This window comes from Adiantum capillus-veneris, chromosome 21 (assembly GCF_014529385.1).
Source record: "Adiantum capillus-veneris isolate H3 chromosome 21, ASM1452938v2, whole genome shotgun sequence".
In the NCBI taxonomy this organism is placed as follows: Eukaryota; Viridiplantae; Streptophyta; class Polypodiopsida; order Polypodiales; family Pteridaceae; genus Adiantum; species Adiantum capillus-veneris.
Window position 1 is genome coordinate 134,594,698 of NC_140951.1, and position 72,089 is coordinate 134,666,786.

Sequence of the window (72,089 nt, forward strand, 5' to 3'; positions counted from 1 at the left end):
TAGCCATAACTTAAAAGCATAACGCATAACTTAAAAGCATAACCATAACGAACCATAACCATAACTTAAAACCATAACCGGCTATAACCACTTTGATCAAAACCATAATGCAGATAACCATAACCATAAACAAAATTAACAATAACCATAAGCATAACCAGAAAGAGAAACAATAACTGCCTATACAATGACAATGACAATAATCATAACCATAAGGGAAACAATAACTGTCTGAACACTAATTGTTTGTACAAAAAAGAGACACAGAAGCGTGTCTGTGTCTCACAAAGCATATAGATGAAATTTGGTCCACTAATGACTAGGCATCGCAACCTGCACATAGGACAACTCACAAAATTAGTATTGATATTACTTCATATATACTGACTTAATTAAATCAACTCACACATATTAACGTCTCACCTCAAGCGATCAGCGAGACTGTAAGGCCTCCCAGTCTACAGGCTCTCCTGAAGCTTCAAGATCATTCAGTACTTCATAGATACCTCTGCGATATCCATTTGACGACTCCTCGCGTGATGGAGCTCGATGCATCGCAAGATTCTGCATTTATACAAAAATCAAAGTAATAAGAATACATGATTCATCGCGTTTTAAAAAATGCCATAGTTAAGATTGGATTAGAAACTCACAAACTCATAGCGAAAGGTGTCGAAGCCTCCGCTGCCAAGATGAGATGTCCCCCTAGTCATTTGTCGTACCTGCGCGGCCTCACGCTACTGTCTAAACCGCATGGCCGCTGTCCGCTCATCCTCCCTGATCTACAGCCACGTCTCGTGTGGGATGCCCGAAGGCTTCGGCCAGCCGGTCCTGAAAGCCTTCCGAGCTGCATCTCGTCGATGTTTGATGGTGTCCCGTGCAATACCCTTGATCCATCGCGCCGAAACAACGGAAGAACACGGGGCAGGCTTGTACTCTCTCAGGATGGTCTCCACTATGTAAGTGACTTTTTCCTTTTCTTGCTGATCCCAAGATGTCAGAATGCTGGTCGAAAACTGCAGCTCCACGAGCTGGCGAATCCGCTGTCGCATCTCAGTCCCGACTCTATCCATTTCAACAGAACCATCTCCCCGTACAGTATAGAGCTTGGAGGCACTAGGATCGTGTGCCCCCCAAGGTGTCCGGGGTGTGCCAAGAGGTGTGTCAAGAGTTGTGCCTGGGTAAGACGGGGGTCGTGAGCAAGGAGGGGTCGAAGCATCTGTGGACCCTCCTCCACAGCAACCACCACCTCCACCTGACGATCGTCGAGATCGGCGAGTGTGCCTGTGCTGCGGAGATGAGGACGTACCCGCCTCTTCCCCACCCCTAGGTGTCGAAGCGGCCGTGATGGGAGAAGAAGGAGTCGTACCCATAGGCGTCTTGAACCCCGTAGGCGTCCCCCCCCCTAGGCGCCGGACCCTCAGGTGTGAAGCCCGGAGGCGTAGTACCCGTGCCTCTGGCTACCCAGTACTAAGAAGCCTCTGCCATCTGAGCAGGCATCATCCGCATAACGAATCCCATGAATGCATATGCACTCATGGAAGCGGGATTTGGAATCTCATCTGCCATACTAAAGTCCTGCACAAAGAAAGTAAAGTAAAGCGTCAGAACACAGTTGTTTAAATTAACTTTAAGCTTAATTTTAAATCAAAGTCTTCACACAAACACTTACAGGCCTAGGGCTCGATGAGTGAGGCATCATCGATAAGATCTTGCACCGTATCATCGTCTATCTCTAATTGCAAACATAACTCTGCCCCAACTCGTTCTGGCAGATTGTCTTCATCCATTGCATCTTCATCTACAAGTATCAATTCTGGCTCGTCTACGTCATCCCTCGTATATCTGTCAGCTTCCTCTGTCATACCTTTGTCTATCTCATCTAATGTCACAGTAGTATGGACGTCGTCTGACTGACTTTCCTCCAGGAGATCTTGCCCTTCAAATACTTGTTTATTTCTTGGAGCAACCTGAACCACAAACCACCATTGTCGCTCTCGAGGGTCCGGTACAAAGACCGCTTGCTCGCAATGTTCGGGGAGAGCAAATGTGTCGCTCGCATCTGTCCAAGTCTTTGTAGAATCTATTTGCACAAGTTTGTTTCCATCTTTGCGTACCGTTGCATTGCGACCAGAAGTAATCACCTTGAACCACTTCACATCCAACAAAAACATCTCAAACTGCCTGAAGCTTACTTTCAGGATATTTGACACCAGACCACAGTAATCCAAGTTGCTAGTGCTCTCATTCGTGTCTCTAGCACTGGCCCTGCTCTTTTGCATGAAACTAACCATTACCCCACTGTCAAACGTGTTTCTTCTGGTGTCAATTTGTTGTGTTCTGAAATGCTTTCCATGCGACCACAGTGCCATGTATGTATGATACTTCCAGTCGCATCCAATAGCCAGCTCTTCCTCTTCTAGAGATATGGGTTCTCTGATCTGTCGAGCTGCTCTCATTGTCTTGTCCAGCCATGCCATTGTAGGGAATTCAGGTAGAGGAGCGAGATAGTTTGGCAAGGGTAAGCCTCTAGTCGTTCGACTTCGCCTGAAATCCTGTCGCTCTAGATTGCGTCTCTCTTTCTCTTCTTCGTACCTTTCAAGCCATTTTTGCATCGACGCTGAATTTAGTATACAGAACTTCATGATATTTTCTCGCATGGCCAGGTTCATTTTCTTCGGCACCCCTTGCCCTTGCAGCTCCTCTCCCACCAGTCTTGCATCCTCCTCATCGCTCCACAGTCGAGGCATTTCTGGGTTAGAAACGGATAGAAATTCGGTCGTCAATACAAGAGACTCTTGCACCAGCCATCCTTCTGCCATGCTCCCCTCTGGACGCGCTTTTTGGCGAACAAAACCCTTAAGTGTTTTCATGAACCGCTCTAGAAAGAACATCCAACGGCTGTGGACTGTACCTGCCACTGCAACCTCATCTACTACATGGACGAGCAAGTGCATTTGGATAGTTAGGCATAGTCCACATAAGAAGTCCATGGATCCTTGCATGCTGTTGTCCTACTGGTTCAACCGCATCTGCTATGTCGATCCCATGCCATAACTCCTAGAGCTCGTCAACTAGTGGAGCTAGATAAACATCCATGTTTTTTGCTTTGAACTTACCAGGTACAATCAAGCTTAAAATCAAATGACCCTTCTTGATAGCAAGCCACGGCGGGAGGTTGTAATTGATAAGGCACACAGGCCAAGTGCTCCATGACGAGCTTCTCAAGCCAAATGGATTGACTCCATCCATTGCCATGCCCAAACGCAAATTGCGTGGTTCACTCTTAAAATGTGGCCAGGTATCTTCAATGTGCCTCCAAGCCTTCGAATCAGCGGGCACCCTAAATGTTGCGTCAGTGGATCTATTCGTAGAATGCCACTGCATCAACTTTGCAATGGAACCACAACGAAACATGCTTTTTATCCTAGGAATAATAGGGAAATGCCGCAACACTTTAGCTGGCACTGTCTCGCCAACTGCATCTTGTTTGTAGCGCATTGCTCCGCACTTAGGACACGACAGACAATCTGCGAATTCATTGCAAAAAAGAATGCAATCATTTGGACATGCATAAATCTTGTTGTAGTCCAAGCCAACTGAGGTCAGAAGTTGCTTTGCGTCTGGCCTGGAGGGGGGCATTTCATGCAGCCAGGAGAAGTTGCTCCCGCAATAACCTGTTTAAGCCACATTAAATCAAAATTAAAGCTCTCCGAGCACATCACCGTTGCAATCGGAAAATCTCTTTTGTAAATTACGTACCTAAACAAAGCAGTGACGCTTGCATCTGACCACCCGTACACTGACTGAAGATTCAAAAACGCCAGACAAGTACGAAGCACAGATATTTTGGCGCCTTCATAGATTGGTTGACGTGCCAACTTTCTCAAAATGTCTTCAGGAGATAGGCGCACGGCTTCTGGTGCTGCTTTGTTCGCGTTCTCCTCGCTTGTCTGGAAGAAGGCATCCAGCATCTCCTCCATGCCGTCGTCTTCTGTCTGTAAGCCCTTTTATGCTTCCATCCGTGGCTCTATATTGGTCGGACCTTCACGCATAATCTTTTTTCTCTCTCTCTCAGATGTAGGTGCTATGTCACGGAAATCAATGCCCATTCCGTAGGAGTCGTATCGCAGATTCTGTACAGTTTCTCTAGCAAAGTCTCCGTACTTGTGCACATGCTCATTACATATCCTACGCTTGCGCAGGATTTGATACTTGCAGAGCGTGCACAAGCATGCAATCTTTTCCTCCATGTTAGTTGATGACGTTGCCATCTACAATGATTATGAATGTTGTTTTAATATAAATATATATATATATATATATATATATATATATATATATATATATATATATATATATATACTCCTCACAATGTAAACTACCTCGCATTCTCTAGTCTTGCCCAATCTCCGTACACCTCGGTCCAGAGGTGTACGGAGATCAGGACCACCGGGTCAAAATCTCGTCTTTATTGGTCAAATCCTATATGGGTAGACACATACGTGCACTCCCAGGTGTACATGGCAATGCATGTAGCAGGCAAAACCCCTTTGCCTCTTTTAGTTCCATAGTTTCTTCTCTGTCTACGTACCCTATCTCTCGTTCTTTCTCTCTCGATCTCGCTCTCGCTATCTCTCTTTCTCTCTCTCTCTCGATCTCGCTCTCGCTATCTCTCTTTCTCTATTTTCCTATCTCTCTCTATTTCTCTATTTTCCTATTTCTCTGCCATAACTCTTGGAGCTCCACTTCCCTATCTCTCTCTCTCTCTCTCTCTCTCTCTCTCTCTCTCTCTCTCTCTCTCTCTCTCTCTCTCTCTATCTATCTATCTATCTATCTATCTATCTATATCTATCTATATATATATCTCTTTCTCTCTCTCTCTCTCTCTCTCTCTCTCTCTCTCTCTCTCTCTCTCTCTCTCTCTCTCTCTCTCTCTCTCTCTCTCTCTCTCTCTCTCTCTCTCTCTACTTACCTCTCTCTCTCTCGCGCTCTCTACTTCCCTATCTCTCTAATGATTGAACGAGCGACTGATCTAGGGAGATCTAGACGCCCACAACTGCGGAGGACTACACAACATTGACAGAGGCTGCATCAGAGGATCTAGCTAGGTCACTTTGGCTCGACATGCACAACGTCCGGTCAGAGTACTGACCATGGAGGAGATCTACATATCCCAACTAGCTTGTTTAGCCGTTTAGTCCACACCCAGCAGTTTAGGATTCCATAGTATTTTATTTTGTCATCTTCTTACTCTGACTTTGTATCAGATCCATCACATTGTAACTTTCTTATCTCATGTCTCATAGGTCACTTTGGCCTTTCGAAGACGTTAATATAACATTTCATTTCATTTCTCTCTTTAATTTTTTTTTCTTTAGTTTTAATTTCCTAAGCATACATTAATTCTCTCTCTCTCTCTCTCTCTCTCTCTCTCTCTCTCTCTCTCTCTCTCTCTCTCTCTCTCTCTCTCTCTCTCTCTCTCTCTCTCTTTGATTACCTACACACACACACACATTTCTCTCTCTCCCTCTCTTTCCTCCACACACACACACACATTTCTCTCTCTCTCTCTCTCTCTCTCTCTCTCTCTCTCTCTCTCTCTCTCTCTCTCTCTCTCTCTCTCTCTCTCTTCCTACACACACACACACACACATTTCTCTCTCTCTCTCTCTCTCTCTCTCTCTCTCTCTCTCTCTCTCTCTCTCTCTCTCTCTCTCTCTCTCTCTCTCTCTCTCTCTCTCTCTCTATCTCTATCTCTATTTCCTACACACACCTCTCTCTCTCTCTCTCTTTCCTACACACACACACACCGCTCTCTCTCTCTCTCTCTCTCTCTCTCTCTCTCTCTTTCTACACACACACACCGTTCTCTCTCTCTCTCTCTCTCTCTCTCTCTCTCTCTCTCTCTCTCTCTCTCTCTCTCTCTCTCTCTCTCTCTTCCCCACACACACACGTTCTCTCTCTCTCTCTCTCTCTCTCTCTCTCTCTCTCTCTCTCTCTCTCTCTCTCTCTCTCTCTCTCTCTCTCTCTCTCTCTCTCTCTCTCTCTTTCCTACACACACACACGATGTAGAGGTAGAGAGAGAGAGAGAGAGAGAGAGAGCAAGAGAGAGGGGTTGGGGAGGGTGGAGATGGACATAATACCTGCGCAGCAGGTTTCGGCCAAGACCCGAGCATGCGAAAATGGCCCCTGCGCGCGGGTTTCGCTTTTTTTCCCCAATTTTTTTGGCGTCGATATACGCGTCGCTATACGCGTGGCAAATAAAGCCTTTCCACGCGTATAGTGACGCCCGCTAATGTCGTCGATATACGCGTGGAAAGGCATGGCCGTCGATATAGGCACGTCGATATCTTCATTTAGTGTTGTAGTGAGAGTGGGTGTATTTACGTAGTGGCCGAGCACTGTAGTAATAAAAGGATGCAGCAAGGATGGTAGGTGAGGATGGGCGACCAGCCAAGAGCGGAAATTATGAGATGCCGATCAATATGAGTAGCAATACTACAATATCGAATAAAACAGCGGTCAAATTTGCAGGGCTTGTTTTTTTTTTTTGAGAGAGTAGAACTTTGAAATTACAACACACACACCCGACCCCTGTAGGTGGAGGCAACCCCGACTCTTAAGGTGAGTCATCCCAACCGGGTTAGGGTGGCCAATCCATCATTTGGACTAGGGAAACAGCCCCTAAGGGCTACATGTCATACGAGCTGTCAAGGGGGTTTGAACCCAAGATCTTTGACACAAGGGGCTCTAGTTCTACCAACTGAGCTAGCTCTCGTTGACTATTTGCAAGGCTTGTTGATGGGCAACACCGCAACAGCACCAAGATAGCAAATTTCGGCATCACTTAATGCTTACTGTTGGCTACAGGTTTCATTACCTACTGGCAAGCAAGCAAAGTATGGAGGATTTTTTGCAGAGGGGAGCCAAATCATTGCAAGATCTTTAAGATCTTTAGCAAAGGCGAGTCAAATCAACGTGAGCTGAATCAGAGCTGAGCACGAGTACTAAGCAGCTTCAATCGATGGCGTCAGCAGTAGATGATAAGGCATAGGGGCTTGTGGACAGCTTTGTTGACTCAGCAAATGGGGTAGGCCCCATGTAGTGCATGCTTTTAGCAAGCAAGGACAAGCGCTTTCTTGAGGCTTTAGTGCTGGGACTTTTTTTTTTTGAGAGAGTAGAACTTTGAAATTACAACACACACACCCGACCCCCGTAGGTGGAGGCAACCCCGACTCTTAAGGTGAGTCATCCCAGCCGGGTTAGGGTGGCCAATCCATCATTTGGGCTGGGACAATTATTTGAAAACCACTTTGCCTTCAACTTAGGGTTCCCACTTGTTTGACGGGCTTGAAGTCTTTTTCTCCCCACCAAAATAAAAAGGCTTTGGAAAATTAAGAGGTTTTAAGCACACACACTCAAAGTTGAGCTGCTGCAAAAAGCACACACAAAAGTCACACTAATTACTTAAACTTGAATTGAAGCTATCTTGGTCTAGCTTTCTCTGCTTGATACAATGAGGGGCTCTATGGAAAACTCTCAATGAGTACTTGCTCCAAACACGATTAATGCAGTGATTTATGGCTTGAGTAGAAAGTAATTACGAAGTAAAATCCGCACAAAATCAATTACTAAATGCAATTTTTTAGGAAAAAAAGAAAATACAATGAAACACGCACTAATTACAATAAAAATGCAAAGTGAAATCTTCTCCTCACCTAATCACCAAAGGGTAGTGGAGCATGCTCGTGCCCAAGTGGTAATTGGGGATTGGGATTATTAAGCTAATGCAAATAGAAATTAGTGAAGTGATAGGCATAGGCACTAAACCGTTGGCTCTGATACCACTTGATGGGATTGATGGTAGCGAAAGCGTGCCCCCAATCACCAATGGTTAGCATTAGGCTATGGTGGATGGAGCCTTCGTATCACCATGGTGTTAGGGTTAGGGTTAGAGCAATGGAAATCAGGGTTAGGCTAGTGCTTAGAGCAACAACATGAAGGTAAAGTATAGACACAATGATTAGAGTGGAAATGTAAGTGATTGAATAGAAAGAAGCCTCTTCAGTAGTCTTAGTGCTTCTACATCATTGGCCAGAGAGGTTGCATCCTTCTCTCATTGGACCATGTCATCTCCTCATCCATCCTAGTAGACAAGGAGTGTTTCCCATGTGGTGCCACAAGTGTGGGCTTACCCTAACAAAGACAAGGTATCCATCTGAAGGTTATATCATCATTGGTTTTGTGATTGGCTTCTGCTAGCTCTTGGTTGTGATTGATTGCCTTTGGGTGGAGCCTTGTGGTACATGGCTGATCTTAGTTGTTCCAGGTTGAGCTACTACTTTTGGTAACCATATTTGAGAGTTACCTTCATAAATCCTTGTGCTTCGAGTAGCTTGATTGGAATCACCTGCTTCTTTACATGTCTTTTTTGGGTAGCTTGGTAGAAGTTTAACTTTGGTACCATACTTGTTGCATGGCTTATTTCTTTGAAGGTCTTTTCACTTGCCTCTTGTGGTTGTTCTTTCTCCCGATTGAGATGTTTGTCTTCGTTTCATAGCTTTTCTTGAGGTGAGTAGGTCCAAGCTATTACCTTAGGCTTTTTTGCCCAAACTTTCGTGTTTCCTTGAAAGTAGCCTTGAGCAGTGATTGAATCATTTGATGCTACCCACCCTATTACTTTTGGTTGTTGAGGTTGAACTTTTGATTGGTGTATCCAAACTGGATCTTTAACTTTGATGTGCTATTTGGATACTTACACTTGGTTTATTCTTTTTGGGTTTTTTTGGAGGCTTTATTGTGATGGAAACCTTGACTGATAAAATTTTTGCTTACGTTTCCATTGCATTGTTTATGGCTTGGCTTTTGATGTAGAGGTCGTGTAGAAAGTTTGTCACATAGACTGTAGTCACACATACTAGAAGTAGGTCTCCACCGTCACTCCCAAGTCACGGGCCACTGACTTTATATCCATCTCTTCTACGGTGCTGCAACGTGGACGATGGTGTTGCTGCAATGTGCTTTAAACCTCCAACGATCCTTGAAATATTCGGGTTCTAGTAGTTCTTGACAATTTTATTGGATAAAAGACTAAGTGTTGTACTTGGAAACAAAAATATGCATGCAATGCAATTTGACGGTGATCATGCTCCTCCCGTAGAAGATGGTTTTATCATTTCTCTCATAGTGCTTTGAAGCGGTCTTTGCGATCGGGAGTTATCCCAATACCAATGTCTGAACTTTGTGCAAATGCAAATGATAATATCCTTGATGATGGATGTGGATGCATACATTGTTTTTGTGTTGATTGTGCTCGGTGCAAAAATTTAAATTTTGAATTACAACAATTTAGTGAGAGAAACCTTCTTTTGACTGCTTGATGTGAAGTGCTTTGAAATTTTGGAAGCACTTTCAAAGCTTTGAAATTTTTTGAATGCCTAGTGACAACCTTCTCATACCAAGCACGAGGAGATTGCTTCAACCCATACAAAGCTTTGTTACATTTGCACACCTTATCCGTGAGGCTACGTTACATAAGCTTCCTCAAATATGTCACCATTCAAGAAAGCAGTAACAATGTCTGATTGATGTACATCCCAACCAAAATGAGCTGCCAATGCACATAGAAAATGCACAATAGTCATACAACAAGTGGGAGCAAAAGTCTCTTCATAATCTATGCCTTTTTGTTGTGCATAACCCTTTGCAATGAGTTGAGCCTTATAGCGATCCATTTTACCATCCGGCTTGCGTTTCAACTTTGTAAAACCACTTTGTACCAATGGCCTTTTTGCCAGGAGGCAAATCACATAAAGTCCATGTGTCATTTTCTATAAGTGCATCATATTCTAATTGCATGGTAGCCATCCAATTTTTTTGAATTCTGTGCTTCATCAAAAAACTGAGGTTTCTCAACATCATGTAAGTTAGACATAGCCAAAGCATAACAATTTGATGCATAAGATGCATGGCAAGAACCTAAATGAGTACAACTAGACAAAGGTGCATCCAATTTATTATCACGCAAAGTACGCACCAGCCATTTAGGCATACCTCTCACTTGCTCATTCTCAATCCTTTCTTCATCAAGTACATCATGTACATTTGCATCAGTAATAGGCTGATCTATAACATGTTCAAAAACCCCCATAGGCTGTACATTTTCCTCATTGGAATTTACATTCGTACTTCCACCACTAAAAAGAGGCAACAAAGTGTCATAAATGTGTTGTGAGCTTACATTACTGTCTCTAGTACATGATAGCAAGGGCTGAACATAATCTTCCACAAACACAACATCCCATGAAACCAAAATATGCTTTTTTTGTGGATGATACAACCTGTAACCTTTGCTTTCAACACTATAACCAACAAAAATACATTTGACAGCCTTATCATCCAATTTTTGCATTGTGTTTGTGGCACCAAAGCATATGTCAAACATCCAAAAACACGCATGTGCTCAATAGAAGGCTTTCTATCATGACATGCTTCATATGGAGTAATAGATTGCAAAGCTTTCGTAGGACACTTGTTTAGTACATAAGTGACACACATGATGGCCTCAAGCCAAAAAGAATGCGGCAAAGCTTGACTTTTGGCCAAACATTGTGTCATTTTTGTAAGTGACCTGTTTTTCCTCTCAGCAACACCATTTTGTTGAGGCGTATAAGGCACTGTACATTGGTGTTTTATTCCACGACTAGCCAGATATGCATTAAATTCATGAGACATATACTCCCCCTCGATCGGAATGGAGGGTGCCCTTAGTACATTCATGAGACATATACTCCCCCTCGATATGCATTAATTCATGAGACATATACTAGCCAGATATGCATTAAAGAGACATATACTCCCCCTCGATCGGAATGGAGGGTGCCCTTAGTACATTTCGAGACATTTTCAGCCATAGCCAAAAATTGTTTGAAGCACATAAATATTTCGGACTTCGCTTTAAGCGAAAATACCCATGCATGCCTGGAGTTTGCATGGATCCACAAACATCACTATACACAATCTGCAACGTACATGTGGCCCTAATAACTGAACCATCCTTTGGAAACTTAGAACGCTGCATCTTACCCAAAATATAGCCTTCACAAACATGTTTGACAGGTGCTTCAAGAGGCGGCAAAGAAGCAACCATGTCAGATTTTTGCAAACATAGCAAACTGGCAAAATTCGAATGACCAGAACGTGCATACCAAAGTTTTTCATCTGAAATAGCCTTTGAATTGCATTTGCAAAATTCTGCGCACACTTGTCACAAAGTGAGCCTATAGAGCCCACGACATAAAATGCCAGATGCAACAATTTCATCGCCAAAACTAAGATCATGTATAGTACATCTATCATCCACAAATTTGACTACAAGACCAAGTCTAGCAAGTGCAGCTATAGACAAAAGATTCTTCTTGATCGTAGGTACATAAGGTGCATCAACAAGTGTAAAAGAACTACCATTTGCAGCAGTAAGCACAATCTTTCCAACTCCCTGAACCGGATAAGAAGCATTGTTGGCACAAGTAACTAAATTCCCATGAGGGATAGACTCAAGTGAGGTGAACAAATCAAGATGTGAGGTAATGTGCTTTGTAGCACCAGTGTCAAAATACCACACATGTGAATCTGCAGCAACTTACGTGCATGCATCATGGATAGCAGGATTATAAGTACACTCTGCACTAAAAGCCCATTCTACATCAACATCAGCACCATAATCTCCTTTCACAGAAGACTCAACAATAGTTGCATTTGTAGTGGAACCAACATTTGCAGTGGAGCCACCCTCTTTCTTCTTTGCCTATTTGGCCTTCAACTTAGGACACTACTTGATGAAATGACCATTAGATTTACAATAATGGCAACGCATCTTCTTTTTGCCCTTATCACCAAAATTTCGAGGTGAATTACTGTTAGCATAAGCATTATGAACATGTGATTTTCCACTTGCAAAAGAACCATGAGAAGTGGCTGCATTAATGTTACCACCTTTTCTTTGAGCATCAATAAAGGCATGTTCAATTGCACGCTGTCTAGTCCTTTTTTTTTTGGAAAGCGACTCTTGCAACAGCAATGTGCATAATGCATTAAACTTGACAACTTCAGGATTTCCTTGGGTCAAGAGTCTCCAAGTACTAGCAAAAGTCTGGTAAGAATCTGGCAAGGCATCAAGGACAGTCTGCACAAGGGAACTGTCTGAAATGACTTCACCTGCAGAAATAAGTTGCTTATTGATATCCTTGAACCAGCAAGGAAAGTGTCCATATCATCTTCCTCATGCATAATCTTTGATTCCAACTCTTTGCGCAGCAATTTTAGCCTCATTGCGACTTGCATAAAGACCAACTAGAATATCCCAAGCTTGTTTGGCAGATTTCACTGAATGAATGTGGGGAGTAATAGTGCGCTTCACGGACAACGCAATCAATGCATGAGCCTGTGCATCTTTTACATCACAACAAGATTTCTCAGCTGTAGGCAAAACAACTCTAACACCCGCAATCCTTGTAGCAAGACCTGCAACATCCTCAACATTGCCTACATCCTTAGAACCAGGACGTACATCAATGCCCTGCACAATATTCTAGACGCCCTTCAACACAAGAACATGCTACATCATATAAGCCCACATAGGGTAATTGTCCCCATCCAATTTGTCCTCGACAGCAAACATCTTGAACGCATCTATGTTGTTGTCGGCCATGGTAAATGATGCACTTGATGTGAAAACTGCCTGAAAAGAGGAGAAATGAAGCGGGAACAACATGTGCTATATAGCACAAACTCTAGAATATTGTAAAGGACCTGCTATGAAAAAAACGACACTGATAGAATTTTTGCACAAAATGACGAAAATAGCCTATCCAATACTGCCTGTAGTGGAAACGGAGGCCGAAATGAGCCCGAATCTGAAATCTGAGCTTTGAGCACTCCCAAATTTTTTGTTGACCTACGCACACTCTCCAAAGCTCATTGAAACCGAAGAAAGTGAGCAGGTGTATGCTGGAGTTGCTGGCGACTAAGCCCGGGAGGACGTAACCTGCTCTGATACCAATTGTTGGAATTAGGGTTGCAGGAAAACACACACAGCTTGGAGAAGATGAAGGAAGCTAAAGGCACACAACAAAGAGTGTATTACTTAGTGTGCAATGGAAAGATAGATAGCCCTAGAATGATGGGCGTATATACAATGCACACGGGGAAAATCCTCCTAAAGAGGGAAAAAATGCCCCGGCGGTCCTAAGTGTGTTCACACACATCACTACCACATGTATATAGTAACATAAATGCAAGTGATCCTTAAGATAAAATAAAAAAACTCACAATATGTGAGTGGATATATTATAATCACAAAAAATTACAAGCCAAGCCATGCCCAGAGCGGGCCATGGCATCAACCAAACCTCAAGTATATCCGATCCAATAGGACACTTAGCAACATAAAAAAAACCGACAGAACAAGGACCACAAGATCCCTGGAGGTTGTCGCCATGAGCATGAGGCCTACCACCCCACCATGCACACCCCAACCAAAAATCCAGAAGTACATCGGCTAGACAGGGAGCCACCCTTCATGACATGACTATGAAAGAGAGGATTACCACCACATATGGGGGGAGCCCGAACGCTCCATCACCAAGAGGAGAGATATCACTGTAAGCCGACACCAAGCCGCATTGAGCCAACACCACCATTCCCGAAAAAAAAGACCATGCCTTTTAGAAGGCCAAGCACCTTCGAAGGAACCACATACCAACCGGCATGCGCCAAGTGGTGCCACCAGGATGTGGGCTTGCCTGTCATATCGATGCCAACTAGCACCACACAAGCCACATGTGGAGCTAGCGAGTACAACTAATTTTGAATACCAAGCATCACCCCTTGCATGATACAAGATGGCACTGGAAAATTGGTTCACTCCTAAGAGGAGCCGGGCCGCCGCCTAGACCCGCAACACAAAAAAGAAGACCACCTTGAGAAGGAGCACGGGTGGGAGTGAGAGGTAAGGCAGCCAGGCGGGCGCCCCATACCCTGGGGTCACCCCTGTCCACTGGCACCAAGCCTTGCTATCAAACGCTCCTTTTGTCGCTTTTTGCAGGGCTGCAAACACCAATTCTCAATGTTGGGAAATTGCCTCGGGATGCCTCGCCAAAAAGGGTCCCCCACCCATGCAAGCATGCTCGAGCTACACTTGCCCCCTTGCGACATAGGTCCCCTTCCCTTCCTTATTAGAGGGAAATGGGAGATGGAAGTATGTTTGGTGAATGTAATCGTACGCTAATCACGTCGAGTCCGTCAAGAAGTGTATTGGCTCTATGCAATGGCCATGAACGTGCCCAAACTTGATGGATTAGATAATAATTAGAGTACTAATTAAAAATGTACAAATAGGGGAAAACAATTAAAGAATGCTAATCTACCATAAGCTCTGATATCACTTTGTCGAGCTAGGGTGGATCAACAAGACTAGCATTCATCTTGGTAGCATTGATAATTACACTAGTGATGAGAGAGAGAGAAGACTCAAAACATAATTTGATTAATCATAAACTTATAAGCTACATATGATGGCTGATTAGGCTGCCAGTGGCTAGATGCACCTCTCAAGGGTCATAGGTGCCTTTTCCCAAGGGTCAAGGGGAAACTCTCCAAAGGTCAAGAGTAGCTCCATAAAATGTGGAAAAGTCATGCTAACTGGGATGGTCATTTAGACTCTTGTGCAACTCATCTGCCACACGTGCTAAGCCATGTGCCACATGCTTGCTTGCTTATTGGACTGCTTACTATACAATAGATGGTTCTCACACCAGCTATCGACGTTAGGCCAAAGGCCACAAACCCAACAAACCTTTCCTTGGACTTTGGGCTAGACAAGTGACCCGACTCAATGTCACACAGACTAGGAAGTCACACAGACTAGGGTAGTCACATAGGATCGGATAGTCACACATACTAGAAGTAGGTTTCCATTGTCACTCCCAAGTCTCGGGCCGCTGGCTTCATATCCATATCTTCTACGGTGCTACAGTGTGAATGTTGGTATGTGCTTTAAACCTCTAAGAATCCTTGAAATGTTCTAGCTCGTAGTAGTTCTTAACAATTTTATTGGGTGAAAAACTAAGCGCAATACTTGGAAATGGAAATCCAAATGCAGTGCAATTTGATGGCAATCATGCTCCTCCCCATGAAGACGGCTTTCTCCTTTAAATCTATGTAAGAAGAGAAAAACATTTGTATCAAATGTTTTTTATCGACACAAATGCACGATAACAAAAAGGGAAGATGTACACATTAACCTTCTCCCTCCCCCCCCCCTCCCCTCTCTCCCTCTCTCTCTCTCTCTCTCTCTCTCTCTCTCTCTCGCGCGCCGAAGACAGAGTGGGACATATTGGCATTTGAGCATGGATAAACAAGTATCTGTACGTTATTAGTGATAGTGTCCATCGTGTGTGCGCGTCATGGAAAAATGTATAAAGATACACACAAATACACGTAACAATGGTAAGAGACTCGTCAATACCTCAGTTGCTTGAGCTAGCTTTTTTAATGTTACCTTAGAAATATCTAATATCTTTTCATGACAATCAAGAAGTTGAACGTTAGATTGTCATTCTATGGTACATTTATAAATTTATTTTGTGTATGACTTAGTAGCACAACATGAATTATAACGATTGTTGGATTTAGGTATGTAAACACTCTTGTCCAAACAAGACACACTAGTAGGTGGCCAAAAGGTTTTTTTTTAGTGAACCATTAATTAGTTGTGAGAGGCAAAGAAAGGAAAAGGCAGAAGGGAAAGGAAAAAGAAGGGGAAGGGCGTGAAATGCCACATCCTGAAATGTCTTTACTTTTCTTGCATTCTATTGTTTTAAAATGCTAAAGTGGGGCGCGGGTTTAGGGGTAGGGTAGGGGGAAGGGGTTTAGAGGTAGGTAGGGGGGGAGTATTCTTTTTTTTGGCTTTCTAAAAGAAACCCTTAGTGTTGTGTTGGGCTAGAGAGACTTTCATTGTTTCAGGTGCATGATAAAGACGTATCTTTCATTTCACATCCTGAAATGTCTTTACTTTTCTTGCATTCTATTGTTTTAAAATGCTAAAGTGAAGCTTCACCTTGAATAATTTTAGTAAATTTTACACACATACATGTTTTTTTTTTCATTCTATTGTTTTAAAATGCTAAAGTGAAGCTTTACCTTGCATAATTCTAATAAAATCTATACACACACATATATTAATTAGTTCTTTTTATTTGACCTTTCATTTCACAACTTCACATGGCTTTACATTTCTTGCATTCTATAGGGTAGAAGTCCCCATTTAGAGACACACACACAATTTTCTGCTCCATTTTGATCGGCCATGGACTCGACTGATAGCCAGTGAGTTGGGGCATCTATAGAAAAAGGTATCATCGCCGGCAATGACTTGTAGCAAAAACGACATAGACATCTTCGTTTTCCTATGTAACAAAAGTATGCTTTGATAAGGGACCTTCCATGGGGGTATTTAGAGCCAAAGGCTCTAGTAAGGATCGAACCCCCTCACGGATCACCCACAAAAGAGCACGTCGATTGTCCACTACCAAGAACTCAAACTGCACTATTCCGCTTCTGGCGCAACTCTTGCATTATTTATTGGGGTATGACGGGCTCTAAAGAGGGGCCTAGATTTTTACTGGCACACTTACCCTAGCTTGATTCCAATCAGTGTTAACGTTTGAGAAAGTCTCTTTTATTAAGCGGCTGTTGGTTGAGTTTCTCCTCACAAAGAAGAAAATCGGAAATACTAGCAAAATTTTTAAGATTTGCAAAATTTTTGGACGACTTTCTCACATATTTTATCGGTTTTTCTTCTACTTACCATGCTTTGCAACTAGCTACTCTCGATTTTCAATCGGCTCAAGACTAAGCTGAGGCAATCCTTTCCCAAACACTGATACCAATTTAATTCAGCCTAACAATTTTATCACTTTCTTATTGTTTTTGAAAGCCGTCGTGACTCTTTGACTTGTTTTATGGTTAAGGGCACCCCAAAGGGTACCTTAGGCGTGTACTTTGTGTCAAAGAAATAGTTTAATTACTCTGAGAGCAATTTTGGAATGAATATTATTTGCTTTACTCTCTCTCTCTCTCTCTCTCTCTCTCTCTCTCTCTCTCTCTCTCTCTCTCTCCATAGTAGGGTGGCCTCAACACTATCTCACACGCATGCACACGGACCAATGGACCATCTTTATTAGGGGTAGTGGGGGCATCGTGGGTCGTCGATCTTGCGTGCTACCCTAGTTTACCAATTTGCCCAAATTTACTAAACCAACCCGAATTTACAATTCGACAATTTCACGATAAAAGGAACATGTCTCCCAATGCTTTCAAGTATTGTGCACAGGTGAGGTTCAACCCCTGACATGAGGTGTGGATGAGTGGACGCAATCCCGTAAAACTAGTTCGCGTAAGCGAGACGGCAAAAAAAGAAGAAGAAGATGGATGGCTTGCAAAGGTGAGGTCTCGTGTTTAAGTCCAAGGGAGGAAGGGGAGGGGGACGTCCGAATTTGCATGGTTTGTGCACCCAAATTTATAGAAAGCAGATTGGACGGTGCAAATGCACATGATCCTCGAAATAGACACGAGCCATTGATCCCCTCCTGTCCATGCCTGTGTGAGATAGTGAGTGAGGTTGGTCGGGAAGTTTTAAACTGCCCTTCACATGGGATCTAGGGCTGAAATTAATCAGCCTCGGCATTAAGAGAGCATTCGCATGGAGAGGCTGGCATCGTTTGTGTGACACCATCGTCTTTTGTTGCTTGTCTTTCAACTGAAATGTTGTAGTGGTAGCAGCGCCCATCGTCTTTTGTCGCTTGTCTTTCAACTGAAAAGCTGTAATGACAGTTGCGCCCCAAGTGTGTTGTCATATCCTTTCAAACACTGCCTCTCAAGATTCAAACCCAACACTGTCGTTTTTGGCAGAGTAGCCTCAATGAAGACTTCGTTGCATGGAAGAAGATAAGCGAGATGACGGCAGCTTAACTCCGCTGCCAAGGCGTGGGAAACGTACCTAAAGTGGACCTTGGATTCAGCCCCTCTCTCTCTCTCTCTCTTTGAACTCTCTCTCTCTCTTTGTCGTCATGATGAGAAGAGGTTTTTCCTTATAAACGTGTAAATTGGTCACCTACAAGTTAAATTAGCTCATGCGGTATCCGCATATGCATACATAGAAAAAACCACACAAAAGCGTGTTGAAAATACTCTCTAAAGTGACACACTGCTATACATAAGCACAATGGTTATGCCACATAATCCACACAGGAAAAAGCACGATTAGTGAGCAAAATGCTTAGAATATGGCACACTACGTTGTTGATTGAAAAGCTCGTTGATTGGAAATCAAACACATAGAACAATCAACCACCTAGCAGTTGTTGAAGTCTTCGTCTGAGAACCGATGTTGCTCATCGAAATAAATTGGTTTGAAATGGTCTATCAAAGCCGCTATGTGTTGATGTGTGTCGTTGAAGAAGAAATCGATAGAGAGGGGGTCGTCGAGGAGACTACGTCGGAGTTGAGTCCGCCTTGGATGTGTACTAGAGGAGAGCCAATACCGCTCTCTCCCAATTTGTCTCCTAGGCAAGGATGTCGGCGAGTGTGTTGTTTTCTCCGGATGAGTGTGGGAGGAGAGTTGATGTTACAATCCAAAATGCTACAATCTACCTTTACACAAATCTACCAAAAAACCTCAAACATCAAGCTCTCCATAAACTTAAATTTCATCTTCAACCTCATAATTTATCCATCCAACTTCGAGCACTTGTTGTGCTTTCAAAAGTGCATCATACTCGCACACTGTGCAGAACAAAAAACCTGAAATTTTTTGTATATAATCAATCTAAGCTGGATATCAAAAAATGGTGAGGAATTTGCAAAGTAGCAGACCATATTAAAATGGAGAGAAATGGAGGACAGAATTTTCAAATGTGCAATCTACAAGGAGAAAACTGATTTGCAAAACAGTGTTGTTGTGCACACACAATTTTTAGGGCACCTTCACCTTCACCTACACACTATCTTCCATACCCTCTTTTAAGCTTCCACAAGAGCATACATCACTCTCAACTACGTTGACAAGCTCCCATTGCGTTCTCACAAAGCTTCCAAACTTTCTTGATCTCTCCACCGCTGAAAGCAAGCAAGATATCACCTCGCAGCTTGATGTCGACATCCTCTTCCTCCTCGTCATCATCGTGCGCTTTGATACCACTTGTGATCGTGTTGGGTGCAGAAGACATGCATTGTAGATGGAGCTGCTCACCACAATGTGAGAGAACCCCTTATTCTTCTACCTCCTAAAGAATAAAGCGTGTGTACAGATGATGGACGATCAGACCTCTCTAGCACATATAATCAAGGTAAGAGACACGCCGCCTTTATCCCAACACTTCCTTGTCAATTAGAAGGTATCACAAGTGTTTGCTAAGGTAATGTGGTCCCTTATCAAAATCATTAGTGACGTGGCTTATTGACTAGGGTTACCTCCACACTGTCGAGTTTATCCAATGTTATATGTTAGTGAATTAAAAATATATATTTCTAAAGATAATAAAGTAATTGATGGAACTATTCTTCTATAGGAACTAGCAGAATATGACCATAGTCTAGACAAGATATCAGATATAGGAGAGAGAAATGGTTGAGAAACCGTATCTCCCAAGAATGTTTAGTTTCCTAGAAAGGTTTTCCACTTACTCATGCTATTTAGAAATGAGAGGAGTTCATTCTCGTCAACACTTCTTAGGGTCCCATCTGCACGAACGTAAATAAGGCGTCAAGAGCATTTTCAGTTCGCAGGCCAGGCATCTCGTTTGCTAGCATACTCAAGGAGCCTAACTCTAAGGATTGTGGAAAAGGCTCAGCAGAAGGGTTGTCGAGTGAAGGAGATATCGAAAAACTGTAGAATACAAGAGCTAGACTTCAGCAAGAGCTTAAGGAAGTCAACAAAATGATTGAATTCGGCCCTAACACCAACAGAAGAACTAGCTCCCAAACAAATTGCAGTGGGCTCGTGGAAAACGGGTTGGCAGATAGGGTCTTTTCCGCTTTGAAAAAGTCTTTGTCCCAGCAGGTGGAGTGTGACGAGGCTATTACTATAGCGATTCCACCAGCAATTATCAAAAAACAGTTAGCCAGGAAAGCTAAGCTAACGCTTGTATTTGGGTTCAGTGGAAGAATCCCGAACAGGTATGAGATGATTCAATGGCTTCAAGGCCCTCAAATTCTTGGTCATGGAGGAGCAGTTGAAAGTACTTGTTACCTAGCTAAAGAATTCTGCTCAATGAGATTCAAAGAGGCCTCCGATGTGGAAAAGATCCTTGACAAAGGGCCCCTAGTATTTAATAGGACTACAGTTTGTGTGGTGCCTTGGGAGCCAGTGTTCGACTCAACTGAATCTTTACAAGGGTTTCATCCAGTCTGGATTGAACTTGTGGGTCTGCCTAGCTGGATGTGGGAAAATCTCAGGATGCTTGCTAGCCAATTGGGCACTCCCTTATTTATACCTAGCAAGAGAGGGTTTGGCAGAACCTCAAACACGGTTTGTATAGGTTGGGATGTGTCTAAAACGCCACCTAAGAGCCTGGTTATCAATGTCGGATCAGGGCTAGTTACTATTCCGCTAAACTTTGGAACATGCTTTGGGGCATGTTTTGAATGCAACAACTTTGGACACTTCGCCAAGGATTGCCCCTTGAGGTCTAATGATACTGCAGCTCCGGCAGCACAGGCCCCGAGTAAAATGGAATCCCCAATGGAAGGGTTGGAGAAGCAAGGAGGTAGTAACAAAGGGGTAAATGCAAAGAAGGATGAAGGAGGTATGGTATGTGACAAAATGGATATTAAGATGTAGGATAAGATTGTGGAAGAATCAATTCCCATACAAAGAACTTCTGAGGGTGCATACAATAATTGTAGGGTCATTACTCCCGCTGCTACCCCAAAATTTATGACAGTGACAATGGTGACGGCTGTCCAAGTCCCTGGTCTGAAAAGAGCCGGAATAGTGAAGGCAGTGGCAAAAGCAAAAGACTCCAAAGTGTTGCAAGCCGTGAGAACACTTGAGGTGAAAGGATCTAATTCACCCTCCACCCCTTCGAAAGAAGGGGGGGTTCACTGTCCCACTGCACAATCCATTTGCAGCACTGCAAGAAAAGAAATCCCCTGACTTGGAACCCCCGAATTCTCCTATGATCAAGGAGACGGGGGGGGGGAGAATGATTCGGATGCTGAAGAATTTGATACTCTGTCCCAATGAAACCCTCATTAATGATGGAGTCTCTCACTATCCAATCTTGGAACGTAAAGGGGTTGAAAACCCGTAAGAAGAGTACCCTTTTCTGGGAGGAAATAAAAAATGAAAAGACAGTCAACTGCTGGGCCATCCAAGAACACCACTTAGATGCCCATAGCAAGAGAAAACACGTGCTAGGAAAGAAATTGGTATTCTATGGAGAAGGACGTAACGATTTTAGTGGCGTCCTCAGCATTGGGACAGAGAATTGGAGCCAAAGTTGGTTCTTAACCACCCATCCGACAGAATCTTGGGGATTAGAATCAGATGGGAAGGGCATCCCTTCACCGTTGTGAATGTGTACATCCCTTGCAATGCAAAAGAAAGAGCTAAATTGTGGATGCATCTTAGAGATACTCCTATTGAAGGGGAGTGGCTCTTGGTTGGCGACTTCAATATGGTAGAAAAGAACAGGGATAGAACAGGATCCTCCAGTATGTTGGCTGGCTCGGAAAGGTCTAAATGGCAAAGTTTGTGAAAAAAGTGGGCGATGATCGACTTATGGGAAGTCGGCCCATGGAACAGCACACCTGGTTTCACCTACACAAGCCTCCAGTATGCCCGCACTGCCTCCAGGCTGGACAAATGCTATTGCTCACACCAAGCTGACTGGATACCGTCGTTGATGGAGATGAAGGTAGTCCCAGGCAAAAGCGTTTCGGATCACATTCCTCTGCACATACATTTTAAGAAGAATAAACATGAGGAGCAGACCCCAAGAGGTGAGAAAAAATTGTTAGTAACAGGGGCACACCTATTCAAAGACCCTCTTTTCAGGAATCTAACCAAGAAAGCACTGGGTAAGCTCAAAATAGAGGTCGAACTCAACAAGCACAATGCGTGGGACCTCTTTTCTCAGAGCATCCAGAAAGAAATCAAAACCTCGGGCCCCCGATTCAAGAAAGCTAGGGAGGTACACCTTCTGCATCTTACAACAGAGGTACAAATGCTTACCTCCATAAAAGCCAATGGGCATGCTACTGAGGAGGAGCACAAACGATGGCTGGAAGCCAAATCTAACATTTCTAATGAGCAGTTAGAAGATATCAGAAAGGCAAGGCTTCTCTCGAGGGAGACTTTCCTTCAACCTGAAGCCTCCAATCAAACTCAGTTTTTTAGGGCTTTAAAAATCAAGAAGAGCCGGTGCCACGTCCGCTCGCTCTATGATGAGAAAGGGACAGCAGTTCATAACCAGGATGAGATGGCTGGTATGATGTTGAGCTATTTTAGTCAAATCATTGGACGGCCAGAGATCCAGTCCCAAGAAGTGGAAGAAGCCAGAGGGATCTTGTTGTAGAGTGTGAAGAAGGAAATTCCCCACTCAGAAGCTAATTGCTTGGAACGGGCATTCTCCGAAGATGAATGTTTACTAGCATTGCAAGCCCTTGGCAAGGAAAAGTCCCTTGGTTGGGATGGGATGACGGTGGAATTCTATAGAGAATTTTGGGATGATCTCAAGGCCCCAATCACAAGATTGGCCAATACAGCCATGGTCGAAGGACCGTTGGAGGTAAGTGTAAAGAGAGGGCTTATCAAACCCATCCCAAAACAGATTTTTTGTTCTCAATCGAAACATTGGCGCCCTATACGATGATGTCGGTGGCCTACAAAATTATAGCTAAAGCAGTAGCCCTCATACTAGCCCCCGTACTAAACAAGATCATCTCTCCCCATCAACATGGGTTCATAAAAGGAAGGTCTATTTACGATAACATCTTGGCAGCAATGTGAAGGGGATCGGGGAGCACCACAGACGGAGAGAGAGAGAGAGAAGGAGACACACGACACACAGATATGGGTGGGGAGACTCAAAGAGTGAGCAACCCCCTATACACTTATGCTATGTATAAGGTATACAAGTCAGTGGGCGGGGTGCCCAGACTCTGGGCGGCCGGGCAAGGCACACTCACAGGAGTGAGTATTGTGATGTATGCTTGTGTGGCTACGAGCTAGGTAGCCAGATTCGAGCACTAATGGCTTGAGGTTTTTCAGCAGGATTCAGCTACAGGTTTACAAGTTTATAGGCAGGTTTGAGGGCTTATTTGGGCGCTGAATTTTCAGCCATTGTTTCCTCTTTGCAGGTGTCCATGTATGGCTCAGTTGTAGGCTGATCTGGGACACGTTTGTGACTTGTTTATGCAGCTGTTTAAGAGCTGAATTTTGGGGCTGATTTGCAGCCATATTTTACAGCCATATTTGCATACTTTTGTTGATGCGATTCGAGCCAGTTTAGGGCTGATTTGGTTGGCATTTGCTATTCATTGTTGGTTGCTCTTTTGCGAGCATTATGGCTGATTTTTCATTTGATTTCCAGCGTTATGGTCTGACACAGTTTGATGGTGCAGATTTTGTTGCTTGGAAGGAGCATATGCTTGTTGCATTGGCGGATTTGGGGCAGGATAAACCCTTGCGTGGTTTATCGGCGAAGCCCAATTCTATGCGTGATGATGATTGGCAGGATCTTGATGAGTTAGCCATGTCTACGATTTGTTTGCATCTGGTTGAGTCTGTTTACTGGCAGGTCTTGAGGGAGACTACAACTCATGCTTTATGGCAGAGTTTACATGCTATGTACGCGACATCCATGTCTACAGGGGAGCACCACAGACGGAGAGAGAGAGAGAGAGAGAGAGAGAGAGAGAGAGAGAGAGAGAGAGAGAGAGAGAGAAGGAGACACACGACACACAGATATGGGTGGGGAGACTCAAAGAGTGAGCAACCCCCTATACACTTATGCTATGTATAAGGTATACAAGTCAGTGGGCGCCCAGACTCTGGGCGGCCGGGCAAGGCACAGACACCTATACCCCAACAACCTCCCACTTAAAGGCGACTGTGCCTTTAAGCAAGAGAACCTAGTCTAAAGACTACAAAAGGTGAGAGAAAACCGCTCTCAACCGATGCCGGTTGATGCCCACTGGCTGGCTGTGATGGTGTGCATCCGGCTGTCCTGCTCTCGTGTAAGTCCATACACCACTAGACGTACCGCACACGTACTGTAAGTATGTACGCAATACCTGCATATCTCCCTCGTGCACTATGCCATCATCAGTCAACAAACGACTGATAACCCCAACTGCAAATGCTCCCACTGCAGCTGCGATATCTGGTCTCAAGATCAGCATCTCATACATGAGACCACCGAATGCCGATGCAATGCTAGTGGGCCCTGCTAGCTCTACGGAGCATGCATCAACATATATATCCCTGGCAATAGGCATCTCTGACTGACAAGGCGCGTCAGCCACATGCATCTCCTGACTGTCCTCAAAAGACGCATCAACCTGTCGTGCAACCTCAGAGCAAACCAGCTGCTCTAGGTGTCTGCTGGAAGACATATCCCGCACAACTATATCCCCATGCTCATTGTCAAGCATAGAAAGGAATGACTGCATAATCGCTGACATATCAGTCTCCTCTGCAATCATCCACTGCAAATATGACCACTCAATCTGTTGTGACTCACTAGAGCTCTCATGCTCTAACTCCGTATGCATAGACTCTTGCACAATGTCCTCTTGTCGTGACTCACTAGAGCAAGACCGCTCTACCTGTCTATCCTGCATAGAAGTATCTCGCACAACTGACTCTCTGCTTTGCTCAGTCACTAGCAAAGCATGCATGTCTGACTCTGTCACCTCTCTGTGTGACTGCTCAAGTCGTGCCCCAACTGTGTGCACAACAAGCTCACTACTCTGCACTCCATGAAAAGCATCCTGCAACCCATAAGCAAAAGAGACTCGCCTGCTCTCTCGCTCTCTACCTGGCTGCGTGATCACAGAGACAACACCGTCTCTCGCGTGATCCACATGCAATGGGTAACCTGTACCACTCCTGGCACCTCTCGCAATCACTAGCGAACCCAAATGCATCACAAAATCTCGCTCTCGTAGCAAAATCTGACATCCACAATCTCTAAGCTGACCAATCGAGATCAAACTCACTGTCAAATCTGGTACATAGCGCACATGTCGTAACAAGTAAGATGCACCACTCGGTAATGACAGTCTCACATCTCCTGCACCTGCTATCGCATGCACCGATCCATCGGTCAAACATACACTGCCAAGCATCCCGCTAGAATAGCTACAAAACCATTCACGATGCGACGTGACATGAAACATAGCATCTGCGTCTAGCAACCACTGCGAAGGGAGTGCACTATCCACATGTATAGCATCTCGTGCATAGCTCGAGGTAAAAGTGACATCCCCGTCACTAGTATACTCCGACACTACATGTGCCTCAATTGTCAAAGCAACTGAGTCCATGGCATCACTACATACATCTCTGAGACTACCATGTCTCCTACGATGTCGCCTACGACGAAAACAGCGCCGTCTAACGTGTCTAGAATGACCACAATACCAACATGTCACCTGTCGGCGTGCTCGTGAATGTACATGTCTCACACGAGTCCGTGATGACTCAGATCTATCATAGATATCATGTAATCTGCGCCAAAGTGCTCTCGAAGTAGTCTCATACATAACAAGAGCATATACAGATTCCGCAAGGTGCAAAGAGAGCATAGATAGTGCCATCTCCTCTAGCTCTTTCCACTGATCGTCAGACATGTTTGAAGGTCTACCTGCATCACCACTCAATGGTCGATGCAACCCTCGCTGTGTCAATGCGTCAAGCATACACTCTCTCCATGCCGCAAAGTCTGACCCATCAAACATGCGCATCTGTGAGAGGTCACAATCTGATCGATCACCTGTCTCTGCCATGAGCACAATGTAGCAAACTAGAAAGCAAAACCACCTCACCAAAAACACCTGAAAACTGTCTACCAATATGGCCAGAAACACAATGTAAAACCTGTGAGACACACTCCAAAATAGAGCTCCCGCAATGTCAATACAAGCTTCGTCTGCTCTAGTATCACATTGCAATCTGTGAGCTAATCACCAAGCCCACACTGTGCGGTATCGATGCATACACACGCACAAGAACTCCCACCTGCAGAGAACACCGCACGCAAATGCTGAGTGCAACCAGCAATCTCTACCTAGATCGCATAAATGATACGCATAAAACTCCTGGGAAAATTTCCCCAAAGTTTCGACGCACAATGGCTATCAACACAAAATAACCATTGTCATGCAAGCTCAATACAATGAGCAATCAATGCGCATCAAACTAGACTCAACATACATGTATAAGCTCTGCAAAACTATGGCAAACAATGCTCGAGATCACAAGACTCTCCCACCTGAGAGCAAACCACTGTCTCAAGCAAAGAAAGATACACAACTCCTCACTCTTGCGAGAGTGGATACAAAAACACAAAACTGTGTCCAAACTGACAAAACCTGTCAAAGTGAGAGTAAACACTCGATCACAAAGTATGGCGAGAATCTGGGAAAAATCCGACAGAATTTCCCCTGAAAATTGAGCAAAAAACTCAAGTACAATCTCTACCATAAACCATAACACTACTCAATGCCAATGAGTAGAAATGCTAAAATGGCTCCACATTTTCACATACAATGGCAATCCGTACTCAACGTACATCAACGGAGTGACCGCGCATAAGCAAGCGCCAAAAGATTTGCAATCCGGAAACTTGATCAATGCGAAAACAATGCTCTCAAGAGAGCTCACCGGCACTTGAAAGTGCTCGCCAAAATGCATGTATAATGGGCATCAACCATGCGCCATAACCATATGCAAACCATCCGCAAAGACCATGAATCCAAGCACAAAATCACTGCCAAAGTATCCTGTGAAAACCAGTGAAAGAAGCTCCACCTGTGTGCTCCAAAAACCTGCGTCTCTCAAGAGACCGCTTCGGTGGTGTGTAAACGCCTCCGTACTTCGTTGCTCAAGTCTACCAAAAAACCCTCAAACCACAAGCTTAACATAAGCTGCAATTGCATCTTCAACTCAGAATTTATGCACTCAACTTCAAGCATCTTCCGTGCTTCCAAAAGTGCATCAAACTCGCACACAATGCGACAACAGAAAATCTGGAATTTTTGTATACAGTCAGTCTGAGCTGAATATCAGCAAAACGGTGAGGAATTTGCAAAAAGTTTCTTCTGCAAAGTTGTAGACCACGTCGAAACGGATGGGCATGGCGGACAGAATTCTCAGATCTGCATTCTACAAGGAGAAAAACGAATCCGAAAACTGTGCTGTTGTGCACACAGTTTTAGGGCAGCACCTTCACTTACACACAATCTTCCACAGTCCTTTCTGAGCTTCCACAAGAGCATACATCACTCTCAATTGAGCTCACAAGCTCCCATTGCATTCTCACAAAGCTTCCAAGCTTTCTTAATCTCTCTACCGTCGAGAGCGAGTGAGCTATCGCCTCGAAGCTCTCAAAGCCGTCATGCTCTCCGCGGTCACCATAGCTCTGATACCAATTGAAGGGGATCGGGGAGCACCACAGACGGAGAGAGAGAGAGAGAGAGAGAGAGAGAGAGAGAGAGAGAGAGAGAGAGAGAGAGAAGGAGACACACGACACACAGATATGGGTGGGGAGACTCAAAGAGTGAGCAACCCTCTATACACTTATGCTGTGTATAAGGTATACAAGTCAGTGGGTGCCCAGACTCTGGGCGGCCGGGCAAGGCACAGACGCCTATACCCCAACACAATGGTGGGCATAGAATACGCAACTGTCACAAAGCAGGAGTGCATTCTGCTACAGTTGGACTTGGACAAGGCTTATGACAGAATAACATGGACATATATAGAAGCCGTCATGGAAGCTCTGGGGTTTGGGCCTCGCCTATGTCGGTTGGTACACGTACTGGGGCCTGGAAGCCAGTCAGAGCTCCTGTTCAATGATAGAATTGTGGGCTCTTTTGAGGTCAAAAGGTCTATTAAGCAGGGATGCCCTATGGACCCCCTACTTTTCGCCATAGGATCACATCCTTTAATCATGACACTCGAAGCTTGTGCGGAACGAGGGGAGTTGCAAGGCCTTGCTTTGCCAGGAAATAGCCAACTCCTAGAAAAACTTTTTGCAGACGATTCTCTCCTCTTCTTGAAGGCGTGCCCACAGGTCATCAGAAAAGCTATGGAGATTGTACAAATATTCTCAGTAGCTTCAGGGTCCCAGTGTAATGTAGAGAAGTCAAGGATGATCTCCCTATAGAAAAATGACTCATTTGACCCTTCTGTCTGGTCGGGGGAGATTGTCACAAAAGGGAATATGTTCAGACATCTGGGAGTCCCCCTTGGGGATGGACGTAACTCACAAGCAAAGATTTGAGTGGGTGCTTGAAAAAATCAAAACAAAAATGAGTAGGTGGGAGTATTCTCTTCTTCCATTCCCGAGTCGGATAAAAGTGATGAATGCCTTTATGATTCCTTATATTGTCTTCACTAGCCCGCTCCTCAAGATGGCTAAGTGTCACTGGAAAGAGTTAAAACCAGTTAAAAGTTTTTTATGGAAAAACAACACGAAATTCTCCAGGCCATGGCAATGGGTCCGGTGGGAATCAGTTGCTCGACCGGTGAATCAAGGAGGCCTCGGAATGCTCAACCCTATGGCCAATGCAAAAGCTTGTTGCGCCAAGTTTGTTGTTTCCTTGGCTAAACAGGATCAAATTTGGGTTGTCATAGTCAGAGATATGATAGAAGCATCTAAACTTGGCTCAGAGGGTGGAAAGTGGAGAGGGGTGAAGGTTCATGACATACTGTTAGCCCCGGAGTGGTCTACCTTAAGACTGGGGGGCAGCTCGAGAGAATGCATAAGAAAATGCAATAGAGCAGCAGGAGTCTTAATGTGGGGGGAAGAAGCAGATACTTCAAGAACTCCATTTTGCATTGGTTCCCCTGGCTGTCCAAAGTTGTAGATCTGCCACAAACTCCCTATTCGATTGAGACAGCCAGGAAACTGAATAACAAGGGTCTGAAGCGACTTGGGCACTTCTGGGACACTGGCAACAAGAGTTGGAAAACCATTGACCTTTTGGTTACCCAGTACCAAGCTTGGAGGTCTTGCTTGTCCACAAAGTGATGAAGGAGCTTGACAATTTAGTGATGTCAATCTGTGATTCGGAGTTTGACTGGAATGCCTGGAAATGGCCCGGAAGCAGTCTCTATGGAAACCCCATCCTAAAATCATATATCAGGCAATGATGCATAAGAAGAATTGGTCTAGCCCCCTTAACAAGCTGTGGAAAAAGCAATAGCCAGAGGAAAGGTGGGAGCAAGTAATGGAGAACATATAGAAGCCAAAGGTTCCACAACACATGAAGGAAGGTAATTTGGGGTGCTCTATCGACGGGGGTGAAGATTCACGAGAGAGGAATTGGATCAGATCGATGCTTGGGGTGCAGGATGGCTAGTGAAGATCTGGCCCACCTATTCATGGATTGCCCAACTATCAAAGGCCTCGTAGGGAAAATATGCAAGTGGGTCGAAAGAACATGGAAAATTAGTTTCTTCAAGACTGACCTTTTCCTTGGAGGCAAGAATACAGGAAGTGCTGCCCTCCTCGTCAGCACTCAAATCATCAGATACTTTTTCTTACATAATGTATGGCAGACAAGGTACCGCCGTGTGTTTGAAGGAGGTTTGGAGGTGGCAAGCTTCGCAAAAATTACTCAAGAAAGCAAAGTGCTAATATGGATGCTCGGGCACAAGCAACACTCGAAGGATTGGTCTAGGACTACTTGTGCCTTGTTGTCAGCAGATGGAATGCCTATGACAGGGGAAAATCTTGGTGCGGTAAATAAAAGATTTCATAAGGACAAGTTTTTGGACCTTGTGTATCGAGGAGGAGGCGTCGGGGTGGTGGGGGTGGCTGCCCTGATAGCCGATGTAATTATAGTCCCTGGATGATGTCATGGCTCAACAAGAGCATGACAAGACCTTGTAATTTTTTGGGTTGTTCAATATAATTCACTCACAATTGTGATTTATGCTATTAAAAAAAAAACACTTCCCGTATAATGAAAGGGGAGAGAATGTTAGACAATAGAGGTCACACATGTAGGCAAGGTCGATCGAGTTGGCTGAGAAGTCCAACGAGGATCAAGCATGCCAAGCAAGGGGCGTCAAGGCTCAAGGCCTAGTTCACGAGAAGATCTCCAAGGGGTATTTTGAAAGGGCATGGGAAGGAGGCCTATGATAAACTCCAAAGGACGCCAAAAGGTTGGGTGGAGAATTGAATGCATGTCAATGATTTGTCTTTTCCATAGGAGTGACGAAGCGCAAGGAAGGCAGGACGAGCGCACAAGAGAGCAAGGGAGGAGCATCAGAGGAGGTTTGTTCTTCACAATGACACTCTACCACAACCTCGACAGAGTGGTCCATAGCATAGCGATCATGAGAAAGGGCAAAGCAAAGAGTTTCCCCAGTTGCTCTTTAGCCTTACCCCACATTTCCTATACCGCACTCAATGCAGACTCTCATGTCATCCAATGGAAATGAATGTGAAGAGGATTCTAAGAGCCAGAAGAAGCACGCCTACAAGCACAGAGGGACAAAGAGTTGTAGAAATCGCTAAATAAGATTTGTCAAAACGCAGCTGGGTCCCATTTGCTCCGTCGAAGTCATTGGGTCCTATCCAACCAAAGCAACTAGGGTAAAGGGGCCAATATAAGGCCACCTAAGAGTGGGAGCCTGGATCTCCAATCTCCGAGCTCAATTATAACCAGTCAATAACTCATTTGATTTGCCTCGTTGAGAGCTTTTCAAAAAATTTGATCTCAACTTTTTTGACGATCGGAGCTGAAAATTACAATTCCATTTGTGCATTCTCGTGTAACAAAAATGGGTGTGAAAAAGAAGACACATCAATACCAAAAGAAATACATGAGTGCCAACAAGGCTTAAAGTCACCCATTGCCCAATGAAAAGGTTTCGTTTCAAAAAAAGTGAACGTTGAAAATCCTTTTGAATTGCACAAAGTGGATCCAACTTTGTTTTATTATTGGGGTGTCATTGTCCTCTCTTTGGGGGGTGGTTTTTTATTGGGCCCCTTACCCTACAACAAGATTAACTAAAGGCGTCTTCCACACTCAAATTTTCACTACCGAATACTGACCAAAGAGCTGGATGATCAAAAAGAGAGAAAACATTATGGAAGTTTGTAGAAAAAACCTTTAAATCCCTCTTGATAGCTCAAAAGAGACGGATGGTAAAGGTGGCAAAGCGAGTGGCTAGTGTGAAGGATTTATGCCTCTACCAACTTTAAGACAACTAGCACGGCCGGTTGCCTTCGGCGGCCTCTCTCTCTCCCCCCCCCCCCCCCCCTCCCTTTTTATCGCGTGCAAAAGGGCTTGTTTTTGTTTTGGACTTTAGCCTTCAAGTCGCAGATTGCGACACGTGTAAAAGGCTCCCCCTTCCGCCATATTATGTTAGTAGATGTTCTCTACTTACCCATGTCCATATTTCGAATGAAGATCATCAAAGAAAGGGAAGACTAGGAAAAGAAGCACGCCATGCCTACACAAGGTGGCTATGAGCTACCTAATGATCCAGCAAAGATGTTTTCAAAGGCATTTCAAGATGGTCAACCAAAGTGGAGTCAACAACAAAAAAAATTTAAGAAAAAATACCAAAATACCCCTCTAATTTGTGGAAATTCCCAAAATATCCCTCAAATTTCAAAAATTTCCAAAGCACCCCCATAATTTGTCATAAATTCCCAAAATGCCCTTGAAGTTTCCCAAAATACCCCTAGTTGTGAGTAAATTTCTCAAAAAAAAAAAGAAATGGTAGAAGAGTGATTGTCTACCATACAGGATGCTAAAACTAAAATTTGAGTTGGTTATGTAGGCTTTGGAGATGAATTCCTTCATTATTTTTAGACATAATTGCCTTTTTTTTTGGGAGGTAATTTGAAAAACATTACATGCTAAGCATTCAAAAACCGATCTCAATTGTCAAACAAGAATAAAGATTAGAAAATCTTGAAGATCCAATGAAAATAGATACATGGATATTTTGAGAATTGTTGAAATTTGAGGGGTATATTGGAAATTTCCACAAATTAGAGGGGTATTTTGATAATTTTCCCAAAAATTTATCATGTTGGCCTAGCTTATCCGACTAAGAGCACGACCTGACAAGAGTCGAGCATTATGATGTTATTTCAAGTTGTAGGTCTCTCTATATATATATATTTATTTATTTATTTATTTATTTATTTAAAACAATCCAATCTCTAGTCCCCCAAAGAGTGGATCTTAACATAAAGGCTTTGGCCTCTCAACGTACGTGTTGTGGATTCAAATCCCCCGTCGGTTCACACTCTCGAGGGACACGTGGTGTTCACGTTGCTAAGGCTCTTGCCTTTGGACACTCCAATGCATCCTGGGTCACCCAAGGACGAGGCTCCTAGCTGGTTGCTACAAGTTCTTTCCGTCATCTCAGCATGTGGTGCATCAATTAGATGGCCATGGTGATGCCTACGCGTGGCTCTTGTCGGATGGTACGCGGCCCTTGCCAGACCATGTAACATGGCTACTATTAGGAAGGGATAAGCACCTCGCTCTCTGGTGTGTCGAAAAAAAGAACAATCCAATCTCTATTGTGTAGCGATGGCGATCAACCACCTCGAGCAGGAATCCCCCATCTAAACAACAACCAACGCCCTATGTATTCTTTCAGACAAAGTTGCTGCTCACATAGCTGAACGTTTCATAGATCCCCACATTCCTTGAACAGACTAAGCAATTCCTTGATTACAAATATGTAAGACGCACTCTCTTTTATATTTCAATGTACAGAGACTGTAGAATAATCAGAGGCCTCTCTCCAGACTCTTGAGAGCCTGAAAATTTGATACTACTTCCATTACACTGATGCAACGAAGCTCAAAGAGCCCCCCTTCTGGAATGAATGAATGAATGAATGCCTTACACAAGAATGGTGCTTGGCAACTAATATACACCTGATACCCTTGATGCTAGTACCAAGACAAGTCTCCAAAGAATGCACTTCGAAGACTAGAAGCCCGACCTATGATGCAGTGCCAAGCCATTCTAGAAAAGATTGAGAAGTAACAGCTATATACAGCCCTTGGAGCTATGAGAATAGAAAGATGAGGATCTTGATGAAAGGGGTATATGCTGCTTTTCTACCCTTTTCTGACATGTAGTTCATCTGTTGGAGCTGCGATTGCCATCCCTTCGTTGTAAGATGTTGAAACACAATGCCTCAGAGGAAATAGGTCAATTGCTGTTTCTTTCGGCTACCCCCTTCTCCAAACATATCATTCCACGCCCTCAGCTCAGCCATACCCACTCCTTCAGCGGCATAACTGCTAGACACTTGGCTTTTTGCTTGCTTCAGGTCTTCCATGTTTAAGGACCGAAGCATAGGCTCCAAAACCTTGGTCTCTGTGGCTTCTGCAGAATTTGAATCTTCACTAATATGTGAGGCCGATGGAATCTTTGAAACTATGGCTGCATTCCCATTTTTCTGCATTCAATACACAAGCCAATATAGAAAGAAAACATTTAATGTCTACGCTCACAACAACAACTACACAAATGGGAGGGGGAAAAATTGTCATGTACACAAAGCATTTCTTTCTTCAGAAGCTCCCTTATTGGTCGATATGCTGCAACAGTGCACAGATTCTGCAGAAATACACACAAAACTTCAACAAAACTGAAGCTTTTATTCAACAAGGCACTGCAGTGAGTACCCTAGTGAAAATTCAACCTTATGGTCACTTCCAGAATAGCCTTCCGTCATATTTGCAAGCTCAGCAATATCGAGATCATCTGATACAGCTTCCTTTGAAAGAATTGCATTGAGTATCTTCTCCCTGTTTTCTTTGTTAGGAAGATACACCATGATCCTACAATAGACCCAGAAAGGAAGTTTTTTTTCTTAATTTGCTAATCACATAGGCGCACTGCACGTATTTAAGAATTGTAATCCCTTGTGCAATCTACACAACCTAGTCCAGGAAGAACACGCTCACCTTCGTTCGAACCTGCGGATGATCGCATCGTCCAGGTCAAAGGGACGATTAGTGGCTGCCAGAACTAGAATCCTCTCTCCACTCTTAGAACGAAGCCCGTCCCAATGAGCCATGAATTCATTCTTTATCTTTCTCATTGTTTCGTGTTCTCCGGTTCTTGACCTCTGTCTTAGCATGCTGTCAACCTGATCCAGTGACAAACCGGCTTTCATGAAGAAAATGGTGATAAATCAACATTATAAGGTTGATTGACAGATAAATCATGCACATACCTCATCTATAAACAGGATTGTAGGAGCAACTTTAGAGGCCAGGGTGAACAAAGCCCTAACATTCTTTTCGTCTTCTCCAAACCACTGCGGTTCAACTAAGAGCACTTAGCACAAAGCACTAGAGATTTTGTCATCATACCAAGCAGCACCCCAACCAAAGGAAGTCTGACCTTTGAGGTGATTGTCGACATTGACACATTGATGAAGCTAGCACCAGCTTCTGTTGCAACGGCCTTTGCTAACATGGTCTTACCAGTTCCTGGAGGTCCAAACAGCAAGATCCCTTTGCAAGGCTTCAAAAATAGATCAGTGTTTTGATAAGCCAAACAGTTGCACCATGTGCAAGCCTAAGCCAAATCCAAGTCACTCCTTAGACCAGGAAAGACAATTCCTTACCTTAATCAAGCCCCCCCCTGCTGAACAAATCGGGGCGTTGAAGGGGAAGCATCACAACCTCTTGCAGTGCTTCCCTCACATCGTCAAGTGCACCAATATCTTCGAAACTAACTCCAATCTCACCAGCAGGAATAATATCTGGCCGAATTCTCTTCTCAAACTCGTTGTCTACGACAATTTCCTGCAGAATAGATGGAGACATCAGATCTCCAAGCAAAACGTTGTGAGAAAAAAAATTCGGCAGAGAGAAAGTTCTTGACCTTAGCAGGAGCAGGAGACGTTGGTCCATCCCTAATTGCACCTTCCTTGGTCGCAGAGGTGTCGCCTTCCTTGCTTGGATCGTAATTATGGCCATCTGTATCTACTTTCTTGTTGAGAGCATCGTTCTTAGGGCCATCAAAGCCTGTTTTCTTAGATGCGTCACTTTTGGGAACCTTGTCTTCTCCAACCACCTTCAAAGCACTGTCAGATTTATTTTTACTAGATTCTGGAGCACCCTGCATCAAGTGAAAACGTTAGTTCCAACAGCCTACACAGCTTTCCAACAAAATATGCAGAATGAGAAGCTCTTGCATCAAACTGACATGCCTACTAGAGTCTGAAAAAATATTAGTTCAACTCAAACTTTAGCCCATCAGCTAAGAAGACAAACCGCCTATGATTTTCTGTAAGTTGAGGAAGACATAGAATACATGTACTCCAAGACGCTGACAGCGTCCTAAGAAGTTCTTTAACCACAAAACTGACCTGTAAATGCTTTGAGTTGGGATCTGCTTGCAGCTTTGGATCCTTGGTCTTGAGGCCGCCTGCTTGGAATAAGCTAAGCCCATGCGCAAGACTGCCAAATGACAAGCACACCGTAATCACACTGCCAAGAGCAGCAAGGCCTAAACAGTATAACATTCTTGTAGAGCTGAAGTCACCTTTGGAGGAGATAATCAGCTTTCCTTGGCAAATTTGAGGCTTATCAGTGTTCATGAGATGATGGGAAATCGCCGCAACAACTATCTCCTCAATCACTGCCAAACCATCCACAACTCAGTCAATTCAGGTACATCTCTCCTTCAACCACTTGAAAAAGCAACAGACGTGCACTTCGCTACTTACAATTGCCAACCGAAACACCTTTGAAACAAAGTGAGTCGAGGTCCTCACACTTCACATTGTTTGAATTAAGGATCTGTAATTTGAAAATTAAAGAGGAAAAAGTCTTAACCAACTGTACAGATGGCCATTGAAAGTAGGACGTAGCACTTTGCCCGTGATCCTACTTCTACAAGCCGATTCCTGAAGCCATGTGCCTTCATTACTTTCATGTCTTTTGTTGACTCTTCCAGCTAACAATTTTATCATTATCCGTAGGCGGTTTGATGTTGATCTTGTATGGAAAGAGGGCAGCCACATTCTCATCACAATATGCAGAAACCTGCAAACATTGCACCCGTGTTAGAAAGCAGATTCCATTGCAGCAGATGCTGATGGACCCAAATAAAATTGTAGCTACTTATGCAGGCTTCACCTGTTCATTACGAGGCTCTTTCAAAAATCTGGAGCTCAATACAAACACCAGGTCCTGCCAGTTTCATAAACATATTTCGGAGAAGTGTAACTGTCTCAGAACTTCCATTGACCAGCTTCATACAATCATGCAGATACAGAATAATGGGGCCATCTTCCGACAGTCTTGATAGAGCCTGTAAAGGTGAAAGAGTATATCACTACGATGGCACGTAGCAATGAGCTGAAATTAAAGCCTTTTAAGTACTCAAAGAAAACAGCCTACCCTGTACAGAGCAGACACCAGCTTCTTATCTTCAACAACTGAAGATTTTGTGCTTCCATCTTCTTGAGGAAAGCTTGCACAAACCCTGCTTTGCAATCACCATAAAGTTCGCAAGGTCGTTATATTTATGAGGTGCACAGCTAACAAATGATGCACTGCAAACTTCTTGCTTCTACATTGAGCCAAGTATCGACCACATAAAAGGGTTTTTCGCATTAGATCTGGCCCTTAGAAATACCAGCTCTTCAAGTTGCATGAGCACGTTCCAACACATAATTGGTTGATAATGCAAAAACATTGCCTGGATACTTACTTATCCCGTTTGGGAATGCAACAGAGTTCTTGCCAAAAAATCCATTCATGCACCGGACCGCTCCATATGTTGAGTCCTTTGAAAGTTGAAACAAACAAAACACCAATAGCTCTCAGGCACAATGTAAAAGGCGCACTAAGATTGGAAACTAAATCTCCTGGAAAATAAAAGAGGCTTGCCGACAATTCAGTGAGGTCCTTCGAGTTTGCATACTTCATCTGCATCTGTTATAGCAAGGCCCATTATTTCTCTCTTAATTCAAATAACATGAACGAGAGACACATACTCTACTGCAATTTCATTAATCTCATTCAACAAAAACAAGGCTTGTACCAGTCTGCGGAGACTAACCGTAGAAGAGAAGTCTGAGATGTCCAGAATCAAAAGCCTGGCTTGGAAAAAATGAGCCAAGGCACTGACAAGCATCTTATGATATTGTTCAGTCCCTAAAAGAAGTAACAAATTTCAGAAGCTTCCAAACAAAGTGAAGGTTAATCTGTGCAGAAGAGGCACAAAAAGCATTCTAAATGACACTGGCTTGATAGAACTGAACATCTATCCAAAAGAAAAAATAGTTCATCCTTGATTAAAATAGAAAAATAATGGAAAAAACCAATCATGAGGTGCCCATTCTTCGAATGTAGCAGAAAAGAATTGTACAACCTAGTCAAGCTTGCATCCAATGTACAGAGCATCTATGTACATTGAAACACATCATATGCTTACTTGCAGGCCCTAAAAGAAGAACTGCTCGACTTGCTGGAGACAATTTTCGTGTGAATTTGCCTAACTGTGTTTGTTTTAAATGCACATAGGCTGCATTTGTCAATAAAGCCTTTGTCTCTTCGCTGCTCAGGTTAAAGAAACAAAAGAAACATTGAAAATTAGTTGAAAAAGTCTTCATCTCTTTAAGATCAAGTATAAGAACAACTGAAAATTCTGGACATAAGAACGGCTGACAAAATCAGGGTATAACATCAAAATATGAGTTTAGAAATTTCAAAGAAAATTTCCGTATGCACATCATCCCAATTTTCATGAATTTGAGTATGCCAGCAACCATATGTGCATATGATGGGAAATACACTAGCCAATTCTCACTACTACTTATGATGGCTGCAGTCTTCCCCTGTACTGAACGAAATTTCACCCTTGCTACAGCAATTGACACTAACACCACCGTCCGCAAAAAACATAAGCATCATAGCACCCACAGGGCCCATGAAAACCGCATACAGTGGGTTGTTAAGAATGCATGAAGTATAAGCGCAAATGCACGCCAAATAGATGCTGCATGCTTCTCAAGGCCCAGAGGAACAGAAAAGCATCCATACAACTTAAGGACGTAGGAAGAATAAGAAGAAGAGAAATTTTAACGGAGAAATTGAATGACACCATGGGTACGTACTTGAGGAAATAGGGAAATCTGTCGAAGGTGACAGAGCCTTCACCGCAGTCCGCAACAAGAGCTAGAAGCTCATTTTCAAGGACTTGGTCGGAGAGTGAGTCGCTGGTCCATCCATTGAAGCTCTTTGTCCCTGCGGTGGCTACACCAAAACCCAAGCCTACCCCTAAGGCAAGCGCAGAAAGCAGCTTCTGCGTGCTGTCCATCTAGAATTGGTGCAAAACGACGTGGATGATGGTCCCGTGCAGGAGAACGAGAAAGAGCTAATGCTGAGGGTGCAGCGAGAGATCGGCCCGCAGCCTAGCTGACGAGGCCGGTGATGCTCTGGGAAGCGGTGTAAGAAGAAGCAGAGGGGAACGAGATGGTTTCTGTATCGAATCAAGGATCGAAAACTGCGCGCGAAGCTCTTTCGCGTTGTGCCAGCCGCAAGCAGCCTCAAAATACGATTTTGAATTCAACATGTCGTACAAGGCGGACAACGTAATGGTGGGCGGGACAGCCTCCAAATAAGCGGGCGGTTGCGGTAGAGCCTGTTCACATGGGACCGTGGTTGCGAAAATGGCGACGTTCACCTGTGAGACAAGCGGCGTCTTTAGAGCCTGTTCACATGGGACCGTGTTTGCGAACATGTTGCGAATTCATTATGTTCACATATGAGGTTTTCCCGAATTTCTTGAGCAGCGGTTGCGAGCTGGTTGCGAGCCTGCTCCATGCCTGGCTGGGGGTGGAGCGCGAGCACAACCACGAAAAAAGACAAGCACCAGATTCGTATTCGTGGCAAGAGACACTTTGGTGTTTACTGCTTTAGGGAATACGAGCAATAAAATAAATAAGAAGAGCGAGCTGAGAATGCAAAGCGACAAACCCAAGATTCTTGGCAAGAAATACTGAAAAAAAAGCTTTATTTATTGAATTTAGAGGTCTCCATATGAATTGCATGTTTTTGGGTTGCCACTTGCCAACAAGTTCGCAACCCTCAAGCCATGTGAACTGGCTCGTAGATTCTTTTCAAATTTGCAAGAGTTTTGAAATTTTGAACCAAAAATTTTCTCGTTTATTTGACAGGGTCAACCGGCTCAAGGCTAAGCTTGAGAGAGAGTGTGTAACATCGGCCAACGAAGGGTGGTAGATGCCATGGAGCATGGCTTTTGATATAACTTTTTTTGTTTTCGTAATCTTTACGATTAAGAAGAGTTTCACACACAGACAGGCAAGGTTTTCGCTTGCATTAGCAATGTTGCCTTTTTCCTGCTTGCTCTCTGCATCGATGCCTCAATTGGGCAGGGGTAGAGAGGACTCTATCCATTTTGGCAAAGCTAAAATACTAGGTGTGGGCAGGCGGACTCCCTGAGGCGGGGTTAATCTCAAAATGTGCAAAATTTGAGCTTATTTTTCAAATTTTCACATGTTCACATTGCTTTGCTCAATTTTTAGGCACAATATTTCCTTGTTCTCATGCTCCTAAGAGGCATAACTGGATTTTCAAGTATCACCATTGTAAGCTGAGACATACTTTTCTCAAACATTGTTCAAACATTGTTATGCATGACCACTAGTCTAGTGTTCACATTAAACCTCCAAACAATTTGAGCTTTGAGCTTATCTTTAATATTTTAGACTGCTTAGCTCAAATTTTAGGCAGAATAAATGTCCTTTTCCTCGTGCTCCTAACCGGCAAATACCCTATGTAACATTTAATGCACTAGCAACTTGTGTGTAGCTGAAATTGATAACATAGTGAGCATTTCATTAAGAACAAGTTCCTAATGAGCATAGAGAGAGTACCTAATTTGAGAAAGCAACATAGCAATTTACACCTAGACATTGACAATACTTGAAAAGAGAGAGAAATAAAACAATTGACAACACTTGAGGACCGGATTTACATGGAGCCGGTCCCCCCTCCATAAAGGCTTCGTATTATAGCATCTCCCATCAAAGGAGACTTTTGTACAATACAATTCTTGTGTTCCTTGACAAAACTCGAAGGTGCAATGAAGATGGAAGCTTCATGCACCAAATTATTCTTGAAAAACACACCTAGTGTCCCTAGCCTCAGTCCCAAGACCTCACACACCTTCAAAAATGGTGAGAGCTAGCAGGGAATGAGAATGATTGAGAGGAAGAAGATGTATCTTACGAGATTCCATGTTGAGAGATAATGTGACCTAAATACTGAATCTCTTGTAAGAAAAATTCACTTTTATTTTGACTAATATAAAGTTTATTCTCTCGTAAAACTTGAAATATTACCTGGAGGTGTTGCTTGTGTTCGTCTAATGAATCAAAGTAGATGATTATACCATCAAAAAACACTCCAGTAAAGGTTTGGTGAGGCCTAAATAGCTTCTCCATCAGGCGGTTAAATGTGGCTGGTGCATTGGTCAATCCAAAAGGCATGACAATGTACTCGTAAAGACCAAACATAGTGTGAAATGCGGTCTTTAGAATGTCTTGATCAACTATCCTTATTTGATGGTAGCCATTGTAGCTTATCAAATAGGTCTTCTACCTATGGAATGGGAAACCTATTCTTGATAGTGATCCTATTTGGTGCTCTATAGTCGACACACATACGATATGTGCCATCTTTCTTTCGCACTAATAACATTGGTGAACAAAATGGAGAGAGCTAGGACTAACCATGCCTTTCTCAACCAACTCATGCACTTGCTGCATAATCTCCTTTTGTTGAGCTTGAGAAACTTGATAAGGAGGTTTATTAGGCAGTGAGCTTCCTGGAAGAAGTTCAATTGCATGGCCGTCATCCCCTAGTTTGGGAGGTAGCTCACAAGGGATGTCGTCAATAGAGACATCTTGAAATCCCTTGAGGAAATTGGATAACTCTAATTCCTATTGATTGTTTATATCTTCTTTTGCTAAAACATTAGGTTCATTATGAGAATCTTTAACAAAAACCATGTACACGGAAATATAGCTCTTTATTGACTTATTGAATGTAATGGAATTAGCCTATTCAACTTGAGAGTAGCGGAAATTAATGAGAATACTTTCGAGAAATAACTTTGTGGGCATAGCGGGTAGACATAATTGAAGATAGCAACATAATCATAGCAATTAGTTAACTTGGCATGAACAATACTTTTGCAAGAGAGAGAATTTAGAGAACATGACAACAGTTGAGGACCGGATTTATGTGGAGCCGGTCATCCCTCCAATAGGCATTTGTATTATGATTTCTCCCATTAAGAGAGACTTGTTACAATACATTCCTTGTGTTCCTTTGTGACCTAGGTGATGCAATGAAGATGGAAAGCTTCATGCATCACAATCATAGCATAACATGAACTTGAAGAAAGCTTTAACTATCCCAAGCCTCAGTCCCAAGACCTCAAACACCTTCGAAGGTGGAGAGAGCTAGTAGGGAATGAGTGTAGGGAAGAGGAAGAAGAAACATTTCATAGGAGAAAGAAATAGTTCCTCACTTATCATAACTCTTGTGCTAGCATACATAATAGCATAGTAATGAAGAAGAAGGAGATGGCAAGCTTAAGCATTGAAGCATGGCTCTTGGTTGGATTTGCACTCCATAGCCAAGAGTGTTGGTGTAGGCTCTCAACCTCTACTTGCTTGGAGAAGGAGAGGGAGCTCTTGCACTTTGCATAGCACACAATGAGAGTGTTTGTGAGTGTGTGTGGATGAGTATACCCCTCAAGCAAGCCCCCTCCTTGCTAGGTCGATCCCTCCTTCTAGCTCATAATTGAAGCTCATTGGCTCTTGCCAAGCCTAGCCAATCACAAGCTTGGGCCATTTCTAGCATTAGGTGTAGGCTTGGGACAAGTGTCTCCCTTTCCCCTTTGAGAGAGAGGACTTGATAAATGCAAAAACAATTAGGTAATTCAAGTAATTTATCATTGGACCCCTTTGAAGCTTAGCCAATAGGCTTCAAGCAACACATGAAGGTAACATGGGTAGGGACCTGACATGTGTCCTTGCTGCCTCTTCAAGTTGGGGCTTCCCTTGTGTGTGTGAATGTGTGTTCTCTATCTAATCCCTAGGAAAAGGGCTCACCCCCCCTCTTGTAGGGATGCTTTTGACTTTAGGTGTTCAAGCACCTTACTCACCAAGCATGACAAAGCACTTGAACTAAGGGGTATTCCCACAAGCATGTCAAGGCACCTCAAGCACCTTAATCAAGCGGCAAGTCAAGCACCTCAAGCATGGAGCAAGTTAAGCACCTCAAGCACCTTAATCAAGCACCTCAAGCAGGACAAGCACCTCAAGCACGACAAGCACCTCGAGCTTGGGCCGGGTTCCCACCTCAAGCTCAGCCCTAGCTTACCTAAGGTCAAAGGACTTTTACACACATTATTGGAGGTCTTCAATGAAGCTAACCCTAAGGTCTTATGCTCCATTGGTTAGCCTTGCTCTTTGATAGACCATCTCCCATTTGGGCCCCTTTACCATTGGCCCCGTGTTGAGATAGATCTATAAGCACATATTTATATCTTAACACTTGTTCCCGTTTATTCTCCCACATTAAGTGATCAATTTAATATGAGAAAATCATTTGGGTTGGTTAGATATTAGATTTTATGACATTACCTCTCTCTTGAAATCATAGTCGTCCTCAACTATGAGGTAGAAGAGATAAATCCTTAGTCAGTAGTCAATCGTACTTAGCGGGTAGAGGATCCCTTTTTACCCTACGACATCTTTCCAAGATGGATGACTAATCCATTTGGTGCTTGGGAGACATAGCTGCCGCAAGCATGTCTGCTCTTTAGTCCATGTCATTCTCCCAAAGTAGAGTGACAAATTCTACTTGGTGTTTGAGAGACGTCGTCATCACAAACATGATTCTAAGCATGCATACTAGTTAAATTTGTGCACAATTAAAAAGAGGACTAGTCTTATAAGACAAAAACATTAGTCATTTAAAAGAAATTTGTACATTTGCTTACTCTAATGTAGCATTGTAAGCATTGACAAGGTTCATACTATCCTTAAGTTGTACGCCTTGCATCCATCTAGCATCTTCAAAAGGATAATTTTTGAACTTAATAAGATACCGTCGGATAATCTTACCATGTCGTAGTACCTTGTCTTCATGCCGAAGGACAGCTTCGGGTTGTAGCACCTCTTCTTGATCTTCAACTTCGGGAGGGTCTTCAATAATTGGTTCAGTTGGTGGCTCTCCTTTGTAGGGCTTAAGTAGGCTTACATGAAAGGCATTGTGTATGAGCCAATGGTTGGGCAACTTGAGTTGATAAGCCGTCTCATTGATGGGCTTCAAGATTTGGAAAGGACCATAGTATCTTTTTGCTAGTTTAGCATAATACTTTTGATGGCCCGTAGGATTTTTGTCCGTCGCTTGCCTTAATCGAGCCTTAGGAAACTTGAGTAAGACCCAATCATTTTCTTTGAACATTAAGGCTTTTCTATGCTTATCAGCAGCAACTTTTTGCCTTTGTTGAGAGATGGATATAGCCTCCCTAATCTTTTGAAAAGATTCTTGTAGGTCACGGCTATATTCATCGGTGGCGAAGATCTTCCCATGTACTTTGAGTAGCAAGGGACTTTTAGGTCTTCCCTCAATGATCTCAAAAGGTGCTTTTCCCGTAGAAGTATGTACAGTATTATTGTAGGCATACTCTACAAGAGGTAAGTACTTTTCCCATTGTGAGCGTTGATCTACTTCGGTAACATAAGTCTTGAGTAGATCGAGTATCGTAAGATTGGCTATCTCACTTTGGCCATCCGTTTGTGGGTGATAGGCCGAAGAGAAATTCAATCTTGTTCCTAGATTTTCAAAGAGACCTTTCCAGAAATTACTGGTCATTCTAGGATCTCTATCTGACACGATGGATGTGGGTAATCCATGGTGCTTGAAAATCTGAGATATGAAGAGAGTTGCCATTTGATGTGCCTTAATAGTCTTTTTGACAGGAATAAAATGTGCTTGCTTGCTAAACCTGTCGACTATTGTCCATATTCTTGTATTCCCATGGATAGATTTGGGTAATCCAAAGATGAAATCCATGGATATACTCTCCCATGGTGAATTTGGAATAGGCAATGGCTGGAGTAATCCAGGTTGCTTCCCTCTATCATACTTGGTCTTTTGGCATACTACACATTTTGATACATACTCTTGTATGTCCACTTTCATGGTAGGCCAATAGAAGTACGTCTCTACTCCTCGGAGAGTAGGTTGAATACCTCTATGCCCCGCATATGGAGGAGCATGGGATTCATACATAACTTTCTCACGAAGAGAATGGGTAACACATAGCCTATTTCCGTGGAGAAGATAACCATCCTACAAGGTGAATGGTTCCTCTTTCTTCCCCAAAGCAAGGGTTGACATTATGTCTTTAAAGTCAGGATCAGTAGCATACTCATCTATCATAGAGGATAGATCATTGTGAGTAGCTATAGACACCGCATTAACTTTTGGTCGTCGTGAAAGTGCATCGGCAACTTGATTGTGCTTACCAGCTATGTGAGCAATATGGAAATTAAATTGCGAAAGAAAATTTGCCCACCTCATTTGTTTGTCGGAAAGCTTGGTTTGCGTCTTGAAATACTTGAGACTTTGGTGGTCGGTTCGTAAGATAAATGGAGTCCCCAATAGGTAGTGCTTCCATGTGTCTAGGGCATGTAGAATAGCTAAAATCTCTTTCTCATAAATGCCCAAGACTCGTTTATCACTATTGAGCCTTCGGCTCTCATATGCTATGGCATGCCCTTCTTGAAGCAAAACCGCTCCAAGGCAATCACCACAAGCATCACATTGGACCTCAAATGGCTTTGAGAGATCCGGAAGCACGAGGAATGGTTGGGAAGTAAGATTCTCTTTGAGCTTTTCAAAAGCATTTTGCTCCTTAGCAGTCCATACAAACTTAACGTTCTTCTTAGTTAAGTCGTGTAGTGGTCCTGCTATTTGAGAGAATTTTGTTATGAAGCGTCTATAGTATGCGCACATACCAATAAAGCTTCTTAGCTCATGTAGGTTTCTTGGGTTAGGCCATGATTTTATTACCTCTAACTTTGATGAATCCATTTGGATACCATCTTTAGAGATAATATGACCTAGGTATTGAATCTCTTGAAGGAAGAATTCGCTTTTCTTTTGGTTGAGATAAAGCTTGTTCTCCCTCAATGCTTGAAAAATCACTTGGAGATGTTGCTTATGTTCCTCCAAAGACTTAGAGTAGATGATGATATTATCAAAGAACACTCCAGAGAATTTACGATATGGTCTAAAAATTTTCTCCATCAAACGATTGAACGTAGCTGGTGCATTAGTCAAGCCAAAAGGCATGACTAGATATTCATAAAGACCAAACGTTGTGCGAAACGCGGTCTTTAAGATATCTTCATCCACTATCCTTATTTGATGATAGCCACTCTTAAGGTCAATCCTACTGAAGTAGGTAGAGCCTTGTAGCTTATCAAACAGATCTTCTACCCGAGGTACGAGAAATCTATTTTTGATAGTGATATGGTTTAGTGCTCGATAGTCCACACACATACGATATGTACCATCTTTCTTTTGCACTAAAAGGACTGGAGAACAAAAGGGAGAGGAACTAGGTCTCACCATCCCTTTGTCTACCAGCTCTTGTACTTGCCTCATGATCTCCTCTTGTTGAGCTTGTGAGACTCGATAAGGAGGCTTGTTAGGTGGTGAGCTTCCAGGAAGGAGCTCAATACGATGGTCATCATTCCCTCATTTTGGAGGTAAGTCCATAGGGATATCATCGATGAATACATCTTGGAATCCTTTTAGAAAATTAGACAAGTCTAACTCTTCTTGATTCCTACCATTTACATTTGATGAAACATTAGTATCTTTTAGAGACTCTTTGACAAAAATCATGTACGCAGAAACTGAGCTCTTCATTGACTTATCAAAAGCAAGAGGATTTACAAGTGGAATAGTGCGACCACGCTCACTAGCATCTATATACATGTTCTTTCCCCTGTAGGTGAAGTAAATTCTCCTTTCAGGGAACTTCATGTTGGCAGCCATGCGATCAAACCATGGTGCCCCTAGGATAACATCCTGATGTTGGAGAGGAGAGATGAAGAAGTCTTCTTTGTCGACATAGCTTTGGACATGAAGCCTCAATTTCCCAATCAAGGGAGTAACGGAGGCTTGTTGTCCCTTGAAAGCTGCATCAGCCACTACTATATCTCCCATCTCAAAAGCTTGAATGCCCAACTTGGTGGCCAACTCTATTGATATGAAGTTGAGAGTAGAGCCATGGTCAAACAAGATGAAGGCATCATGCTCTCTTACCTTTCCCCAAGCATAGGAGAGTGATGATCCTTTGTAATGAGCATCCTCTTTTGGAGCTTCGATGGTGGAAGCCCCAGGAGTCTCATTGCGAGTATTCTTCTTGGGGCAAGAACAATAGCCATGTCCTTGCTCCCCACACTTGAAACACTTATGGTCCTTGCGAAAAGCTTCAAGCTCTTCAGGAGAGAGTTTTTTTTTACCTTTGTAAACTCCCTTCTCCTTGGACCGATTGTTGTTATTGTTGTTGTTGGAAGTGACTTGGGAATTGTTTTGAGCATTGGTTTTCCCCTTTGCATCATTTTTATCTTTGTTTTCCATGGGCTTGACATTACGTCTAGCCCCTTGATGGAAATTGATGCGTGAAGCAACCATGGTGTGGTGGATTACTTCGGTAATAGTACCAGGCCGTTGAGAGTTGATGTATTCGGCCATCTCTTCAGGTAATCCCGCACAGAATTGTTGTCTTTGCTCGACAAAGTCTATCTTTTGAAAGACAGTAGCTTTGAGATGTAAATCCCAAAACTTGTCTACATACTTGTTGATAGACTCATGAGAGAGAAGCTTCAAGCCGCGCCATTCGGTAAGAACTTTATCTTTAGTATCGCTTGGAAGAAATTGCTTCATGATGGAAACTCGTAGAGTTTTCCATGTATTTGGGGCTTCTCCATTGCCACGAAGGCTAGCCCACCATTGACGAGCTGATTTTTGGAAGTGCATAGCTACATGGCGTAGCTTGGAGGATTCTGTGAAGCCCTCGTCCCCAAAGGCCGCATCAAATTGCTGGATGAAGGCCAACACTTTGTCGGTAGCACCAAAGGTGCCATCGTAGGTGAGAAAAGAGATACTCTTTCCTCCCTCCTTGAACTTATTTAGCTTTTGTGACCTTCGCCATGCAGGAAATGATTTGCGATGTCCTCCCCTCTTGTATTCTCTAGGAGAATAGCCATAACTTTCATCGGAAGAGGAGGAAGGTGAAGAAGAAGGAGAAGAGGGTGACCTCTTCCTAGCCCTTTTCTTCCTTTGTTTCCTCTCTTGCCTTTCAGAGTGATGAGGAGAAGGACTATGGGTTGCTCTTTTCCTCTTGGGAGGAGTAGGCGATTGTCTAGACTGCCGTCTTCGTGGAGCCACATCTTCAGAAGAACTTAGACTTTCATTGCTTTCTTTCTCTTTGGATTCCTCCTCTCGAATGGGAGAGAGTCTTCTTTTGGGGGTCTCTTCAAGAGGCTTCCTAAGCTTTCTCTCCTCTTGGAGAGGAAGGAAAATTCCATAAGCACGAAGTTGTTGAGTAACTTCGGCTTGCAAAGCAGGGTTGCCCATAGCTTGTTGCAACCTAGTGACGAGATAATTAACAAACATGGGAACATCATCATTGGCACCTTCATGTGCAAAATCAAAGCTATCTATGTTCATTCTACTCTCTTGATTATTGTCAGCCATGTTAACAAAATTTATGTATGTACTTAGTGTATGCTTTGGCAATTCAAAACCTTAGTTGCCACTCCTCTTAGCCTTTGAAAATCGGCTCTTAAGTATCTACACTCACGGCTCAAATTGGTTAATTATAGAGAGTAGAGGAGTAGGTCTAACATAGCAGAGTTGCCAAGGGCTAGCTCCTTTCGGACTTCTTATGGCTCAATAATGGTAAAGCCGTAGGCAAGTCTGAAAAGACTCCATTATTAAGTCCAAATCTCCCGAGGTGTGCACCATCCCCCACATAGTGGGCTTAACAAAACCGATATTAGATCCCACTTCCACTTACCCTATTATAATTAACAACATCAACCATTTATAGGCTACTTAAGGACCTCTCTTCTTAAGCAAGAAAAGAGAAACCAAAGGCTCTGATACCAATGTAATGGAATTAGCCTATTCAACTTGAGAGTAGCGGAAATTAATGAGAATACTTTCGAGAAATAACTTTGTGGGCATAGCGGGTAGACATAATTGAAGATAGCAACATAATCATAGCAATTAGTTAACTTGGCATGAACAATAGTTTTGCAAGGGAGAGAATTTAGAGAACATGACAACAGTTGAGGACCGGATTTATGTGGAGCCGGTCCCCCCTCCAATAGGCATTTGTATTATGATTTCTCCCATTAAGAGAGACTTGTTACAATACATTCCTTGTGTTCCTTTGTGACCTAGGTGATGCAATGAAGATGGAAATCTTCATGCATCACAATCATAGCATAACATGAACTTGAAGAAAGCTTTAACTATCCCAAGCCTCAGTCCCAAGACCTCAAACACCTTCGAAGGTGGAGAGAGCTAGCAGGGAATGAGGGTAGGGAAGAGGAAGAAGAAACATTTCATAGGAGAAAGAACTAGTTCCTCACTTATCATAACTCTTGTGCTAGCATACATAATAGCATAGTAATGAAGAAGAAGGAGATGGCAAGCTTAAGCATTGAAGCATGGCTCTTGGTTGGATTTGCACTCCATAGCCAAGAGTGTTGGTGTAGGCTCTCAACCTCTACTTGCTTGGAGAAGGAGAGGGATCTCTTGCACTTTGCATAGCACACAATGAGAGTGTTTGTGAGTGTGTGTGGATGAGTATACCCCTCAAGCAAGCCCCCTCCTTGCTAGGTCGATCCCTCCTTCTAGCTCATAATTGAATCTCATTGGCTCTTGCCAAGCCTAGCCAATCACAAGCTTGGGCCATTTCTAGCATTAGGTGTAGGCTTGGGACAAGTGTCTCCCTTTCCCCTTTGAGAGAGAGGACTTGATAAATGCAAAAACAATTAGGTAATTCAAGTAATTTATCATTGGACCCCTTTGAAGCTTAGCCAATAGGCTTCAAGCAACACATGAAGGTAACATGGGTAGGGACCTGACATGTGTCCTTGCTGCCTCTTCAAGCTGGGGCTTCCCTTGTGTGTGTGAATGTGTGTTCTCTATCTAATCCCTAGGAAAAGGGCTCGCCCCCCCTCTTGTAGGGATGCTTTTGACTTTAGGTGTTCAAGCACCTTACTCACCAAGCATGACAAAGCACTTGAACTAAGGGGTATTCCCACAAGCATGTCAAGGCACCTCAAGCACCTTAATCAAGCGGCAAGTCAAGCACCTCAAGCATGGAGCAAGTTAAGCACCTCAAGCACCTTAATCAAGCACCTCAAGCAGGACAAGCACCTCAAGCACGACAAGCACCTCGAGCTTGGGCCAGGTTCCCACCTCAAGCTCAGCCCTAGCTTACCTAAGGTCAAAGGACTTTTACACACATTATTGGAGGTCTTCAATGAAGCTAAACCTAAGGTCTTATGCTCCATTGGTTAGCCTTGCTCTTTGATAGACCATCTCCCATTTGGGCCCCTTTACCATTGGCCCCGTGTTGAGATAGATCTATAAGCACATATCTATATCTTAACACTTGTTCCCGTTTATTCTCCCACATTAAGTGATCAATTTAATATGAGAAAATCATTTGGGTTGGTTAGATATTAGATTTTATGACATTGAAAGCTTGCTTATGTACAATGGGTATGGTACTACCCAACTCCTTAGCATCTATGTACATATATTTTTCCCTGAACCTAAAGTAGATTTGCCTTTCAGGGAATTTAACATTGGTAGCGATGTGATCAAACGATGGTGCCCCTAGGATTACATCCTCATGCTTGAGAGGAGAGATGAAGAAATTCTCCTTGTCCACATAGCTTTGGACATGGAGCCTCAATTTCCCAATTAAGGGAGTGACTGAGGCTTCTTGCCCCTAGAAAGCACCATTGATAGGTACGACATCTCCCATCTCATAGGCTTGGATGCCTAGCTTGGTGGCCAACTCTGTGGATATGAAATTGTGAGTAGAACCAGGGTCAAAGAGAATGAAAGCATCATGTTCTCTTACCTTTCCCCAAGCATGACATAGAGGAGATCCTTTGTGATGAGCATCCTCTTCTTGAATTACCAAGGTAGCTCTAGGAGGCTCATTACGTGTATTCTTGTGGGGGCAAGCACGATAGGCATGCCCTTGCTCCTCGCACTTGAAACAAGGGTTATCTTTCAATAACACTCTAGATCTTCAAGAGAGAGTTTATTTTTGCCTTTATAACCTCCCTTCTCCTTGGATTTGTTGTTGTTGGCATTGTCTTTGGGAGACTTTTGGACGTTGTCCTTCCCCTTAGGCTCATTATGGTCCTTGTTTTCCATGGGTTTAAGATTTCTCTTAGCTCCTTGTTGGAAAAGTTGATGCTTGAAGCCACCACAGTATGGTGTATGACCGCAGATATGATGCGTGGCCTTTGGGAGTTAACATACTCTGCCATATCCTCAGATAAACCCGCACAAAATTGTTGTTTTTGCTCTCCAAAATCCATCTTTTTGTAGACAGTGGCTTTGAGATGTAAATCCCAAAACTTGTCTATATATTTGCAAATAGATTCGTAGGGAGAGAGCTTCAAGCTTCGCCATTCGGTGAGTACTTTTTTTTTTGGCATCGATAGCCAAAAACTACTTCATGATGGAAGCTCTTAAAGCTTTCCATGTTCGTGGAGCTTCATCGTTTGCTCGTAGGCTAGACCACCATTGTCTGGCGGACTTTTGAAAATGCATAGCTACATGATGTAGCTTAGAGGACTCCGTGAAGCCCTCATCTCCAAACGCCGCATCGAATTGTTGGATAAAGACCAAGACTTTGTCCGTAGCACCAAAGGTGCCATCGTAGGTAAGGAAAGAGATGTTCTTTCCTCCCTCTTTGAATTTTTTGAGCTTGGACGACCTTTTCCATGCGGCATAGGATTTTCCTATGGCCTCTTCTTTTGGGTGGTTCGAGAGCTGCACCGTCACTTTCTTCAGAAGAGGAAGAGTATGAGGAGGATGGAGAAGAGGGTGACCTCTTTCTCGCCTTTTTCTTCCCTTGTTCCTCCTTGTCTGCACCATCAATTTCTTCAGAAGAGGTTGTGGATGAAAAAGATGGAGAAGAGGGTGACCTCTTTCTCACCTTTTTCTTCTCTTGTTTTCTCTCTTCCCTCTTTGAATTATGGTGTAGATAAGTATGCGATGGTCTTCTCCGTTTAGGGGGTGTTGGAGAGCGTTTTTCCCGCTGTCTTCGTGGATCCATCTCCGTCGAGGTGGCAGGAGACTCACTTATTTCTCATTCTTTTGGTGGGGGCTCTACCGTTGAAACTTGGGTTCTCCTTTGGGAGGGAGATGCCTCATTGAGTAGTAAGTTTTTGAGCCCTTCGTAGAGATCCTCCTCTTCTTCCCGTATCAGAGAGAGTCCTCTTTTGGAATTCTTGCCAGGAGCTTTCCTCGGCACTATCTGTTCTTGGCGGGGAGTTTGGAGAATACCATGGGTGCACAATTGCTGTAGCACTTCACCTTCAAGGGATGGATTGCCCAGGGCTTGTTGAATCCTAGAAACAAGATAGTTTACAAGCATAGGGGCATCATTAGTTGCTCTTTCATTAGCAAAATCAAAGCTATCAACATTCATTTCAATCTCTTTTTCCTTGTCAACCATACTAGCAAATTTTAGGTGTAAACTTTTACTTGTACTTTGGCACTTCAAGCCCTAATTTCTACTCCTCTTTACCTTCAAAGATAAGCACTCAAGCATGTATACCCATGGCTCGAATATATAAATTGCAAGGAATAGAAGAGAGGGTTCAAAAGAGCCAAGACAGCATTGGTTCCTATCAAGCTTCTAATAGCTCAATAATGGTTAAGCCATAGGCAAGCCCCGTAGGACTCCATTATTAAGACCATAGCTCTTCACGGTATCCCCGTTAAATGCATAAAGCAGGTGTGCTTCAAGGATGAAAAATCCCTATTCTACTTACTCTTTTGCAATTAATAACACCAACCATTTGTAGCAAGCTTGAGGACCTCTCTTCTTGAGCAAGAAAAGAGAAACCAATAGCTTTGATACCAATGTAACATATAATGCACTAGTAACTTGTGTGTAGCAGAAATTGATAACGTAGTGAGCATTTCATCAAGAGCAAGTTCCTAACGAGCACAGAGAGAATACTTACTTTGAGAAAGCAATCTAGCAATTTACACCTGGCTAATTTGGCATTGACAATACTTGAAAATAGAGAGAAGTAGAACAATTAACAACAGTTGAGGATCGGATTTACATGGATCCGGTCCCCCCTCCATAAAGGATTTGTATTATAGCTTCTCCCATCAAAGGAGACTTATGTACAATACAATTCTTGTGTTCCTTGAGAAAACTCGTTGGTGCAATGAAGATGGAAGCTTCATGCACCAAATTATTCTTGAAAAACACACCTAGTGTCCCTAGCCTCAGTCCCAAGACCTCGCACACCTTCAAAAATGGTGAGAGCTAGCAGGGAATGAGGATAGATTGAGAGAAAGAAGAGGTATCTTATGAGAAATAATTATTCTCCTCACATAATCACTCTAATAGTATAGATTAGCTTAGTAATTATCATGGTAGAGGAGATGAGCATGCCATTGAAGCTTGGCTCTTGGTTGGATTTGCATTCCATAGTCAAGAGTTGTTGGTGTAGGCCTCTACTTCTTAATGCTTGGAGAAGGAGATGGAGTTCTTCTTGCACACATGAGTTGTGTATGAAGAAATCTTCTTTGTCAACACAGCCTTGGACATGAAGCATCAATTTTCCAATCAAGGGAGTAACTGCGGCTTCTTTCCCCTTGAAGGCTCCATGGGCTACTACAATATCTCCCATATCATGAGTTTGAATGCCTAATTTGGTGGCCAACTCCGTGGATATGAAGTTGTGAGTAGAGCCAGGGTCAAACAAGATGAAGGAATCATGCTCCCTTACCTTTCCCCAAGCATAGGAGAGAGGTGATCCTTTGCAATGAGCATCCTCTTTTGGAGCTTCGATTGTTGAAGCTCTAGGAGTCTCATTGCGGGCGTTTCTTTTGGGGCAAGAACAATAGCCATGTCCTTGCTCCCCGCAGCACTTGATGGATTCGTGGTCTTGAGAAAAGCTTCTAGCTCTTCAAGAGATAGTTTATTTTTACCTTTGTAAACTCCCTTCTCCTTGGACCAGTTGTTGTTTTTGTTGGATTTGCTTTGGGAAGAATTTTGGGCATTGTTCTTCCCCTTTGCATCATTTCTTTTTTGTTTTCCATGGGCTTGGCATTCCTTTTAGCCCCTTATGTAAATCAATGTGCAAAGCAATCATAGTGTGGTGGATTACTTTGGTGATAGAACTAGGCCGTTGGGAGTTGACATACTCGGCCATCTCTTCATGTAATCCCGCACAAAATTGTTGCTTTTTCTCGGCGAAGTCTATCTTTTGAAAGATGGTAGCCTTGAGATGTAAATCCCAAAACTTGTCCACATATTTGTGGATAGACTTGCTGGAGAGCAGCTTCAAACTCCGCCATTAGGTAAGCACTTTGTCCTTCTCATCGCTTGCAAGGAATTGCTTTATGCTGGAAACTCGTAGAGTTTTCCATGTCTTTGGGGCTTCGTCGTTGGCCACGAAGGCTAGCCCACCATTGACAAGCATATTTTTGGAAGTGCATAGCTACATGACGTAGCTTGGAGGAATCTGTGAAGCCTCATCTCCAATGGACACATCAAATTGGTGGATGAAGGCCAATACTTTGTCGATGGCACCAAGGTGCCATCATAGGTATGAAAAGAGATATTTTTTCCTCCCTCTTTGAATTTATTGAGCTTTTGGGACCTCCTCCACGCAGGGTAGGATTTGGAATGTCCTCTCATCTTGTATTCTCTAAGAGAATATCCTCTACTTTCATTGGAAGAGGAGGAAGGTGAAGAAGGAGGAGGAGAAGAGGATGACCTTTTTCTTGAATTTTTTTTCCTTTCCTTTCTTCCCTTTTGGAGTGACGAGGAGAAGGACTATGGGTTGACCGTTTCCTCGTGGGAGGAGTTGGCGATCGTCTAGACCGCCGTCTTTGTGGAGCAACATCTTCGGAGGAACTTAGGGATTCACTTCTTTCTCGTTCTTTGGATTCCTCCTCTCTTATGGGAGAGTCTTCTTTTGTGAGTCTCATTAAGAGGACTCCTAAGCTTTCTCTCCTCTTAGAGAGGAAGGGAAATTCCATAAGCACGAAGTTGTTGAGTAACTTCGGCTTGCAAAGCAGGGCTACCCATAGCTTGCTGCAACCTAGTAACAAGATAATTAACAAACATGGGGGCATCATCATTATCATCTTCATGTGCAAAATCAAAGTCATTAATGTTCATTCTACTCTCTTGATTATTGTCAGCCATGCTAATTAAGCTTATAATAGATTACTTTGTGCTTTGGTACCCTCAAAAACCTTAGTCGTTACTCTTCTTTACCTTTGAAAATAAGTTCTCAAGCAGCCACACCCGTGGTTTAGACACTGTTGATTGCAAAGACTAGTGGAGAGGGTCTAACATTTCTCGGTTGATTATGGTTCCTGTTGAGCTTGCTAGTAGCTTAATAATGGTTAAGCCAATTGCTAGTCCCGAGAGACTCCATTATTAAGACTATAGTTCCCAACGGTGAACCCCGAACTAAGTCCTTTTCAACCAAGATAATAGATCCCTGTCCCACTTACACTATTGCAATGAACAAGTTCAACCTTTCATGGAAAACCTAAGGACCTCTCTTCTTAAGTAAGAAGAGAGAAACCAATTGCTCTGATACCAATGTAATGGAAATGGCCTTAGACTTTGAGAATAGCGGAATTAAGAGAATTATAATGAGCATTTTCATGAGACTACTTCGAGAACATAGAGGATGAATTAATTAGCGGTAACAACATAACCATATATTTAATTAACTTGGAATGAACAATACTTTTGCAATAGAGTGAGTTAGAGAACTTGACAACAGTTGAGGACCGGATTTATGTGGAGCCGGTCCCCCCTCCAATAGGCTTTTGTATTATAGATTCTCCCATCAAGAGAGACTTGGTACAATACAATCTTTGTGTTCCTTTGAGACAGGTGATGCAATGAAGATGGAAATCTTCATGCATCACAAGCATAAAATAATCTTGTAAAAAGCATTAACCATCCCTAGCCTCAGTCCCAAGGCCTCAAACACCTTCGAAGGTGGAGAGAGCTAGCGGGGAATGAGGGTAGGGAAGAGGAAGAAAAAGTAACATACAAGAAAGAGATACTTCCTCTACTTATCATCACTCTTCTTGCATAGCATAGCATGATAGCATAATAATGATGAAGAAGATGGCAAGCTCAAGCATTGGAGCATGGCTCTTGGTTGGATTTGCATTCCATATCCAAGAGTGTTGGTGCAGGCTCTCAACTTCTCAACAAGCTTGGAGAAGGAGATGGAGCTCTTGCACTTTGCCAAGCAAGAATAAGCTTGTGAATGTGTGTGTGTGAGTGAGAGAGAGTATACCCCCCAAGCACACCCCTAGCTTCACTTGGTTGACCCCTCCTTGTAGCTCATAAGAGAATGTGATTGGAACCCTACAAGCTTAGATAATCACATGCTTTAGTTAAATCAAGCAACCATGCTAGCCTTGGGACAAGTGTCCCCCTTTCCCCTTTGAGAGAGAGGACTTGATAAATGCATAAACAATTAATTAAATTAGCTAAATCATCATTGGACCCCTTTAGAGGCCAACCGATAGGATATAGGCACACCATGAGGGCAACATGGAGAAGAACTTGCCAAGTGTCCTTGTTGCTTCTTTAGAGCAAGCTTGTATTGTGTGAGGGTGTGTGTGTTCTCTCTCATGCTCCTACAATGAGGGCTCACCCCCCCTTGAGTAGGGATCTTGTTTGAATTTTGGAACTCCTCAAGCCCCTCAAGCACCTTAGTTTTGGAGCACCTTAGCACCTTAGTCATTAAGCACCTCAAGCTCCTTAGTAGCAAGCACGACAAGCACTTCAAGCTTGGGCCGGGTTTCCACCTCAAGCATAGCCCTCGCTTGCCTAAGGTCAAAGGACTTTTAACACTAACCTTTGGAGGTCTTTAAGGAAGCTAACCCTAAGGTATTTAAGCTCCATTAGCTAGCACTACTCTTTGATAGGCCATCCCTCAGTTGAACCTTTTAACCTTGGCCCCGTGTTGAGATAGATCCATAAGCACATGTTTATATTCTAACCCTTGTTCTCGTTTATTCTCCCATATTAAATGATCACTTTAATATGAGAAAATAATTTGGGTTGGTTAGATATTAGATTGTATGACACCTGAGTAGCAATTTTACCCTTACATGGTCCTTTTCAGAATTTGTTTCCTTCGTTGTGAGTGTCTCCTCCTCTAACTCATCTCTGGCATCATAAGAATGACTAGAGTAAACTTGCTACTCCTCAATCAGCTCAACAGTCACTATCTGAATAGGAACTACGTCATATCCTTCCTCATCACAAAACACATACATCCATAGTAGCTAGAATTTGAATCCACTCAAAAGCTTCAAATAAATGCTTAGGAAATGGTTCAGGTATGTATTTAACATTGTTGAATCTATTCTAATATGCAATCTTCTCTCGCAAAATTTTGCACGTAGAAACTCCACACAACCATATTGAAGTATCTTTTTGTATCCATGACGGCAATTTAGTTTCCGTCGGTGAGGTTTTCGAATCCAACTCTTGGATTGTTTCCTCGAGACATCTTTGTAAAAATGATCCTTCAAATTTACTCGAGTAATTGATTCCTGGATCAACTGTATTTGTCTCATGAAAGGTCTTCCCTGGAGGATTTTGTAGCTGAAGTTTTTTCCAAAGTCTACAATGGCAAAAGTGTACTGGTAGCCAATTCCACAGGAGTTGACTATCACTTTTTCCAATAGTCCCATTGGTTTCTCAATATCTCCATATGCCAGTTGCAATTTCATGCGTGTTTGGCTAATTTTTGGTTTGCCCTAGGCTTCCTATACAACTTTCGTTGCTATGGCAATGCATGCTCCATTGTCCAAAATAGCCATAGTCGTTACATCATTGTATTGTACTGAAGGGACGTGTTTCCTTCCTTTCTCTCACAGTAATCCCTAGCTTTGTTCATGGGCACAGATTTGAAAACTCTAGCCCGCATCTCCTCATTTTGTAATTCCTCCAAGTTTTCTTGGGTACCCCCTTTAAGCCCACCTTTCCTATGTTAACTTGCAGCTCTTTCCATGGAGTCTGTTAGTATCTTAAGCAACTCACCCAATGTGATTGTGCATTGAATCGGAGTCGACATAATTGACTACAAATTTACCACGTCCAAATTTTTCTTTGGTCTATTCAATTTTGTCGTTTTAAATACCAATGATTTTTCTTCACCTTCATGTAGCTATGAAGGTCGTTTCTACAATGTTCAAACTTTTGAGAAGCTTGATTGCTCGATTCCCCAATCTCTATACAAGGATTTTTCATCTAGCTCCATAGGTGGTTGATCTAGCCACACTTCTTTGATATGAGCTGATTTCAAAGTTAGGCTCTCGTCCTTCGCTTCCCTAGAAGTGGTTTGGCCAGTCTTCGTTAACTAAAGGAATTCCATCCAGCCCATTCTCGCTATCTGGAACTATTAGTTTAGGCACATCAATGTCTGCTAGAGCTTTTTTCAAGTCCTCATCATTTTAGATTCTATTGATTTTTCTATGATTTCCAAGTGAGGTTTTTGTGTCTCCAGCATAGACTACATAATTTACACTAAATTTTTGTAAGCTTCACGTTTAGCGGCTTCCATATCAGATGCTGGGTAATTTTTCCATTTGGTTCCTAATGTCTAACCCATTTTCAATCCCACTTGGAAAGCTTCCAAGGTTGCATTGATTGGTTCATATATTTTGTATACAAGTGCGGATTCTGCTGATCTTGGTTTTGATTCTTTAAATTTTGTTGCACTTTCTCTTCAATCTCTCTCCGTTGATTTTGTCTTCTAAGATTGTAGCAATTGCGTCGTTCTTTTTTGGAATCTTTCAAAGGTTTACATGGTGTTTTTGACTCACTCACACTTTTGTCTCAATTAGCTCTAGCTTGTGCTCTAGTAACTACCCAAATTGGAACTTTGGGTTTCCCATATGATGAGCTACTTTGCATAACTTAAACTGCGTTTATGGTTTGTTGGATTCCTAGGATAATCTTCTGAAAAATGTCCACCCTTGCGACCACACCCTGCAAAATATGCCTCTGTTGGTTTTACGCTCTTATCTGGCTCACAACAATCATTTTTCCAATGGTCGTTTGCCCCACAGTTATGGAAATTCCCGATTCTTGGTTTAGCCATTGGTTTTATCATGGGTGGTCTAGCTCCCTGGTTTGCAATGAAGTAAACCGGTGCTACATCGATTGGTACTCAGTAAGCTTGTTCCATTGTCATGGGTGCAATTGAGTGTACCACTCATCCTTTATTCCCATTGTTGCAAAACTCGCTTCATTATATGGCACGACCGGTATGAGACCCTGCTCATCCACTTGTACTTCATGCAACATGCACTTGACTAGTACAACATTGCTTCCTAGCAGTGGTGCTTGCTGGCCTAATATGGGTTGTGGTCTTTTCATAGCCATAGGTGGTTTTTGGACTGGTGTCATGTCCGAAGGATATCTATACATGGGTTGTCCCTTTTGTCTCATTGGCTCATACTAAACATTTCCATCATATTTAGGTTTATAATAGCACTCGTTCGTTTTATGCTTTGTTCAGTTCCCTTCAATGGAACACCATTTCAATGGTCTTTGTTGTCACATAGGTTGTCCCTGAGGTGGACTCCATCCTGGCCCTCTCATAAGCATCCTTTGCATGTTATTCATCATTTCATTCATGTTCTTAAGCATGTCCTCCATGGCATTAACAGGAGCTCGCACAATAGATGTGGTTCACTCACTCTGTGTGTCCTAAATAGTGCTTCCTCATTGAAAATCTTGCACTTATCACTCAAGTTAATTGCATCTAAGCTGCATGATTCCCAAGTTGCATGTTTTTTACAATACAAATTGGCATCTAAATCCTTGTTAAGTAATCCTTCCAGGAATAATGAGACGAGCCTCTCCTTGGTTGGAATTTCCATCTCCAAACATTTATCGATGTATTGCCTCATTTAACTCACACAATCTCTTACGGTTTTCCCTTGTTTTTGTTTGAAGCTGTAGATTTGTGCCACGGTGCTATGCTTGATTTCCATTTTTGAGAAAGCGGCAACATACCTCATGGCCAAAATCGATAGATCAGTTATTGATCCAAGAGTATGGTTAGGAACCAAGTCAAAGCCTTGCCTTCTAAAGTCATCCTACCCTCAAATTGCATATAGAAGTTTGTTATAACTCTTAGGACTTGTTTGAAGCTTGCTAAGTGGTCATACAGATCCCCTGACCCATTGTATTTTTTGGCCCAATTCTGGAAATCAAATGGTTTGACTCTACGACGATGTTCAACACCCTCTCTTCTGGCTGGTGTTTCTCCCGGTAAGCCTTCAAACCAATACCTTGGTAGGTGTGACTCTTGTGGACATCTTCTTGTCCTTGTGTCACCCATTCCTCCCCTGTTAAAGGTGGTTTCCGCATCTCTACCCTCATTTCTATCATTGAGGTTACTGCTTTGAGTCGTACTTCCCTATTGATTAGCCATGCTAGAAAATTCTCTCCCATTTGACCCCAAGTTCTGTTTTGTTTCAGGTATGGTCCCCATAATAACTTCTCTGATTGAGTTTCCCAAGTATTTTGTTTGTTCAATCTCCTTTGGAGTCATCATAACAAAATTATTTTATTAAGAATTCCTAAAGAGGTGGGCAAGAAGTTTTGTTAAACCCTTCACTTTTATCTTGAAAATCTACACAATTTTCAAGGGTGTCAACTGCCCTGGTTTGGCATGAGCAGTCCATACCAAATTGTAAAATTGTTGTCTTCCCAACAATAGACTCCAAGCCTTGGGTTGTTAGTGGATATGCACTTTAGAGGTTTAATGTCTATCAAATCATATCCTTCTAACTCTAATATTGGCGGTCCTTCTTTCACGGTCATGTTGAGAATCAAAGTATCAACCTCAAATCCCCATCTGTCTACAATTTTTGGATTTTGTATTTTAGGTGTTGTACCCTGTTTTGAGGTATTGTACCCTATTTTTGGATCTTGTATTTTGAGGTATTGTACCTTGTTTCGGTCAATATAGAAAGTATCTTGCTTGTTCACTGTAACTTCCTCTTCAAAATCCACCGTATGGTCATCTAACCGCATATTCCTCATTAGGATCCAGATAAATATGGGCATCGTACTTGTTAGTCATACTCTAAGGGTCTTCCTTGGTTAACACTTTTTTGTGTGGATACTCTACTCTCAGTTTCTCGATTATAACCTTAATTCACAACAAAGCCCGACCTTATGTACATAAAGACTTGAGATTTTCAATGAAAAGGAATACCTGGCTTTTTGTACCAATACCAACCCATTTCAAATGCAGTCAATTTAATCTGGCATTGTTCAAAGTTTTTTCCAATTTCCCTTTGAAATCAATAGTGTATAAGTTAGTCTGACGATCACATGGATATACAGGAACTCTTGATGCAAACTTTTACCTCAATCTGTAAAAAAAGTCAGCCACATCAATTTGTAACCTTCAACTCTAGAAATACTCAATTTCAGGTAGCAAACAATGTTCCAATTGATGCCAAATTTTTCAGGCTACTTGTATGATGAATCTATTAACACTAGTGACCAAAAAATGTGAAGACTTTTTTCTCTAGCTTGCAACTCCTAAGTCAATAACCGAATATTTTCCACTTTTGCTAGTTTCGATGGGTTGAGTGCGTGTCCAACAAGCTCCTTGTCTATTTTCAACAAGTTTGGACAAGTTTTGCACAATTTTCATCAGTTTCAGTGACCTGCACACTCTGATACTAAGTAGTTTTTAGTCTTGGTCAATATTAATCCATATAATCTCAAATTTGGCATAGGAACTCAATTACTACTAGAGACCCAATCCCTATCAAAAAGTTTTCAAAAAAGACATTTTTTTGGAGTGAAGCTATTAATCGCAAATGATTAATAGCTCCTGGGTCAAGATCAAGGATTTGTTCCACTTTTTGGGCTTGTACTCGATGTTTACCCCTTAATTAAGTCACTTGCCAAGTTTCATGAAGTTTGGTTTGGTTTCCAATTCCTTAGATAAAGTTTTGTGTCTGTTTCTGGGCTTCAGTGAAATCTAGATCCAATTGACAACTTATAGGTCCAAATGTTTCAAACTAAGACCAGTGTCCCTTGCACTGTGTTCTAAGTTGTGGTATGGTCACTGAGAAATAATTTTACACTTTCAGGCTAGGAGATATTAATCGTGATTGATATCTTTTTGACCAAAATCACAAGTTTTCTCCCTTTTTGGGACACAAAATTGAAAAAAAAAAATGTAAAGCCTGTCTCAAAGTCTTGCCCAATTTGGATTCAATTGAAGCCACTCACTTTTTGATTTTCTGCTGTCTAGGTAAAAATATTGTCAGTACACACACTTAACTGAACTGCAAACCCTTACACTTCTTGCAAAAAAGGTTTGGTCTTTACCTGGTAGGGTTTTGGTGGAGCTGAAGTCGCTTTCTTGGGCCAAAGATATTAATCAACGATTAATATCTTTTGGACAGCAAATGAACTATTCAGACCTTTTGAATTCATTTAGGTTTCAAATAGAGCATTTCCAAAGATTTTGGCTAGATAAACTTAAATTCACAAGCATGAATCGTCAAGAAGACATTAATCTATGTTTTGGTTAAACTTTGAAATCTTCTCCTAAAGTCGGTTTTTGGCTTACCAAAGCTTTCCCATGGATTTTCCAAGACCTTACGTGGTCTGATATGTTGGTCTTTTTGGTTTCATGGCTTGCATGTAAAAGTTTAGTCCTAAATTTTTTGAAATTTTCCAAGATATCTCACTGATGACATGTGGTGAGATAGGTCAAAAATCCACTTGCATATCTACTTACCCTACTCGTAGACAAATAGGCAATAGGTAATGGAAAGTGTCCACTAGCACGGAGTTGTTTCTGTTTTTCATAATTAAATGAGCATCAACCTTTAGACTTTGACATGGTCTAATGCATCAACAACTTGAAGACAACCTAATCTAAGTCTAAAAGGTTCTCTGAGAGCACGACTACTCTCGAGACACCTCTATAGAGTTGAAGTAGACACACACCTCAACCGTGCGGTTGCTAAAAGATAAGTTTTAACTCTTGGTGAACCTAGAGGAAGTCTTTGGACAATGTTACTAGAACTCTAAGGATTTCTCTAGTTTAGATTACCTCATCCCCAACAATAGCACCAAAATGTTGGGCCCTTTGCTTGCCAAACCAAACTATCTTATTGTAGAGATAGCAAAAACCACATACATAAATGTCATACCATGGGACTGAGTGTTAGGACCAAAAAATGCACTTACTTTGCACAAAGCCAAAATATAACACTAAAAACCACTCATGTGTCCAAATAAGTATCGAGAGACATTGAGGGCTGGAGAACACTATGACCAAACACCCCATAACCTCAAAATGCCAAAAAGTCCATCAAATGTAGGCCAAGGTATTTATCACGATTAATATCTCTGGGTTAAAAACTAATTTTGACTTGGAAAATTTTGGTCATCACCACCTACCCTCTTACTAGCCCACACACCAAATTTCAAGCCAAGTGGACATTTCAAGAATGTGCATCATCACTTTATCAATTTCAAAAGCCTTCTAGCCAAGAATTGGTCAAAACGTGGTATTTTTGCATCCAAATACTTCCAAAAGTGAAATCCTATTAATATCCAATACCTTGAAGACAAGTGCACATGCAAAGCTAAAAAATGAAGCCTAAATGATGATCTAGGTATTAATTGTGACTAATAGCTTCGGATAAAAAATTTACTCAAAGTTGTTTTGCAAATATTCACATTTTGAATCTATATCTTTTGGTAGTAATATTTTGGCTTTTAAATTCAAAATGACTAGTCACAATTCAAGTGGGACAAATACCATATTTTGACTCTGAAATGCACTTAATCGCAAATTTTTGTATGCTTGCAACCAGTTTCAATGCAAAGCTCGTCGGCCCCAGTAAAAAAGAAATCAATGAAGCAATGTAAGACTACAATAACTTCCCCCCTACCAATTGCAAGAGGAATCAATAGGGGTTTCCAAGAAAACCTATGCAAGAAAAGAACTGCTAGAGAAGCACCATGTAGCCATCTTTCATGGGAAGTTCAAGACACCAGATGGAAAGGCCGTAGAAATGCAGATGATGCCTTGAGATATTTATGATGTGGCATAGGAACCAGACTTGTCCGAAGCAAACAGGCGGATGGGACTGCTAGCCAACTACAAAATGGCACATGCGGAGTAGATTTACAAAGAGCATACAAAATTCAAAGATATATCCAAGAAGATGTCGCAGCCAAGTTTTTAGAATCAGCAAGCCAGGAAATAGAAGTCCAAATTACCAAAGAGGTCATTGTCAAAGCCCTAAAGTTTCCCACAAGAGGTGAATCACTAAGGTCAAGAGAAAAGAAAAGACTGGGTGTATTTGCAAGGAACACGCCGACAATTACATTTTAGGATATGATTCAAAAACTGGTTGCAGATCCTGTCTGCCTATTCTCCCAACAGTTCCATTTTATTGCAAAGAATTCCATCCGATATACCATTACAAACCATGCGGTCGCATCAGCTTTTACAACATTTTTGAAGACCGTGTTGCCCATGCCACTCGACCATGCGCAATATGTGCTCAACGTGCTCAAGAGTACATGGAAGAGCATAGGAATCAATTACTTTGGAGCACCATAAGTCCTTACACAATTTTCATACCATGCAATAGGGATGGTAGACAACCTACCAACTACCCCCGACCAAAATATTGGAGTCAAAAATGAGGAGGAAGAGGAAGATGAACCACAGGTACCAACACTGCAACCAAGACGGTCTACAAGGAGAAACGTTGTAGCTTCTGAAGGAGAGAGTGGTGAAAGTGATGAGGGACAAAAAAATGAATCCAAAGGGGAAATATTTTCAGAAAGTGCACCAGAGCCATCAGAGAACAAAAAAGAAGAGAAGAGGAAAGCCAAAGGAAAACATAAAATGGAGGATCCTACGACTAAAAGAAGAAAAGTGCCAACATCGTTCATAATCGAGGAACCAACACAAAGAGCAACCCACCTCAAAAGACAAAGAGAAGCCTTTAAGACGGAAGAGGAATGGCAGGGGACTTTGAAGAATTTTGTGAAGGTGCCACGGGAAGCGTGTGCAAGTGCAAATACGAGAGCAGAGAGAGAGAGAGACCTGCTTTGGGTGGAGCGCACAACAACGTTATCTAGTTGCAGCTCCTTATTTTGTTGTATTAAAGAATAAGTGTATATATGGTTAAATTAGTATATGGGTTGATAGTAAGTGGGATGTACGACCAATTGGCCTGAATCCCAACAAACGCCCACTTGAAGGCCAACGCAGCCCAAGTGACTTGTATGTACAACCATGAGGCAATCTAGTGGCTTCAAGCTATACCCATCAACTCACTGCAATGTGTAAACCGCTCCAAAGCTAAGCCTTTCATCAAAGCATCTCCTGGGTTGTTGTTAGTGGGGTGTACCTTGACCAAATCAATGAGCTTTTTGGCCAAGAAATCTCTCACGAGATGATACCTGACTTCAATGTGTTTTGATTTGGAGTGAAACATGGGATTCCTTGCCAATGCAAGAGCACTCTGACTATCACAATATATCACTGGAGTCTCATCAATGCCAAGATTTCTAACCAAGCGAGATAACCATACAGCCTCTTTACTTGCATCTGACAATGCAATGTACTCTGCTTCCATAGTGGAAGACGACGTACAATCTTGAAGACATGAACTCCAAGATATTGCTGCTGCAGCAAATATGAAGACATAGCTAGATGTCGATCTCCTATTGTCGACACAACCCGCATAGTCTGCATCCGCATAACCCATGATGGATGCATCACTATTTTCGAAGCGTAAACACTTGCCGACCGTACCTTTGAGGTACCTAAGAATGTGCTTCACTGCTTCCCAATGCTTGTTGCTAGGATTTGTCATATACCGGCTCACTACTCCCACTGCAAAAGCAATGTCTGGTCTTGTGGCCACCATAGCATACATGAGACTGCCCACTGCCAAAGAATATGGTACCTTAGCCATTTCACCTCGCTCAGCATCAGATTTGGGTGCATCTTCCTTGTTGAGTTTCAAGAACGCCTGCATTGGGATACTCAATGCTTTCCCCCCCTGCATATTGAAACGCTACAAAGCTTTCTCAATGTATGTTTCCTGAGATAATTCAAGAATACGACGTTTGCGATCTCTTCAAATTCGCATGCCAAGAAAGTGTGTAGCATCCCCCAAATCTTTCATTGCAAAATTATTGCTAAGTGTTTTCTTCAATTTGGCAATTTCCGCAATGGATTTCCCAGCTATAAGCATGTCATCAACATACAAAACTAGAATGGTCATCGAGCCATCATCTAGATTTCTTGTGTACAAGCAGTGATCCTCTTCGCTCCTTGTATATCCTTGAGACCTCATACATGCATCAAATTTATGATACCAATGCCTTGAACCCTGCTTTAAGACATAAAGTTCCTTTTTGAGCTTACATACTAGCTCCTCACGAGACGCAATCTCTTTAACAAAACCTTCAGGCTGCTGCATGTAAACATCCTCATCGAGATCCCCATGAAGAAATGATGTCTTCACATCCATTTGGACAAGTTCCATGTCCTCAATCGCTACAAGACCAAGTACGGTTCTAAGCGTTGTCATCTTGACCACAATCAAGAAGATTTCATCAAAATCGACTCCCTTTTGCTGTTTGAACCCTTTGGCTACAAGTCTAGCCTTATACTTTGGATTTGGATCACCTGAGGTAAATTTCTTCTTGTAAACCCATTTGCAAGGTAAAGATTTCGCATCATTTGGCAGTTCTACCAAGTCCCAAGTGTCATTAGCCAGAATTGAGTTATACTCAGATTGGATAGCCTGCTCCCACTTACCACATCATCCGCCATCATGGATTCTTGGTAGCAGCTTGGCTCACCGCAATCGGTCAACATGATGTAATCAAGACCTGGCTCGAAACACGCAGGTGGACAAGAGACTCTAGTAGATCGTCTCACTCCTTGACCATTGCTATCCGCTCCCTCTGGAGCATTGCTAGTGGAAGGTACATCACTAGCCCGCTGAGTTGATTTCATTGTCTCTGAGGCAACATCCTCAAAAGCGACTCTCCGAATTTCTATTTCCTTGATAGGTTGTTTATGCATCTTCAACTCATTGAAGATCACATCTAAACTACGGATGACTTGACGAGATTCCGAGTGCTAGAGACGATATCCCATCTCTCCATTTGCACCATATCCAATGAAAATACATTTGTGTGACTTTGGCTCTAACTTCTGTAGAAGTTGTTTAGGCACGTGAGCATAAGCTTCACAACCAAAAACACGTAGATGGTCATAGTGGGGCTTACGTTTAGACCATAATTCTTCTAGAATCTCATAATTCAATGGCGTACTAGGTGAACGATTTATAATGTGCACTGCGGTCAAGACGGCTTCTGCCCAAAAGCCTTGTGTGAGATTTGCCCTAGAAAGCATGGCTGTGACTCTTTCCTGAATCGTACGATTCATGCGCTGAGCAATTCCATTCTGAGCTGGTGTGTATGGTGCAGTAAACTGCCTTTGAATCCCACTTTTAGCACAGAAATTGTCAAACTCCTTGGAGACATACTCTCCACTGTTGTCAGTCTGCAACCTCTTGAGTTTCTTGCCAGACTGATTCTCAACGAGTGCTAAAAATTTCTCGAACATAGGAAGAACTTGATCCTTATGTTTCAAAGGATATGCCCACACCTTTTGAGTAGAGTCATCTATGAATGTCACAAAATAGCTGCCCTCCCCTAGACTATGCACTAAATCTAGAGGTTCAACTCGCTTTTGACCCAATGGTAAGTGCACAGACCTAGTCTATTTGCCATAGATATAGTGCTCACAAACAGGAAAGTCAACACAAGACAAGACAGGTAAGTAGCCAAAACGAGTCAGAGTTCTCATTCCTTTTTGGCTAATATGACCTAGCCGGCAAGGCCACAACTCAGTAGACGGCAACTCGGCTATAGATATGTAATCATGACCAACATCTGACACATGCATGGAATACAAGGTACCATGCTTCTGACCTTTGAGTACAACAAGATTACCTTTGCGTACTATCCACGAACCATTGTGAAATGTGGTGTTGTAGCCCAAAACATCAAGCTGACCAACAGAAATCAAGCTTTTAGTCAACTTGGGCACATGTCTGACATTACATAAAGTAAAGCACGTGCCATTCCTTAGATGCAATTTGACATTTTCGACACCCTCAATGTCTAGTTCATAAGAATCACCAAGTCTCACTTTGCCACAAGAGTGAGAATAAGTAGAGAACCACTCTCTATGTGGTGTCACATGGAAACTCGCACCAGAATCTACTATCCAATTTTGTGCATACTGCGCATCTTTGGTAACAAGAGCCTCGACAGGTAGATCTGTTGTGAAGACCAATACATCAGAGGTAAGTGGCATAACAACCGCTGGAAGAGTCTCTACAATAGGATCATTTGAAGACTCTACCACATTGATCTCCTCTAACTTTTCTTTGCCCTTGTTTGAATCATCAGACTTAGAAGTTTCACCGGATTGTTTATCCTTCTTGCTTTGCTTCCATTTCCTGCAATCCTTCTTCACATGCCCTTTTTTATGGCAGTGATAGCACTCGACATTATGGATAGAACCCCGAGACTTACTGCGTGAGCCCCCATGTTCCTTGCTTTTGGCACGAATTTGAGTGCGACCCCTCTGTCTATCACTAGCAACATACACATCACCATCCTTCTTGCCTTCGAGAGATTTCCTGCGAATCTCCTTGGTAAACAGCCTCCCAAGGACGTCATTGTACACTAGACCTGTACCAGGTGCTGAGTTGTTAATCGCAATACAGAACGTATCCCAACAGTGAGGGTAAACTGCATAGCAAGAATATACATTTGATTTCCTCATCGAAGACCAAACCCTGAGTGGTCAACTGAGTGAAAATGATATTGAACTCATTAATGTGAGTAGAAATAGTGGCCTCTTCCTTCATACGAAGGTCAAACAACTTCTTCATCAAGAAAACGTTATTAGTGGCACTTTTGTTCTAATAACTGGAACACAACTTATCCCATACATCTCTAGCAGTCATTTCTCCAACTATAGTAAAGTACATAGATTCGGCCAAATGGAAAGGGAGGGTACTCTTGGCCTTAGCATCAAGTTTCTCCCACTCAACATCTGTATACTTGCCCTCTGGGCGCTCCATGATAGGATCCAACTGGCCTTTTTGTATAAGAACATTTTGAATCTGCTCTTTCCAGATAGCAAAATTTGTCCCATCAAATTTTCGGATATTGTAAATATCCTTTTCACCGCTAGATGACATGGCTGCAAGCTAAAGATAATATGGCGATAAACACTGGTAATTTTGGGAAAAATTCGGCAGAGTTTCCCCCGAAAAACTGACAGAATGTCAATCCAAAACTGTCACAAGAGATCAATAACGCATCCAAAGTAGTGCTCTCAAAGCATAAGACAGGTGCATCAACCACTAACTGTGCATAAAAAGTCAAAAGCTGACCAAGACTGCCATCGGCATCAAATGCACCTAGCCCTCTCTATACATGTCCTATGGCGAGGCCACAAAAAAGGGGTACTCCAGCAACTTGTATCACCGAAAGGATCTCAACATTCGAGAATCCCCCAACTCAAGAAAACCTCACACAATCGACCCTCACAAAAGGTTATGCAGACAAGAAACCAGCACAGTCTCAGAAAGGGGCTCTGAACCGAGTCTCAAAAACGGTCGGGACTGCCAGAAACAAGCCAAATCGGCTCCACAAAAGGTACATATGACAGTTTCCGCAACTCAACATACATCCACTGTCAACAATACTGCAAGGTGCAATATACTCGATCAAACAAGCGCCAAACAAAATGTGCAAGCAATAAACAAATCCTTGTGGGGAGTAAAACCGCTCTCAAAAGAGCTCAAGCACTATCAAAAGTGCCAAAAAATGCATATGTGCATCAAATACTCCCACTGAAATCTGTGCTAATGCTAAACACTGCAATCTGTATGCAAGAACCTGTGAGGAGATGGATGCCTGAAAAACCCAAGACAATGTCGATGCCAAAAAGTGCTCCTAATCAGCCCATAAACACCATCTAAATAGCACATAGTAGCCATAAAGCTGCTATATACCATCCCAAAATAGTCTCTGAACAACCTGCACTTGTGTCTTGTACCTGTACCTGTATCTATAGCAAAAGTGGAAATACAAATCTTGAAGCTTAGCTCGGATGAAGCTTTTGACTACACAAACAGCTTCGAAAGGGGGGTAAAACCACAGGACACCTGTAGGAAGCGCTCTCGGAACGCTGTCAAGAAATTTGCGGTCTTGCCAGGAAAGCACCGGGCTTATGGCTGTGAGAGTTTGTGAGAGAACTCAAAAAAAACTATATGAAGGAGTTGAACCATAGATGCCATGAAGACTAGGGTTTGGAAAGAAGTGCAATCAAAGAAGACCCACTCTTTCTCTCTTGCACTCACACACACAAAGAAAGAGCACAAAAGAGAATGTCAAAACAACACAAAGATGAGAACATCAAGGCTATGGTCATATCGTATCATGGGTAATATGAAAGGGTTAACAGATGTGTTAATGGCATTCAATCTTGGCTGACCAAATAGGCTAAGAATTGTTCTTTGGAATTGTAGTTTTGTGCTTACCATAATATATATATTTTGTCTAGTGATTGGGATTAATTGTGTGTACAAACCCTCTTGGTTCATAGCAAGAAAACTACGCTTACGTCAAAAGAAAAGTTATAGTCTATGACAGGTAGTATAATGGGATCCGGTGATAGCAGTATTTCATCGAGCCTTTCTGGGCCAAAGAGAAACACTATAGGTTGTTGAAAGTGTAATTTACGGCTAATCCGTACGTTAATTCTAATAGATTGTATAGAGTGAAAGCGATAGAAATTATCATCATGTGGATTATTCATCTAGGATAACTCTAGTATGTGCAAAATGTAGATATGAGAGAAGAGAAGAGAAGAGAAGAGAAGGGAAGAGAAGAGAAGGGAGTTTCCCTCCCAAGCCCTATTCTTGCCCGTAGGCAATAAGGATACTGCGGGGAGAGATGTACCTGTTAGCAAGGAGAACCTAAAATTTGTAGAGAGGATGAGTTACTAAGAGTGAGAGAGATAGGTTTGGTTAAGGAGATGCGATTAGATATATATATATGTTGGATTAGAGATGAAAAAGAAAACAACAAGAAATCAAGAAAACATCAATGTAGAACACATCTTACTTGACAAACCCTTCGGCACCATTATTGATGGAGAGAGAAGAAGAGGGAAGAATTCAACTTTGATTGATACGCCAAGTCCAATACCTTCTTTGATTAGAGGTGATCTTCCAAGGATTGCGTGCAAGAATGGCTAGTCTTCCTCTAGGAAAAAGTGTAGGCTTAGGCTTATGTTAATGGCTAAGTAAAATTTGTCATTACTACTCACTCCCTCATGAATTCCTCTCATCAATGGCTTGAATGCTTAAGTGGTTTTCAAGGAAGAAAAGGTCCCCTTTTATAGGTGAAGGGAACCCCCAAGGGTTTACACAAGAAGAGAAGAGCCAGTGTGAACAGAAACTGGAAAAGTTGGAAATGAGTTGTCCCTGCATGATGTGGGCAGACTGGGGTCCAGTATTTTGATCATATCTCCTCAGCCGTGGCTCCATACAAAAAAGTAAAAATATGGGCAGAAACTTCCGCTCATTACCTACAAATTTTTTATATATGCATTTTCCAATTCAGATCGGAACCTTGTGTAAAAAAATCATGAAAATAGGGTACATTTTGGCAGCAAAAGTCTTCTTGTGGTCCCCTTAGCCTAGACTTTTATTTGATTCAATGGACACCTCATGCCATATGAAAGCATGACATTTCTCCTTGACAAATTTTTGTAATCATGCTTGCAATAATGCATTAAAATAAGTGTATCTTTGAAATCATGCCACCTAGTGTCGCACTAGGATTTGATTCCCTCCTAGTAACTATTTAAAAAGAAATATAAGAAAAATATGAAAAATACATAGAATATATATAGATTGGAAATTACCCTAGATATAGGATCTAGATAGTGTGTGAGATAATAATGAGATGGTAGAAAGAAAGAATCAATGCTTTTTGCCCCAAGTTAAAGAGGCGGAGCTATTGACGCTTTTTCCATAGTACTTTTTGATGGTAAAGTAAGAATACGTTACCCTTGAGATAAATAATAGGATGAGATAGAAAGCTTATTGTTATACTTACATATGCATATATACATTATAGGAAATATAATTATGTATCTAAAAAGTTACAAGATAGATATTGTAGTATGCGTTCCCACTATGTACGTGTGACAGCACGACATCCACCCCCTCTAAACCTGCACATCCTCCGGTATG

General features: G+C 42.6%; 1 protein-coding gene across 1 annotated transcript; it reads right to left on the minus strand.

Moving 5' to 3' along the window:
* Positions 1-33,011: 33,011 nt before the first annotated feature.
* LOC147431779 (uncharacterized) lies at positions 33,012-38,872 on the minus strand. The gene is made up of 23 exons (XM_086494274.1): positions 38,423-38,872; positions 37,741-37,862; positions 37,366-37,460; positions 37,194-37,238; positions 37,015-37,090; positions 36,702-36,786; positions 36,561-36,612; positions 36,438-36,491; positions 36,321-36,344; positions 36,190-36,255; positions 36,026-36,098; positions 35,842-35,937; positions 35,666-35,756; positions 35,382-35,415; positions 35,179-35,286; positions 35,042-35,099; positions 34,919-34,935; positions 34,693-34,815; positions 34,523-34,606; positions 34,251-34,435; positions 33,986-34,124; positions 33,838-33,900; positions 33,012-33,739 (listed from the first exon to the last, which is right to left on the minus strand). The coding sequence occupies exons 1-23, from the start codon at positions 38,623-38,625 to the stop codon at positions 33,476-33,478; spliced, it is 2,157 nt and encodes a 718-aa protein (XP_086350400.1). The 5' UTR covers positions 38,626-38,872; the 3' UTR covers positions 33,012-33,475.
* Between the last annotated feature and the right edge of the window lie 33,217 nt (positions 38,873-72,089).

Coding starts and splice junctions, on each gene's coding strand:
- LOC147431779 (XM_086494274.1), bottom strand. CDS start 38,625: ATGGACAGCACGCAGAAGCTGCTTTCTGCGCTTGCCTTAGGGGTAGGC. Junction 34,125..34,250: donor ATCCGCAGGTTCGAACGAAG/GTGAGCGTGTTC, acceptor GGTCTATTGTAG/GATCATGGTGTATCTTCCTA. Junction 33,901..33,985: donor ATTCTGGAAGTGACCATAAG/GTTGAATTTTCA, acceptor GTATTTCTGCAG/AATCTGTGCACTGTTGCAGC.